The sequence below is a fragment of the Callithrix jacchus genome, chromosome 11 (genome assembly GCF_049354715.1).
Source record: "Callithrix jacchus isolate 240 chromosome 11, calJac240_pri, whole genome shotgun sequence".
Taxonomy (NCBI): Eukaryota; Metazoa; Chordata; class Mammalia; order Primates; family Cebidae; genus Callithrix; species Callithrix jacchus.
This window is the reverse complement of record NC_133512.1, coordinates 24,201,389-24,273,477: the sequence shown is the minus strand read 5'-3', so window position 1 is coordinate 24,273,477 and position 72,089 is coordinate 24,201,389.

The window sequence follows — 72,089 nt, the reverse complement described above, 5'->3', positions numbered from 1 at the left end:
TGCGTTTTGGTTCTAGAAGCAGATATTTCTCAATACAGCGTTTATTCCCATTCACGCTGGAATAGCAAAACGCAGCTCCTAGAAGGAACGTGCTTCCCACTTTCTGAATCTAAACGCGGATTCAACTCCCTTAGTTAAGCGAACGCACAGGAGAGCGGTTTGAAGGATACGTTCGTTTTGTGTTTCAGACGGAGATTTACAGCTATTTCTGAAATGCTTGGATTTGGCTGGAAAATTGCGTTTTCCGCTGCTTCACAGAAAGGGTTTACAAACAACTGCAAACGCACATCAGTTTAACTCTGTAAGTTGAATGCACACATTGAAGACCGTTCTGTTAGGTAGCTGCGTTTTGGTTCTAGAAGCAGATATTTCTCAATACAGCGTTTACTCCCATTCACGCTGGAATAGCAAAACGCAGCTCCTAGAAGGAACGTGCTTCCCACTCTCTGAATCTAAACGCGGATTCAACTCCCTTAGTTAAGCGAACGCACAGCAGAGCAGTTTGAATGATACGTTCGTTTTGTGTTTTAGACAAAGATTTACAGCTATTTCTGAAATGCTTGGATTTAACTGGAAAAATGCGTTTTTCGCTGCTTCACAGAAAGGGTTTACAAACTCCTGCAAACGCACATCAGTTTAACTCTGTAAGTTGAATGCACACATTGAAGACCGTTCTGTTAGGTAGCTGCGTTTTGGTTCTAGAAGCAGATATTTCTCAATACAGCGTTTACTCCCATTCACGCTGGAATAGCAAAACGCAGCTCCTAGAAGGAACGTGCTTCCCACTTTCTGAATCTAAACGCGGATTCAACTCCCTTAGTTAAGCGAACGCACAGGAGAGCGGTTTGAAGAATACGTTCGTTTTGTGTTTTAGACGGAGATTTACAGCTATTTCTGAAATGCTTGGATTTGGCTGGAAAAATGCGTTTTCCGCTGCTGCACAGAAAGGGTTTAAAAACTCCTGCAAACGCACATCAGTTTAACTCTGTAAGTTGAATGTACACATTGAAGACAGTTCTGTTAGGTAGCTGCGTTTTGGTTCTAGAATCAGATATTTCTCTATACAGCGTTTACTCCCATTCACGCTGGAATAGCAAAACGCAGCTCCTAGAAGGAACGTCCTTCCCACTTTCTGAATCTAAAAGCGGATTCAACTCCCTTAGTTAAGCGAACGCACAGGAGAGCAGTTTGAAGGATACGTTCGTTTTGTGTTTTATACGGAGATTTACAGCTATTTCTGAAATGCTTGGATTTGGCTGGACAAATGCGTTTTCCGCTTCTTCACAGAAAGGGTTTACAAACTCCTGCAAACGCACATCAGTTTAACTCTGTAAGTTGAATGCACACATTGAAGACCGTTCTGTTAGGTAGCTGCGTTTTGGTTCTAGAAGCAGATATTTCTCAATACAGCGTTTACTCTCATTCACGCTGGAATAGCAAAACGCAGCTCCTAGAAGGCACGTGCTTCCCACTCTCTGAATCTAAACGCGGATTCAACTCCCTTAGTTAAGCGAACGCACAGCAGAGCAGTTTTAATGATACGTTCGTTTTGTGTTTTAGACGGAGATTTACAGCTATTTCTGAAATGCTTGGATTTGGCTGGAAAAATGCGTTTTCCGCTGCTTCACAGAAAGGGTTTACAAACTCCTGCAAACGCACATCAGTTTAACTCTGTAAGTTGAATGTACACATTGAAGACAGTTCTGTTAGGTAGCTGCGTTTTGGTTCTAGAATCAGATATTTCTCTATACAGCGTTTACTCCCATTCACGCTGGAATAGCAAAACGCAGCTCCTAGAAGGAACGTCCTTCCCACTTTCTGAATCTAAACGCGGATTCAACTCCCTTAGTTAAGCGAACGCACAGGAGAGCAGTTTGAAGGATACGTTCGTTTTGTGTTTTATACGGAGATTTACAGCTATTTCTGAAATGCTTGGATTTGGCTGGACAAATGCGTTTTCCGCTTCTTCACAGAAAGGGTTTACAAACTCCTGCAAACGCACATCAGTTTAACTCTGTAAGTTGAATGCACACATTGAAGACCGTTCTGTTAGGTAGCTGCGTTTTGGTTCTAGAAGCAGATATTTCTCAATACAGCGTTTACTCGCATTCACGCTGGAATAGCAAAACGCAGCTCCTAGAAGGAACGTGCTTCCCACTCTCTGAATCTAAACGCGGATTCAACTCCCTTAGTTAAGCGAACGCACAGGAGAGCGGTTTGAAGGATACGTTCGTTTTGTGTTTTAGACGGAGATTTACAGCTATTACTGAAATGCTTGGATTTGGCCTGAAAAATGCGTTTTTTGCTGCTTCACAGAAAGGGTTTACAAACTCCTGCAAACGCACATCAGTTTAACTCTGTAAGTTGAATGCACACATTGAAGACCGTTCTGTTAGGTAGCTGCGTTTTGGTTCTAGAAGCAGATATTTCTCAATACAGCGTTTACTCCCATTCACGCTGGAATAGCAAAACGCAGCTCCTAGAAGGAACGTGCTTCCCACTCTCTGAATCTAAACGCGGATTCAACTCTTTTAGTTAAGCGATCGCACAGGAGAGCGGTTAGAAGGATACGTGCGTTTTGTGTTTTAGACGGAGATTTACAGCTATATCTGAAATGCTTGGATTTGGCTGGAAAAATGCGTTTTCCGCTGCTTCACAGAAAGGGTTTACAAACTCCTGCAAACGCACATCAGATTAACTCTGTACGTTGAATGCACACATTGAAGACCGTTCTGTTAGGTAGCTGCGTTTTGGTTCTAGAAGCAGATATTTCTCAATACAGCGTTTACTCCCATTCACGCTGGAATAGCAAAACGCAGCTCCTAAAAGGAAGGTGCTTCCCACTCTCTGAATCTAAACGCGGATTCAACTCCCTTAGTTAAGCGAACGCACAGGAGAGCTGTTTGAAGGATACGTTCGTTTTGTGTTTTAGACGGAGATTTACAGCTATTTCTGAAATGCTTGGATTTGGCTGGAAAAATGCGTTTTCCGCTGCTTCACAGAAAGGGTTTACAAACTCCTGCAAACGCACATCAGTTTAACTCTGTAAGTTGAATGCACACATTGAAGACCGTTCTGTTAGGTAGCTGCGTTTTGGTTCTAGAAGCAGATATTTCTCAATACAGCGTTTACTCCCATTCACGCTGGAATAGCAAAACGCAGCTCCTAGAAGGAACGTGCTTCCCACTCTCTGAATCTAAACGCCGATTCAACTCCCTTAGTTAAGCGAACGCACAGGAGAGCAGTTTGAAGGATACGTTCGTTTTGTGTTCTAGACGGAGATTTACAGCTATTTCTGAAATGCTTGGATTTGGCTGGAAAAATGCGTTTTCCGCTGCTTCACAGAAAGGGTTTACAAACTCCTGAAAACGCACATCAGTTTAACTCTGTAAGTTGAATGCACACATTGAAGACCGTTCTGTTAGGTAGCTGCGTTTTGGTTCTAGAAGCAGATATTTCTCAATACAGCGTTTATTCCCATTCACGCTGGAATAGCAAAACGCAGCTCCTAGAAGGAAGGTGCTTCCCACTTTCTGAATCTAAACGCGGATTCAACTCCCTTAGTTAAGCGAACGCACAGGAGAGCGGTTTGAAGGATACGTTCGTTTTGTGTTTCAGACGGAGATTTACAGCTATTTCTGAAATGCTTGGATATGGCTGGAAAAATGCGTTTTCCGCTGCTTCACAGAAAGGGTTTACAAACTCCTGCAAACGCACATCAGTTTAACTCTGTAAGTTGAATGCACACATTGAAGACCGTTCTGTTAGGTAGCTGCGTTTTGGTTCTAGAAGCAGATATTTCTCAATAAAGCGTTTACTCCCATTCACCCTGGAATAGCAAAACGCAGCTCCTAGAAGGAACGTGCTTCCCACTCTCTGAATCTAAACGCGGATTCAACTCCCTTAGTTAAGCAAACGCACAGGAGAGCAGTTTGAAGGATACGTTCGTTTTGTGTTTTAGACGGAGATTTACAGCTATTTCTGAAATGCTTGGATTTGGCTGGAAAATTGCGTTTTCCGCTGCTTCACTGAAAGGGTTTACAAACAACTGTAAACGCACATCAGTTTAACTCTGTAAGTTGAATGCACACATTGAAGACCGTTCTGTTAGGTAGCTGCGTTTTGGTTCTAGAAGCAGATATTTCTCAATACAGCGTTTACTCCCATTCACGCTGGAATAGCAAAACGCAGCTCCTAGAAGGAACGTGCTTCCCACTCTCTGAATCTAAACGCGGATTCAACTCCCTTAGTTAAGCGAACGCACAGCAGAGCAGTTTGAATGATACGTTCGTTTTGTGTTTTAGACAAAGATTTACAGCTATTTCTGAAATGCTTGGATTTGGCTTGAAAAATGCGTTTTTCGCTGCTTCACAGAAAGGGTTTACAAACTCCTGCAAACGCACATCAGTTTAACTCTGTAAGTTGAATGCACACATTGAAGACCGTTCTGTTAGGTAGCTGCGTTTTGGTTCTAGAAGCAGATATTTCTCAATACAGCGTTTACTCCCATTCACGCTGGAATAGCAAAACGCAGCTCCTAGAAGGCACGTGCTTCCCACTTTCTGAATCTAAACGCGGATTCAACTCCCTTAGTTAAGCGAACGCACAGGAGAGCGGTTTGAAGGATACGTTCGTTTTGTGTTTTAGACGGAGATTTACAGCTATTTCTGAAATGCTTGGATTTGGCTGGAAAAATGCGTTTTCCGCTGCTGCACAGAAAGGGTTTACAAACTCCTGCAAACGCACATCAGTTTAACTCTGTAAGTTGAATGCACACATTGAAGACCGTTCTGTTTGGTAGCTGCGTTTTGGTTCTAGAAGCAGATATTTCTCAATAAAGCGTTTACTCCCATTCACCCTGGAATAGCAAAACGCAGCTCCTAGAAGGAACGTGCTTCCCACTCTCTGAATCTAAACGCGGATTCAACTCCCTTAGTTAAGCAAACGCACAGGAGAGCAGTTTGAAGGATACGTTCGTTTTGTGTTTTAGACGGAGATTTACAGCTATTTCTAAAATGCTTGGATTTGGCTGGAAAATTGCGTTTTCCGCTGCTTCACAGAAAGGGTTTACAAACAACTGCAAACGCACATCCGTTTAACTCTGTAAGTTGAATGCACACATTGAAGACCGTTCTGTTAGGTAGCTGCGTTTTGGTTCTAGAAGCAGATATTTCTCAATACAGCGTTTACTCCCATTCACGCTGGAATAGCAAAACGCAGCTCCTAGAAGGAACGTGCTTCCCACTCTCTGAATCTAAACGCGGATTCAACTCCCTTAGTTAAGCGAACGCACAGCAGAGCAGTTTGAATGATACGTTCGTTTTGTGTTTTAGACGGAGATTTACAGCTATTTATGAAATGCTTGGATTTGGCTGGACAAATGCGTTTTCCGCTGCTTCACAGAAAGGGTTTACAAACTCCTGCAAACGCACATCAGTTTAACTCTGTAAGTTGAATGCACACATTGAAGACCGTTCTGTTATGTAGCTGCGTTTTGGTTCTAGAAGCAGATATTTCTCAATACAGCGTTTACTCTCATTCACGCTGGAATAGCAAAACGCAGCTCCTAGAAGGCACGTGCTTCCCACTCTCTGAATCTAAACGCGGAGTCAACTTTCTTAGTTAAGCGAACGCACAGGAGAGCTGTTTGAAGGATACGTTCGTTTTGTGTTTTAGACGGAGATTTACAGCTATTTCTGAAATGCTTGGATTTGGCTGGAAAAATGCGTTTTCCGCTGCTGCACAGAAAAAGTTTACAAACTCCTGCAAACGCACATCAGTTTAACTCTGTAAGTTGAATGCACACATTGAAGACCGTTCTGTTTGGTAGCTTCGTTTTGGTTCTAGAGGCAGATATTTCTCAATACAGCGTTTACTCCAATTCACGCGAAAATAGCAAAACGCAGCTCCTAGAAGGAACGTGCTTCCCACTCTCTGAATCTAAACGCGGATTCAACTCCCTTAGTTAAGCGAACGCACAGGAGAGCGGTTAGAAGGATACGTTCGTTTTGTGTTTTAGACGGAGATTTACAGCTATTTCTGAAATGCTTGGATTTGGCTGGAAAATTGCGTTTTCCGCTGCTTCACAGAAAGGGTTTACAAACAACTGCAAACGCACATCCGTTTAACTCTGTAAGTTGAATGCACACATTGAAGACCGTTCTGTTAGGTAGCTGCGTTTTGGTTCTAGAAGCAGATATTTCTCAATACAGCGTTTACTCCCATTCACGCTGGAATAGCAAAACGCAGCTCCTAGAAGGAACGTGCTTCCCACTCTCTGAATCTAAACGCGGATTCAACTCCCTTAGTTAAGCGAACGCACAGCAGAGCAGTTTGAATGATACGTTCGTTTTGTGTTGTAGACGGAGATTTACAGCTATTTATGAAATGCTTGGATTTGGCTGGACAAATGCGTTTTCCGCTGCTTCACAGAAAGGGTTTACAAACTCCTGCAAACGCACATCAGTTTAACTCTGTAAGTTGAATGCACACATTGAAGACCGTTCTGTTAGGTAGCTGCGTTTTGGTTCTAGAAGCAGATATTTCTCAATAAAGCGTTTACTCCCATTCACCCTGGAATAGCAAAACGCAGCTCCTAGAAGGAACGTGCTTCCCACTCTCTGAATCTAAACGCGGATTCAACTCCCTTAGTTAAGCAAACGCACAGGAGAGCAGTTTGAAGGATACGTTCGTTTTGTGTTTTAGATGGAGATTTACAGCTATTTCTGAAATGCTTGGATTTGGCTGGAAAATTGCGTTTTCCGCTGCTTCACAGAAAGGGTTTACAAACAACTGCAAACGCACATCAGTTTAACTCTGTAAGTTGAATGCACACATTGAAGACCGTTCTGTTATGTAGCTGCGTTTTGGTTCTAGAAGCAGATATTTCTCAATACAGCGTTTACTCTCATTCACGCTGGAATAGCAAAACGCAGCTCCTAGAAGGCACGTGCTTCCCACTCTCTGAATCTAAACACGGATTCAACTTTCTTAGTTAAGCGAACGCACAGCAGAGCAGTTTTAATGATACGTTCGTTTTGTGTTTTAGACGGAGATTTACAGCTATTTCTGAAATGCTTGGATTTGGCTGGAAAAATGCGTTTTCCGCTGCTGCACAGAAAAAGTTTACAAACTCCTGCAAACGCACATCAGTTTAACTCTGTAAGTTGAATGCACACATTGAAGACCGTTCTGTTTGGTAGCTTCGTTTTGGTTCTAGAAGCAGATATTTCTCAATACAGCGTTTACTCCAATTCACGCTAAAATAGCAAAACGCAGCTCCTAGAAGGAACGTGCTTCCCACTCTCTGAATCTAAACGTGGATTCAACTCCCTTAGTTAAGCGAACGCACAGGAGAGCGGTTAGAAGGATACGTTCGTTTTGTGTTTTAGACGGAGATTTACAGCTATTTCTGAAATGCTTGGATTTGGCTGGAAAATTGCGTTTTCCGCTGCTTCACAGAAAGGGTTTACAAACAACTGCAAACGCACATCAGTTTAACTCTGTAAGTTGAATGCACACATTGAAGACCGTTCTGTTAGGTAGCTGCGTTTTGGTTCTAGAAGCAGATATTTCTCAATACAGCGTTTTCTCTCATTCACGCTGGAATAGCAAAACGCAGCGCCTAGAAGGCACGTGCTTCCCACTCTCTGAATCTAAGCGCGGATTCAACTCCCTTAGTTAAGCGAACGCACAGCAGAGCAGTTTGAATGATACGTTCGTTTTGTGTTTTAGACGGAGATTTACAGCTATTTCTGAAATGCTTGGATTTCGCTGGAAAAATGCGTTTTCCGCTGCTTCACAGAAAGGGTTTACAAACTCCTGCAAACGCACATCAGTTTAACTCTGTAAGTTGAATGCACACATTGAAGACCGTTCTGTTAGGTAGCTGCGTTTTGGTTCTAGAAGCAGATATTTCTCAATAAAGCGTTTACTCCCATTCACCCTGGAATAGCAAAACGCAGCTCCTAGAAGGAACGTGCTTCCCACTCTCTGAATCTAAACGCGGATTCAACTCCCTTAGTTAAGCAAACGCACAGGAGAGCAGTTTGAAGGATACGTTCGTTTTGTGTTTTAGACGGAGATTTACAGCTATTTCTGAAATGCTTGGATTTGGCTGGAAAATTGCGTTTTCCGCTGCTTCACAGAAACGGTTTACAAACAACTGCAAACGCACATCAGTTTAACTCTGTAAGTTGAATGCACACATTGAAGACCGTTCTGTTATGTAGCTGCGTTTTGGTTCTAGAAGCAGATATTTCTCAATACAGCGTTTACTCTCATTCACGCTGGAATAGCAAAACGCAGCTCCTAGAAGGCACGTGCTTCCCACTCTCTGAATCTAAACGCGGATTCAACTCCCTCAGTTAAGCGAACGCACAGCAGAGCAGTTTTAATGATACGTTCGTTTTGTGTTTTAGACGGAGATTTACAGCTATTTCTGAAATGCTTGGATTTGGCTGGAAAAATGCGTTTTCCGCTGCTTCACAGAAAGGGTTTACAAACTTCTGCAAACGCACATCAGTTTAACTCTGTAAGTTGAATGCACACATTGAAGACCGTTCTGTTAGGTAGCTGCGTTTTGGTTCTAGAAGCAGATATTTCTCAATACAGCGTTTACTCCCATTCACGCTGGAATAGCAAAACGCAGCTCCTAGAAGGAACGTGCTTTCCACTCTCTGAATCTAAACGCGGATTCAACTCTTTTAGTTAAGCGAACGCACAGGAGAGCGGTTAGAAGGATACGTTCGTTTTGTGTTTTAGACGGAGATTTACAGCTATATCTGAAATGCTTGGATTTGGCTGGAAAAATGCGTTTTCCGCTGCTTCACAGAAAGGGTTTACAAACTCCTGCAAACGCACATCAGATTAACTCTGTACGTTGAATGCACACATTGAAGACCGTTCTGTTAGGTAGCTGCGTTTTGGTTCTAGAAGCAGATATTTCTCAATACAGCGTTTACTCCCATTCACGCTGGAATAGCAAAACGCAGCTCCTAAAAGGAACGTGCTTCCCACTCTCTGAATCTAAACGCGGATTCAACTCCCTTAGTTAAGCGAACGCACAGGAGAGCAGTTTGAAGGATACGTTCGTTTTGTGTTTTAGACGGAGATTTACAGCTATTTCTGAAATGCTTGGATTTGGCTGGAAAAATGCGTTTTCCGCTGCTTCACAGAAAGGGTTTACAAACTCCTGCAAACGCACATCAGTTTAACTCTGTAAGTTGAATGCACATATTGAAGACCGTTCTGTTAGGTAGCTGCGTTTTGGTTCTAGAAGCAGATATTTCTCAATACAGCGTTTACTCCCATTCACGCTGGAATAGCAAAACGCAGCTCCTAGAAGGAACGTGCTTCCCACTCTCTGAATCTAAATGCGGATTCAACTCCCTTAGTTAAGCGAACGCACAGGAGAGCAGTTTGAAGGATACGTTCGTTTTGTGTTTTAGACGGAGATTTACAGCTATTTCTGAAATGCTTGGATTTGGCTGGAAAAATGCGTTTTCCGCTGCTTCACCGAAAGGGTTTACAAACTCTTCAAACGCACATCAGTTTAACTCTGTAAGTTGAATGCACACATTGAAGACCGTTCTTTTAGGTAGCTGCGTTTTGGTTCTAGAAGCAGATATTTCTCAATACAGCGTTTACTCCCATTCACGCTGGAATAGCAAAACGCAGCTCCTAGAAGGAACGTGCTTCCCACTCTCTGAATCTAAACGCGGATTCAACTCCCTTAGTTAAGCGAACGCACAGGAGAGCAGTTTGAAGGATACGTTCGTTTTGTGTTTTAGGCGGAGATTTACAGCTATTTCTGAAATGCTTGGATTTGGCTGGAAAAATGCGTTTTCCGCTGCTTCACAGAAAACGTTTACAAACTCCTGCAAACGCACATCAGTTTAACTCTGTAAGTTGAATGCACACATTGAAGACCGTTCTGTTAGGTAGCTGCGTTTTGGTTCTAGAAGCAGATATTTCTCAATACAGCGTTTACTCCCATTCACGCTGGAATAGCAAAACGCAGCTCCTAGAAGGAACGTGCTTCCCACTCTCTGAATCTAAACGCGGATTCAACTCCCTTAGTTAAGCGAACGCACAGGAGAGCGGTTTGAAGGATACGTTCGTTTTGTGTTTTAGACGGAGATTTACAGCTATTTCTAAAATGCTTGGATTTGGCTGGAAAAATGCGTTTTCCGCTGCTGCACAGATAAAGTTTACAAACTCCTGCAAACGCACATCAGTTTAACTCTGTAAGTTGAATGCACACATTGAAGACCGTTCGGTTAGGTAGCTGCGTTTTGGTTCTAGAAGCAGATATTTCTCAATACAGCGTTTACTCCCATTCACGCTGGAATAGCAAAACGCAGCTCCTAGAAGGAACGTGCTTCCCACTCTCTGAATCTAAACGCGGATTCAACTCCCTTAGTTAAGCGAACGCACAGGAGAGCAGTTTTAAGGATACGTTCGTTTTGTGTTTTAGACGGAGATTTACAGCTATTTCTGAAATGCTTGGATTTGGCTGGAAAAATGCGTTTTCCGCTGCTTCACAGAAAGGGTTTACAAACTCCTGCAAACGCACATCAGTTTAACTCTGTAAGTTGAATGCAGAGATTGAAGACCGTTCTGTTAGGTAGCTGCGTTTTGGTTCTAGAGGCAGATATTTCTCAATGCAGCGTTTACTCCCATTCACGCTGGAATAGCAAAACGCAGCTCCTAGAAGGAACGTGCTTCCCACTCTCTGAATCTAAACGCGGATTCAACTCCCTTAGTTAAGCGAACGCACAGCAGAGCAGTTTGAAGGATACGTTCGTTTTGTGTTTTAGACGGAGATTTACAGCTATTCCTGAAATGCTTCGATTTGGCTGGAAAAATGCGTTTTCCGCTGCTTCACAGAAAGGGTTTACAAACTCCTGCAAACGCACATCAGTTTAACTCTGTAAGTTGAATGCACAGATTGAAGACCGTTCTGTTAGGTAGCTGCGTTTTGGTTCTAGAGGCAGATATTTCTCAATGCAGCGTTTACTCCCATTCACGCTGGAATAGCAAAACGCAGCTCCTAGAAGGAACGTGCTTCCCACTCTCTGAATCTAAACGCGGATTCAACTCCCTTAGTTAAGCGAACGCACAGCAGAGCAGTTTGAAGGATACGTTCGTTTTGTGTTTTAGACGGAGATTTACAGCTATTCCTGAAATGCTTGGATTTGGCTGGAAAAATGCGTTTTCCGCTGCTTCACAGAAAGGGTTTACAAACTCCTGCAAACGCACATCAGTTTAACTCTGTAAGTTGAATGCACACATTGAAGACCGTTCTGTTAGGTAGCTGCGTTTTGGTTCTAGAAGCAGATATTTCTCAATACAGCGTTTACTCCCATTCACGCTGGAATAGCAAAACGCAGCTCCTAGAAGGAACGTGCTTCCCACTCTCTGAATCTAAACGCGGATTCAACTCCCTTAGTTAAGCGAACGCACAGGAGAGCGGTTAGAAGGATACGTTCGTTTTGTGTTTTAGAGGGAGATTTACAGCTATTTCTGAAATGCTTGGATTTGGCTGGAAAAATGCGTTTTCCGCTGCTGCACAGAAAGGGTTTACAAACTCCTGCAAACGCACATCAGTTTAACTCTGTAAGTTGAATGCACACATTGAAGACCGTTCTGTTAGGTAGCTGCGTTTTGGTTCTAGAAGCAGATATTTCTCAATACAGCGTTTACTCCCATTCACGCTGGAATAGCAAAACGCAGCTCCTAGAAGGAACGTGCTTCCCACTCTCTGAATCTAAACGCGGATTCAACTCCCTTAGTTAAGCGAACGCACAGGAGAGCAGTTTGAAGGATACGTTCGTTTTGTGTTTTAGACGGAGATTTACAGCTATTTTCGAAATGCTTGGATTTGGCTGGAAAAATGCGTTTTCCGCTGCTTCACAGAAAGGGTTTACAAACTCCTGCAAACGCACATCAGTTTAACTCTGTAAGTTGAATGCACACATTGAAGACCGTTCTGTTAGGTAGCTGCGTTTTGGTTCTAGAAGCAGATATTTCTCAATACAGCGTTTACTCTCATTCACGCTGGAATAGCAAAACGCAGCTCCTAGAAGGAACGTGCTTCCCACTCTCTGAATCTAAACGAGGATTCAACTCCCTTAGTTAAGCGAACGCACAGCAGAGCAGTTTGAAGGATACGTTCGTTTTGTTTTTTAGACGGAGATTTACAGCTATTTCTGAAATGCTTGGATTTGGCTGGAAAAATGCGTTTTCCGCTGCTTCACAGAAAGGGTTTACAAACTCCTGCAAACGCACATCAGTTTAATTCTGTAAGTTGAATGCACACATTGAAGACCGTTCTGTTAGGTAGCTGCGTTTTGGTTCTAGAAGCAGATATTTTTCTATACAGCGTTTACTCCCATTCACGCTGGAATAGCAAAACGCAGCTCCTAGAAGGAACGTGCTTCCCACTCTCTGAATCTAAACGCGGATTCAACTCCCTTAGTTAAGCGAACGCACAGGAGAGCAGTTTGAAGGATACGTTCGTTTTGTGTTTTAGACGGAGATTTACAGCTATTTCTGAAATGCTTGGATTTGGCTGGAAAAATGCGTTTTCCGCTGCTTCACAGAAAGGGTTTACAAACTCCTGCAAACGCACATCAGTTTAACTCTGTAAGTTGAATGCACACATTGAAGACCGTTCTGTTAGGTAGCTGCGTTTTGGTTCTAGAAGCAGATATTTCTCAATACAGCGTTCACTCCCCTTCACGCTGGAATAGCAAAACGCAGCTCCTAGAAGGAACGTGCTTCCCACTCTCTGAATCTAAACGCGGATTCAACTCCCTTAGTTAAGCGAACGCACAGGAGAGCAGTTTGAAGGATACGTTCGTTTTGTGTTTTAGACGGAGATTTACAGCTATTCCTGAAATGCTTGCATTTGGCTGGAAAAATGCGTTTTCCGCTGCTTCACAGAAAGGGTTCACAAACTCCTGCAAACGCACATCAGTTTAACTCTGTAAGTTGAATGCACACTTTGAAGACCGTTCTGTTAGGTAGCTGCGTTTGGGTTCTAGAAGCAGATATTTCTCAATACAGCGTTTACTCCCATTCACGCTGGAATAGCAAAACGCAGCTCCTAGAAGGAACGTGCTTCCCACTCGCTGAATCTAAACGCGGATTCAACTCCCTTAGTTAAGCGAACGCACAGGAGAGCAGTTTTAAGGATACGTTCGTTTTGTGTTTTAGACGGAGATTTACAGCTATTTCTGAAATGCTTGGATTTGGCTGGAAAAATGCGTTTTCCGCTGCTTCACAGAAAGAATTTACAAACTCCTGCAAACGCACATCAGTTTAACTCTGTAAGTTGAATGCACAGATTGAAGACCGTTCTGTTAGGTAGCTGCGTTTTGGTTCTAGAGGCAGATATTTCTCAATGCAGCGTTTACTCCCATTCACGCTGGAATAGCAAAACGCAGCTCCTAGAAGGAACGTGCTTCCCACTCTCTGAATCTAAACGCGGATTCAACTCCCTTAGTTAAGCGAACGCACAGGAGAGCAGTTTGAAGGATACGTTCGTTTTGTGTTTTAGACGGAGATTTACAGCTATTTCTGAAATGCTTGGATTTGGCTGGAAAAATGCGTTTTCCGCTGCTTCACAGAAAACGGTTACAAACTCCTGCAAACGCACATCAGTTTAACTCTGTAAGTTGAATGCACACATTGAAGACCGTTCTGTTAGGTAGCTGCGTTTTGGTTCTAGAAGCAGATATTTCTCAATACAGCGTTTACTCCCATTCACGCTGGAATAGCAAAACGCAGCTCCTAGAAGGAACGTGCTTCCCACTCTCTGAATCTAAACGCGGATTCAACTCCCTTAGTTAAGCGAACGCACAGGAGAGCGGTTTGAAGGATACGTTCGTTTTGTGTTTTAGACGGAGATTTACAGCTATTTCTGAAATGCTTGGATTTGGCTGGAAAAATGCGTTTTCCGCTGCTGCACAGATAAAGTTTACAAACTCCTGCAAACGCACATCAGTTTAACTCTGTAAGTTGAATGCACACATTGAAGTCCGTTCGGTTAGGTAGCTGCGTTTTGGTTCTAGAAGCAGATATTTCTCAATACAGCGTTTACTCCCATTCACGCTGGAATAGCAAAACGCAGCTCCTAGAAGGAACGTGCTTCCCACTCTCTGAATCTAAACGCGGATTCAACTTCCTTAGTTAAGCGAACGCACAGGAGAGCAGTTTGAAGGATACGTTCGTTTTGTGTTTTAGACGGAGATTTACAGCTATTTCTGAAATGCTTGGATTTGGCTGGAAAAATGCGTTTTCCGCTGCTTCACAGAAAACTTTTACAAACTCCTGCAAACGCACATCAGTTTAACTCTGTAAGTTGAATGCACACATTGAAGACCGTTCTGTTAGGTAGCTGCGTTTTGGTTCTAGAAGCAGATATTTCTCAATACAGCGTTTACTCCCATTCACGCTGGAATAGCAAAACGCAGCTCCTAGAAGGAACGTGCTTCCCACTCTCTGAATCTAAACGCGGATTCAACTCCCTTAGTTAAGCGAACGCACAGGAGAGCGGTTTGAAGGATACGTTCGTTTTGTGTTTTAGACGGAGATTTACAGCTATTTCTGAAATGCTTGGATTTGGCTGGAAAAATGCGTTTTCCGCTGCTGCACAGATAAAGTTTACAAACTCCTGCAAACGCACATCAGTTTAACTCTGTAAGTTGAATGCACACATTGAAGACCGTTCGGTTAGGTAGCTGCGTTTTGGTTCTAGAAGCAGATATTTCTCAATACAGCGTTTACTCCCATTCACGCTGGAATAGCAAAACGCAGCTCCTAGAAGGAACGTGCTTCCCACTCTCTGAATCTAAACGCGGATTCAACACCCTTAGTTAAGCGAACGCACAGGAGAGCAGTTTTAAGGATACGTTCGTTTTGTGTTTTAGACGGAGATTTACAGCTATTTCTGAAATGCTTGGATTTGGCTGGATAAATGCGTTTTCCGCTTCTTCACAGAAAGGGTTTACAAACTCCTGCAAACGCACATCAGTTTAACTCTGTAAGTTGAATGCACAGATTGAAGACCGTTCTGTTAGGTAGCTGCGTTTTGGTTCTAGAGGCAGATATTTCTCAATGCAGCGTTTACTCCCATTCACGCTGGAATAGCAAAACGCAGCTCCTAGAAGGAACGTGCTTCCCACTCTCTGAATCTAAACGCGGATTCAACTCCCTTAGTTAAGCGAACGCACAGCAGAGCAGTTTGAAGGATACGTTCGTTTTGTGTTTTAGACGGAGATTTACAGCTATTCCTGAAATGCTTGGATTTGGCTGGAAAAATGCGTTTTCCGCTGCTTCACAGAAAACGGTTACAAACTCCTGCAAACGCACATCAGTTTAACTCTGTAAGTTGAATGCACACATTGAAGACCGTTCTGTTAGGTAGCTGCGTTTTGGTTCTAGAAGCAGATATTTCTCAATACAGCGTTTACTCCCATTCACGCTGGAATAGCAAAACGCAGCTCCTAGAAGGAACGTGCTTCCCACTCTCTGAATCTAAACGCGGATTCAACTCCCTTAGTTAAGCGAACGCACAGGAGAGCAGTTTGAAGGATACGTTCGTTTTGTGTTCTAGACGGAGATTTACAGCTATTTCTGAAATGCTTGGATTTGGCTGGAAAAATGCGTTTTCCGCTGCTGCACAGAAAGGGTTTACAAACTCCTGGAAACGCACATCAGTTTATCTCTGTAAGTTGAATGCACACATTGAAGACCGTTCTGTTAGGTAGCTGCGTTTTGGTTCTAGAAGCAGATATTTCTCAATACAGCGTTTACTCCCATTCACGCTGGAATAGCAAAACGCAGCTCCTAAAAGGAACGTGCTTTTCACTCTCTGAATCTCAACGCGGATTCAACTCCCTTAGTTAAGCGAACGCACAGGAGAGCAGTTTTAAGGATACGTTCGATTTGTGTTTTAGACGGAGATTTACAGCTATTTCTGAAATGCTTGGATTTGGCTGGAGAAATGCGTTTTCCGCTGCTTCACAGAAAGGGTTTACAAACTCCTGCAAACGCACATCAGTTTAACTATGTAAGTTGAATGCACACATTGAAGACCGTTCTGTTAGGTAGCTGCGTTTTGGTTCTAGAAGCAGATATTTCTCAATACAGCGTTTACTCCCATTCACGCTGGAATAGCAAAACGCAGCTCCTAGAAGGAACGTGCTTCCCACTCTCTGGATCTAAACGCGGATTCAACTCCCTTAGTTAAGCGAACGCACAAGAGAGCAGTTTGAAGGATACGTTCGTTTTGTGTTATAGACGGAGATTTACAGATATTTCTGAAATGCTTGGATTTGGCTGGAAAAATGCGTTTTCCGCTGCTTCACAGAAAGGGTTTACAAACTCCTGCAAACGCACATCAGTTTAACTCTGTAAGTTGAATGCACACATTGAAGACCGTTCTGTTAGGTAGCTGCGTTTTGGTTCTAGAAGCAGATATTTCTCAATACAGCGTTTACTCGCATTCACGCTGGAATAGCAAAACGCAGCTCCTAGAAGGAACGTGCTTCCCACTCTCTGAATCTAAACGCGGATTCAACTCCCTTAGTTAAGCGAACGCACAAGAGAGCAGTTTGAAGGATACGTTCGTTTTGTGTTATAGACGGAGATTTACAGCTATTTCTGAAATGCTTGGATTTGGCTGGAAAAATGCGTTTTCCACTGCTTCACAGAAAGGGTTTACAAACTCCTGCAAACGCACATCAGTTTAACTCTGTAAGTTGAATGCACACATTGAAGACCGTTCTGTTAGGTAGCTGCGTTTTGGTTCTAGAAGCAGATATTTCTCAATACAGCGTTTACTCCCATTCACGCTGGAATAGCAAAACGCAGCTCCTAGAAGGAACGTGCTTCCCACTCTCTGAATCTAAACGCGGATTCAACTCCCTTAGTTAAGCGAACGCACAGGAGAGCAGTTTGAAGGATACGTTCGTTTTGTGTTTTAGACGGAGATTTACAGCTATTTCTGAAATGCTTGGATTTGGATGGAAAAATGCGTTTTCCGCTGCTTCACAGAAAGGGTTTACAAACTCCTGCAAACGCACATCAGTTAAACTCTGTAAGTTGAATGCACACATTGAAGACCGTTCTGTTAGGTAGCTGCGTTTTGGTTCTAGAAGCAGATATTTCTCAATACAGCGTTTACTCCCATTCACGCTGGAATAGCAAAACGCAGCTCCTAGAAGGAACGTGCTTCCCACTCTCTGAATCTAAACGCGGATTCAACTCCCTTAGTTAAGCGAACGCACAGCAGAGCAGTTTGAAGGATACGTTCGTTTTGTGTTTTAGACGGAGATTTACAGCTATTTCTGAAATGCTTGGATTTGGCTGGAAAAATGCGTTTCCCGCTGCTTCACAGAAAGGGTTTACAAACTCCTGCAAACGCACATCAGTTTAACTCTGTAAGTTGAATGCACACATTGAAGACCGTTCTGTTAGGTAGCTGCGTTTTGGTTCTAGAAGCAGATATTTCTCAATACAGCGTTCACTCCCATTCACGCTGGAATAGCAAAACGCAGCTCCTAGAAGGAACGTGCTTCCCACTCTCTGAATCTAAACGGGGATTCAACTCCCTTAGTTAAGCGAACGCACAGGAGAGCAGTTTGAAGGATACGTTCGTTTTGTGTTTTAGACGGAGATTTACAGCTATTCCTGAAATGCTTGGATTTGGCTGGAAAAATGCGTTTTCCGCTGCTTCACAGAAAGGGTTCACAAACTCCTGCAAACGCACATCAGTTTAACTCTGTAAGTTGAATGCACACATTGAAGACCGTTCTGTTAGGTAGCTGCGTTTTGGTTCTAGAAGCAGATATTTCTCAATACAGCGTTTACTCCCATTCACGCTGGAATAGCAAAACACAGCTCCTAGAAGGAACGTGCTTCCCACTCTCTGAATCTAAACGCGGATTCAACTTCCTTAGTTAAGCGAACGCACAGGAGAGCAGTTTGAAGGATACGTTCGTTTTGTGTTTTAGACGGAGATTTACAGCTATTTCTGAAATGCTTGGATTTGGCTGGAAAAATGCGTTTTCCGCTGCTTCACAGAAAACGTTTACAAACTCCTGCAAACGCACATCAGTTTAACTCTGTAAGTTGAATGCACACATTGAAGACCGTTCTGTTAGGTAGCTGCGTTTTGGTTCTAGAAGCAGATATTTCTCAATACAGCGTTTACTCCCATTCACGCTGGAATAGCAAAACGCAGCTCCTAGAAGGAACGTGCTTCCCACTCTCTGAATCTAAACGCGGATTCAACTCCCTTAGTTAAGCGAACGCACAGGAGAGCGGTTTGAAGGATACGTTCGTTTTGTGTTTTAGACGGAGATTTACAGCTATTTCTGAAATGCTTGGATTTGGCTGGAAAAATGCGTTTTCCGCTGCTGCACAGATAAAGTTTACAAACTCCTGCAAACGCACATCAGTTTAACTCTGTAAGTTGAATGCACACATTGAAGACCGTTCGGTTAGGTAGCTGCGTTTTGGTTCTAGAAGCAGATATTTCTCAATACAGCGTTTACTCCCATTCACGCTGGAATAGCAAAACGCAGCTCCTAGAAGGAACGTGCTTCCCACTCTCTGAATCTAAACGCGGATTCAACACCCTTAGTTAAGCGAACGCACAGGAGAGCGGTTTTAAGGATACGTTCGTTTTGTGTTTTAGACGGAGATTTACAGCTATTTCTGAAATGCTTGGATTTGGCTGGATAAATGCGTTTTCCGCTGCTTCACAGAAAGGGTTTACAAACTCCTGCAAACGCACATCAGTTTAACTCTGTAAGTTGAATGCACAGATTGAAGACCGTTCTGTTAGGTAGCTGCGTTTTGGTTCTAGAGGCAGATATTTCTCAATGCAGCGTTTACTCCCATTCACGCTGGAATAGCAAAACGCAGCTCCTAGAAGGAACGTGCTTCCCACTCTCTGAATCTAAACGCGGATTCAACTCCCTTAGTTAAGCGAACGCACAGCAGAGCAGTTTGAAGGATACGTTCGTTTTGTGTTTTAGACGGAGATTTACAGCTATTCCTGAAATGCTTGGATTTGGCTGGAAAAATGCGTTTTCCGCTGCTTCACAGAAAGGGTTTACAAACTCCTGCAAACGCACATCAGTTTAACTCTGTAAGTTGAATGCACACATTGAAGACCGTTCTGTTAGGTAGCTGCGTTTTGGTTCTAGAAGCAGATATTTCTCAATACAGCGTTTACTCCCATTCACGCTGGAATAGCAAAACGCAGCTCCTAGAAGGAACGTGCTTCCCACTCTCTGAATCTAAACGCGGATTCAACTCCCTTAGTTAAGCGAACGCACAGGAGAGCAGTTTCAAGGATACGTTCGTTTTGTGTTTTAGACGGAGATTTACAGCTATTTCTGAAATGCTTGGATTTGGCTGGAAAAATGCGTTTTCCGCTGCTTCACAGAAAGGGTTTACAAACTCTTCAAACGCACATCAGTTTAACTCTGTAAGTTGAATGCACACATTGAAGACCGTTCTGTTAGGTAGCTGCGTTTTGGTTCTAGAAGCAGATATTTCTCAATACAGCGTTTACTCCCATTCACGCTGGAATAGCAAAACGCAGCTCCTAGAAGGAACGTGCTTCCCACTCTCTGAATCTAAACGCGGATTCAACTCCCTTAGTTAAGCGAACGCACAGGAGAGCAGTTTGAAGGACACGTTCGTTTTGTGTTTTAGACGGAGATTTACAGCTATTTCTGAAATGCTTGGATTTGGCTGGAAAAATGCGTTTTCCGCTGCTTCACAGAAAGGGTTTACAAACTCCTGCAAACGCACATCAGTTTAACTCTGTAAGTTGAATGCACACATTGAAGACCGTTCTGTTAGGTAGCTGCGTTTTGGTTCTAGAAGCAGATATTTCTCAATACAGCGTTTACTCCCATTCACGCTGGAATAGCAAAACGCAGCTCCTAGAAGGAACGTGCTTCCCACTCTCTGAATCTAAACGCGGATTCAATTCCCTTAGTTAAGCGAACGCACAGGAGAGCAGTTTGAAGGATACGTTCGTTTTGTGTTTTAGACGGAGATTTACAGCTATTTCTGAAATGCTTGGATTTGGCTGGAAAAATGCGTTTTCCGCTGCTTCACAGAAAGGGTTTACAAACTCCTGCAAACGCACATCAGTTTAACTCTGTAAGTTGAATGCACACATTGAAGACCGTTCTGTTAGGTAGCTGCGTTTTGGTTCTAGAAGCAGATATTTCTCAATACAGCGTTTACTCCCATTCACGCTGGAATAGCAAAACGCAGCTCCTAGAAGGAACGTGCTTCCCACTCTCTGAATCTAAACGCGGATTCAACTCCCTTAGTTAAGCGAACGCACAGCAGAGCAGTTTGAAGTATACGTTCGTTTTGTGTTTTAGACGGAGATTTACAGCTATTTCTGAAATGCTTGGATTTGTCTGGAAAAATGCGTTTTCCGCTGTTTCACAGAAAGGGTTTACAAACTCCTGCAAACGCACATCAGTTTAACTCTGTAAGTTGAATGCACACATTGAAGACCGTTCTGTTAGGTAGCTGCGTTTTGGTTCTAGAAGCAGATATTTCTCAATACAGCGTTTACTCCCATTCACGCTGGAATAGCAAAACGCAGCTCCTAGAAGGAACGTGCTTCCCACTCTCTGAATCTAAACGCGGATTCAACTTTCTTAGTTAAGCGAACGCACAGGAGAGCAGTTTGAAGGATACGTTCGTTTTGTGTTTTAGACGGAGATTTACAGCTATTTCTGAAATGCTTGGATTTGGATGGAAAAATGCGTTTTCCGCTGCTTCACAGAAAGGGTTTACAAACTCCTGCAAACGCACATCAGTTTAACTCTGTAAGTTGAATGCACACATTGAAGACTGTTCTGTTAGGTAGCTGCGTTTGGTTCTAGAAGCAGATATTTCTCAATACAGCGTTTACTCCCATTCACGCTGGAATAGCAAAACGCAGCTCCCAGAAGGAACGTGCTTCCCACCCTCTGAATCTAAACGCGGATTCAACTCCCTTAGTTAAGCGAACGCACAGCAGAGCAGTTTGAAGGATACGTTCGTTTTGTGTTTTAGACGGAGATTTACAGCTATTTCTGAAATGCTTGGATTTGGCTGGAAAAATGCGTTTTCCGCTGCTTCACAGAAAGGGTTTACAAACTCCTGCAAACGCACATCAGTTTAACTCTGTAAGTTGAATGCACACATTGAAGACCGTTCTGTTAGGTAGCTGCGTTTTGGTTCTAGAAGCAGATATTTCTCAATACAGCGTTTACTCCCATTCACGCTGGAATAGCAAAACGCAGCTCCTAGAAGGAACGTGCTTCCCACTCTCTGAATCTAAATGCGGATTCTACTCCCTTAGTTAAGCGAACGCACAGGAGAGCAGTTTGAAGGATACGTTCGTTTTGTGTTTTAGACGGAGATTTACAGCTATTTCTGAAATGCTTGGATTTGGCTGGAAAAATGCGTTTTCCGGTGCTTCACAGAAAGGGTTTACAAACTCCTGCAAACGCACATCAGTTTAACTCTGTAAGTTGAATGCACACATTGAAGACCGTTCTGTTAGGTAGCTGCGTTTTGGTTCTAGAAGCAGATATTTCTCAATACAGCGTTTACTCCCATTCACGCTGGAATAGCAAAACGCAGCTCCTAGAAGGAACGTGCTTCCCACTCTCTGAATCTAAACGCGGATTCAACTCCCTTAGTTAAGCGAACGCACAGCAGAGCAGTTTGAAGTATACGTTCGTTTTGTGTTTTAGACGGAGATTTACAGCTATTTCTGAAATGCTTGGATTTGGCTGGAAAAATGCGTTTTCCGCTGTTTCACAGAAAGGGTTTACAAACTCCTGCAAACGCACATCAGTTTAACTCTGTAAGTTGAATGCACACATTGAAGACCGTTCTGTTAGGTAGCTGCGTTTTGGTTCTAGAAGCAGATATTTCTCAATACAGCGTTTACTCCCATTCACGCTGGAATAGCAAAACGCAGCTCCTAGAAAGAACGTGCTTCCCACTCTCTGAATCTAAACGCGGATTCAACTTTCTTAGTTAAGCGAACGCACAGGAGAGCAGTTTGAAGGATACGTTCGTTTTGTGTTTTAGACGGAGATTTACAGCTATTTCTGAAATGCTTGGATTTGGATGGAAAAATGCGTTTTCCGCTGCTTCACAGAAAGGGTTTACAAACTCCTGCAAACGCACATCAGTTTAACTCTGTAAGTTGAATGCACACATTGAAGACTGTTCTGTTAGGTAGCTGCGTTTTGGTTCTAGAAGCAGATATTTCTCAATACAGCGTTTACTCCCATTCACGCTGGAATAGCAAAACGCAGCTCCCAGAAGGGACGTGCTTCCCACCCTCTGAATCTAAACGCGGATTCAACTCCCTTAGTTAAGCGAACGCACAGCAGAGCAGTTTGAAGGATACGTTCGTTTTGTGTTTTAGACGGAGATTTACAGCTATTTCTGAAATGCTTGGATTTGGCTGGAACAATGCGTTTTCCGCTGCTTCACAGAAAGGGTTTACAAACTTCTGCAAACTCACATCAGTTAAACTCTGTAAGTTGAATGCACACATTGAAGACCGTTCTGTTAGGTAGCTGCGTTTTGGCTCTAGAAGCAGATATTTCTCAATACAGCGTTTACTCCCATTCACGCTGGAATAGCAAAACGCAGCTCCTAGAAGGAACGTGCTTCCCACTCTCTGAATCTAAACGCGGATTCAACTCCCTTAGTTAAGCGAACGCACAGCAGAGCAGTTTTAAGGATACGTTCGTTTTGTGTTTTAGACGGAGATTTACAGCTATTTCTGAAATGCTTGGATTTGGCTGGAAAAATGCCTTTTCCGCTGCTTCACAGGAAGAATTTACAAACTCCTGCAAACGCACATCAGTTTTACTCTGTAAGTTGAATGCACACATTGAAGACCGTTCTGTTAGGTAGCTGCGTTTTGGTTCTAGAAGCAGATATTTCTCAATACAGCGTTTACTCCCATTCACGCTGGAATAGCAAAACGCAGCTCCTAGAAGGAACGTGCTTCCCACTCTCTGAATCTAAACGCGGATTCAACTCCCTTAGTTAAGCGAACGCACAAGAGAGTAGTTTGAAGGATACGTTCGTTTTGTGTTATAGACGGAGATTTACAGATATTTCTGAAATGCTTGGATTTGGCTGGAAAAATGCGTTTTCCGCTGCTTCACAGAAAGGGTTTACAAACTCCTGCAAACGCACATCAGTTTAACTCTGTAAGTTGAATGCACACATTGAAGACCGTTCTGTTAGGTAGCTGCGTTTTGGTTCTAGAAGCAGATATTTCTCAATACAGCGTTTACTCGCATTCACGCTGGAATAGCAAAACGCAGCTCCTAGAAGGAACGTGCTTCCCACTCTCTGAATCTAAAAGCGGATTCAACTCCCTTAGTTAAGCGAACGCACAAGAGAGCAGGTTGAAGGATACGTTCGTTTTGTGTTATAGACGGAGATTTACAGCTATTTCTGAAATGCTTGGATTTGGCTGGAAAAATGCGTTTTCCGCTGCTTCACAGAAAGGGTTTACAAACTCCTGCAAACGCACATCAGTTTAACTCTGTAAGTTGAATGCACACATTGAAGACCGTTCTGTTAGGTAGCTGCGTTTTGGTTCTAGAAGCAGATATTTCTCAATACAGCGTTTACTCCCATTCACGCTGGAATAGCAAAACGCAGCTCCTAGAAGGAACGTGCTTCCCGCTCGCTGAATCTAAACGCGGATTCAACTCCCTTAGTTAAGCGAACGCACAGGAGAGCAGTTTGAAGGATACGTTCGTTTTGTGTTTTAGACGGAGATTTACAGCTATTTCTGAAATGCTTGGATTTGGATGGAAAAATGCGTTTTCCGCTGCTTCACAGAAAGGGTTTACAAACTCCTGCAAACGCACATCAGTTTAACTCTGTAAGTTGAATGCACACATTGAAGACCGTTCTGTTAGGTAGCTGCGTTTTGGTTCTAGAAGCAGATATTTCTCAATACAGCGTTTACTCCCATTCACGCTGGAATAGCAAAACGCAGCTCCTAGAAGGAACGTGCTTCCCACTCTCTGAATCTAAACGCGGATTCAACTCCCTTAGTTAAGCGAACGCACAGCAGAGCAGTTTGAAGGATACGTTCGTTTTGTGTTTTAGACGGAGATTTACAGCTATTTCTGAAATGCTTGGATTTGGCTGGAAAAATGCGTTTCCCGCTGCTTCACAGAAAGGGTTTACAAACTCCTGCAAACGCACATCAGTTTAACTCTGTAAGTTGAATGCACACATTGAAGACCGTTCTGTTAGGTAGCTGCGTTTTGGTTCTAGAAGCAGATATTTCTCAATACAGCGTTCACTCCCATTCACGCTGGAATAGCAAAACGCAGCTCCTAGAAGGAACGTGCTTCCCACTCTCTGAATCTAAACGGGGATTCAACTCCCTTAGTTAAGCGAACGCACAGGAGAGCAGTTTGAAGGATACGTTCGTTTTGTGTTTTAGACGGAGATTTACAGCTATTCCTGAAATGCTTGGATTTGGCTGGAAAAATGCGTTTTCCGCTGCTTCACAGAAAGGGTTCACAAACTCCTGCAAACGCACATCAGTTTAACTCTGTAAGTTGAATGCACACATTGAAGACCGTTCTGTTAGGTAGCTGCGTTTTGGTTCTAGAAGCAGATATTTCTCAATACAGCGTTTACTCCCATTCACGCTGGAATAGCAAAACGCAGCTCCTAGAAGGAACGTGCTTCCCACTCTCTGAATCTAAACGCGGATTCAACTTCCTTAGTTAAGCGAACGCACAGGAGAGCAGTTTGAAGGATACGTTCGTTTTGTGTTTTAGACGGAGATTTACAGCTATTTCTGAAATGCTTGGATTTGGCTGGAAAAATGCGTTTTCCGCTGCTTCACAGAAAACGTTTACAAACTCCTGCAAACGCACATCAGTTTAATTCTGTAAGTTGAATGCACACATTGAAGACCGTTCTGTTAGGTAGCTGCGTTTTGGTTCTAGAAGCAGATATTTCTCAATACAGCGTTTACTCCCATTCACGGTGGAATAGCAAAACGCAGCTCCTAGAAGGAACGTGCTTCCCACTCTCTGAATCTAAACGCGGATTCAACTCCCTTAGTTAAGCGAACGCACAGGAGAGCGGTTTGAAGGATACGTTCGTTTTGTGTTTTAGACGGAGATTTACAGCTATTTCTGAAATGCTTGGATTTGGCTGGAAAAATGCGTTTTCCGCTGCTGCACAGATAAAGTTTACAAACTCCTGCAAACGCACATCAGTTTAACTCTGTAAGTTGAATGCACACATTGAAGACCGTTCTGTTAGGTAGCTGCGTTTTGGTTCTAGAAGCAGATATTTCTCAATACAGCGTTTACTCCCATTCACGCTGGAATAGCAAAACGCAGCTCCTAGAAGGAACGTGCTTCCCACTCTCTGAATCTAAACGCGGATTCAACTCCCTTAGTTAAGCGAACGCACAGGAGAGCAGTTTTAAGGATACGTTCGTTTTGTGTTTTAGACGGAGATTTACAGCTATTTCTGAAATGCTTGGATTTGGCTGGATAAATGCGTTTTCCGCTGCTTCACAGAAAGGGTTTACAAACTCCTGCAAACGCACATCAGTTTAACTCTGTAAGTTGAATGCACAGATTGAAGACCGTTCTGTTAGGTAGCTGCGTTTTGGTTCTAGAGGCAGATATTTCTCAATGCAGCGTTTACTCCCATTCACGCTGGAATAGCAAAACGCAGCTCCTAGAAGGAACGTGCTCCCACTCTCTGAATCTAAACGCGGATTCAACTCCCTTAGTTAAGCGAACGCACAGCAGAGCAGTTTGAAGGATACGTTCGTTTTTTGTTTTAGACGGAGATTTACAGCTATTCCTGAAATGCTTGGATTTGGCTGGAAAAATGCGTTTTCCGCTGCTTCACAGAAAGGGTTTACAAACTCCTGCAAACGCACATCAGTTTAACTCTGTAAGTTGAATGCACACATTGAAGACCGTTCTGTTAGGTAGCTGCGTTTTGGTTCTAGAAGCAGATATTTCTCAATACAGCGTTTACTCCCATTCACGCTGGAATAGCAAAACGCAGCTCCTAGAAGGAACGTGCTTCCCACTCTCTGAATCTAAACGCGGATTCAACTCCCTTAGTTAAGCGAACGCACAGGAGAGCAGTTTGAAGGATACGTTCGTTTTGTGTTTTAGACGGAGATTTACAGCTATTTCTGAAATGCTTGGATTTGGCTGGAAAAATGCGTTTTCCGCTGCTTCACAGAAAGGGTTTACAAACTCTTCAAACGCACATCAGTTTAACTCTGTAAGTTGAATGCACACATTGAAGACCGTTCTGTTAGGTAGCTGCGTTTTGGTTCTAGAAGCAGATATTTCTCAATACAGCGTTTACTCCCATTCACGCTGGAATAGCAAAACGCAGCTCCTAGAAGGAACGTGCTTCCCACTCTCTGAATCTAAACGCGGATTCAACTCCCTTAGTTAAGCGAACGCACAGGAGAGCAGTTTTAAGGATACGTTCGTTTTGTGTTTTAGACGGAGATTTACAGCTATTTCTGAAATGCTTGGATTTGGCTGGATAAATGCGTTTTCCGCTGCTTCACAGAAAGGGTTTACAAACTCCTGCAAACGCACATCAGTTTAACTCTGTAAGTTGAATGCACAGATTGAAGACCGTTCTGTTAGGTAGCTGCGTTTTGGTTCTAGAGGCAGATATTTCTCAATGCAGCGTTTACTCCCATTCACGCTGGAATAGCAAAACGCAGCTCCTAGAAGGAACGTGCTCCCACTCTCTGAATCTAAACGCGGATTCAACTCCCTTAGTTAAGCGAACGCACAGCAGAGCAGTTTGAAGGATACGTTCGTTTTTTGTTTTAGACGGAGATTTACAGCTATTCCTGAAATGCTTGGATTTGGCTGGAAAAATGCGTTTTCCGCTGCTTCACAGAAAGGGTTTACAAACTCCTGCAAACGCACATCAGTTTAACTCTGTAAGTTGAATGCACACATTGAAGACCGTTCTGTTAGGTAGCTGCGTTTTGGTTCTAGAAGCAGATATTTCTCAATACAGCGTTTACTCCCATTCACGCTGGAATAGCAAAACGCAGCTCCTAGAAGGAACGTGCTTCCCACTCTCTGAATCTAAACGCGGATTCAACTCCCTTAGTTAAGCGAACGCACAGGAGAGCAGTTTGAAGGATACGTTCGTTTTGTGTTTTAGACGGAGATTTACAGCTATTTCTGAAATGCTTGGATTTGGCTGGAAAAATGCGTTTTCCGCTGCTTCACAGAAAGGGTTTACAAACTCTTCAAACGCACATCAGTTTAACTCTGTAAGTTGAATGCACACATTGAAGACCGTTCTGTTAGGTAGCTGCGTTTTGGTTCTAGAAGCAGATATTTCTCAATACAGCGTTTACTCCCATTCACGCTGGAATAGCAAAACGCAGCTCCTAGAAGGAACGTGCTTCCCACTCTCTGAATCTAAACGCGGATTCAACTCCCTTAGTTAAGCGAACGCACAGGAGAGCAGTTTGAAGGATACGTTCGTTTTGTGTTTTAGACGGAGATTTACAGCTATTTCTGAAATGCTTGGATTTGGCTGGAAAAATGCGTTTTCCGCTGCTTCACAAAAAACGGTTACAAACTCCTGCAAACGCACATCAGTTTAACTCTGTAAGTTGAATGCACACATTGAAGACCGTTCTGTTAGGTAGCTGCGTTTTGGTTCTAGAAGCAGATATTTCTCAATACAGCGTTTACTCCCATTCACGCTGGAATAGCAAAACGCAGCTCCTAGAAGGAACGTGCTTCCCACTCTCTGAATCTAAACGCGGATTCAACTCCCTTAGTTAAGCGAACGCACAGGAGAGCAGTTTGAAGGACACGTTCGTTTTGTGTTTTAGACGGAGATTTACAGCTATTTCTGAAATGCTTGGATTTGGCTGGAAAAATGCGTTTTCCGCTGCTTCACAGAAAGGGTTTACAAACTCCTGCAAACGCACATCAGTTTAACTCTGTAAGTTGAATGCACACATTGAAGACCGTTCTGTTAGGTAGCTGCGTTTTGGTTCTAGAAGCAGATATTTCTCAATACAGCGTTTACTCCCATTCACGCTGGAATAGCAAAACGCAGCTCCTAGAAGGAACGTGCTTCCCACTCTCTGAATCTAAACGCGGATTCAACTCCCTTAGTTAAGCGAACGCACAGCAGAGCAGTTTTAAGGATACGTTCGTTTTGTGTTTTAGACGGAGATTTACAGCTATTTCTGAAATGCTTGGATTTGGCTGGAAAAATGCCTTTTCCGCTGCTTCACAGGAAGAATTTACAAACTCCTGCAAACGCACATCAGTTTTACTCTGTAAGTTGAAAGCACACATTGAAGACCGTTCTGTTAGGTAGCTGCGTTTTGGTTCTAGAAGCAGATATTTCTCAATACAGCGTTTACTCCCATTCACGCTGGAATAGCAAAACGCAGCTCCTAGAAGGAACGTGCTTCCCACTCTCTGAATCTAAACGCGGATTCAACTCCCTTAGTTAAGCGAACGCACAGGAGAGCAGTTTGAAGGATACGTTCGTTTTGTGTTTTAGACGGAGATTTACAGCTATTTCTGAAATGCTTGGATTTGGCTGGAAAAATGCGTTTTCCGCTGCTTCACAGAAAGGGTTTACAAACTCCTGCAAACGCACATCAGTTTAACTCTGTAAGTTGAATGCACACATTGAAGACCGTTCTGTTAGGTAGCTGCGTTTTAGTTCTAGAGGCAGATATTTCTCAATACAGCGTTTACTCCCATTCACGCTGGAATAGCAAAACGCAGCTCCTAGAAGGAACGTGCTTCCCACTCTCTGAATCTAAACGCGGATTCAACTCCCTTAGTTAAGCGAACGCACAGCAGAGCAGTTTGAAGGATACGTTCGTTTTGTGTTATAGACGGAGATTTACAGCTATTCCTGAAATGCTTGGATTTGGCTGGAAAATGCGTTTTCCGCTGCTTCACAGAAAGGGTTTACAAACAACTGCAAACGCACATCAGTTTAACTCTGTAAGTTGAATGCACACATTGAAGACCGTTCTGTTATGTAGTTGCGTTTTGGTTCTAGAAGCAGATATTTCTCAATACAGCGTTTACTCTCATTCACGCTGGAATAGCAAAACGCAGCTCCTAGAAGGAACGTGCTTCCCACTCTCTGAATCTAAACGCGGATTCAACTTTCTTAGTTAAGCGAACGCACAGCAGAGCAGTTTTAATGATACGTTCGTTTTGTGTTTTAGACGGAGATTTACAGCTATTTCTGAAATGCTTGGATTTGGCTGGAAAAATGCGTTTTCCGCTGCTGCACAGAAAGGGTTTACAAACTCCTGCAAACGCACATCAGTTTAACTCTGTAAGTTGAATGCACACATTGAAGACCGTTCTGTTTGGTAGCTTCGTTTTGGTTCTAGAAGCAGATATTTCTCAATACAGCGTTTACTCCAATTCACGCTAAAATAGCAAAACGCAGCTCCTAAAAGGAACGTGCTTCCCACTCTCTGAATCTAAACGCGGATTCAACACCCTTAGTTAAGCGAACGCACAGCAGAGCAGTTTTAATGATACGTTCGTTTTGTGTTTTAGACGGAGATTTACAGCTATTTCTGAAATGCTTGGATTTGGCTGGAAAAATGCGTTTTCCGCTGCTGCACAGAAAGGGTTTACAAACTCCTGCAAACGCACATCAGTTTAACTCTGTAAGTTGAATGCACACATTGAAGACCGTTCTGTTATGTAGCTGCGTTTTGGTTCTAGAAGCAGATATTTCTCAATACAGCGTTTACTCTCATTCACGCTGGAATAGCAAAACGCAGCTCCTAGAAGGCACGTGCTTCCCACTCTCTGAATCTAAACGCGGATTCAACTCCCGTAGTTAAGCGAACGCACAGCAGAGCAGTTTTAATAATACGTTCGTTTTTTGTTTTAGACGGAGATTTACAGCTATTTCTGAAATGCTTGGATTTGGCTGGAAAAATGCGTTTTCCGCTGCTTCACAGAAAGGGTTTACAAACTCCTGCAAACGCACATCAGTTTAACTCTGTAAGTTGAATGCACACATTGAAGACCGTTCTGTTAGGTAGCTGCGTTTTGGTTCTAGAAGCAGATATTTCTCAATAAAGCGTTTACTCCCATTCACCCTGGAATAGCAAAACGCAGCTCCTAGAAGGAACGTGCTTCCCACTCTCTGAATCTAAACGCGGATTCAACTCCCTTAGTTAAGCAAACGCACAGGAGAGCAGTTTGAAGGATACGTTCGTTTTGTGTTTTAGACGGAGATTTACAGCTATTTCTGAAATGCTTGGATTTGGCTGGAAAAATGCGTTTTCCGCTGCTTCACAGAAAGGGTTTACAAACTCCTGCAAACGCACATCAGTTTAACTCTGTAAGTTGAATGTACACATTGAAGACAGTTCTGTTAAATAGCTGCGTTTTGGTTCTAGAATCAGATATTTCTCTATACAGCGTTTACTCCCATTCACGCTGGAATAGCAAAACGCAGCTCCTAGAAGGAACGTCCTTCCCACTTTCTGAATCTAAACGCGGATTCAACTCCCTTAGTTAAGCGAACGCACAGGAGAGCAGTTTGAAGGATACGTTCGTTTTGTGTTTTATACGGAGATTTACAGCTATTTCTGAAATGCTTGGATTTGGCTGGACAAATGCGTTTTCCGCTTCTTCACAGAAAGGGTTTACAAACTCCTGCAAACGCACATCAGTTTAACTCTGTAAGTTGAATGCACACATTGAAGACCGTTCTGTTAGGTAGCTGCGTTTTGGTTCTAGAAGCAGATATTTCTCAATACAGCGTTTACTCCCATTCACGCTGGAATAGCAAAACGCAGCTCCTAGAAGGAACGTGCTTCCCACTCTCTGAATCTAAACGCGGATTCAACTCCCTTAGTTAAGCGAACGCACAGGAGAGCGGTTTGAAGGATACGTTCGTTTTGTGTTTTAGACGAAGATTTACAGCTATTACTGAAATGCTTGGATTTGGCCTGAAAAATGCGTTTTCCGCTGCTTCACAGAAAGGGTTTACAAACTCCTGCAAACGCACATCAGTTTAACTCTGTAAGTTGAATGCACACATTGAAGACCGTTCTGTTAGGTAGCTGCGTTTTGGTTCTAGACGCAGATATTTCTCAATACAGCGTTTACTCCCATTCACGCTGGAATAGCAAAACGCAGCTCCTAGAAGGAACGTGCTTCCCACTCTCTGAATCTAAACGCGGATTCAACTCTTTTAGTTAAGCGAACGCACAGGAGAGCGGTTAGAAGGATACGTTCGTTTTGTGTTTTAGACGGAGATTTACAGCTATATCTGAAATGCTTGGATTTGGCTGGAAAAATGCGTTTTCCGCTGCTTCACAGAAAGGGTTTACAAACTCCTGCAAACGCACATCAGATTAACTCTGTACGTTGAATGCACACATTGAAGACCGTTCTGTTAGGTAGCTGCGTTTTGGTTCTAGAAGCAGATATTTCTCAATACAGCGTTTACTCCCATTCACGCTGGAATAGCAAAACGCAGCTCCTAAAAGGAACGTGCTTCCCACTCTCTGAATCTAAACGCGGATTCAACTCCCTTAGTTAAGCGAACGCACAGGAGAGCAGTTTGAAGGATACGTTCGTTTTGTGTTTTAGACGGAGATTTACAGCTATTTCTGAAATGCTTGGATTTGGCTGGAAAAATGCGTTTTCCGCTGCTTCACAGAAAGGGTTTACAAACTCCTGCAAACGCACATCAGTTTAACTCTGTAAGTTGAATGCACACATTGAAGACCGTTCTGTTAGGTAGCTGCGTTTTGGTTCTAGAAGCAGATATTTCTCAATACAGCGTTTACTCCCATTCACGCTGGAATAGCAAAACGCAGCTCCTAGAAGGAACGTGCTTCCCACTCTCTGAATCTAAACGCGGATTCAACTCCCTTAGTTAAGCGAACGCACAGGAGAGCAGTTTGAAGGATACGTTCGTTTTGTGTTTTAGACGGAGATTTACAGCTATTTCTGAAATGCTTGGATTTGGCTGGAAAAATGCGTTTTCCGCTGCTTCACAGAAAGGGTTTACAAACTCTTCAAACGCACATCAGTTTAACTCTGTAAGTTGAATGCACACATTGAAGACCGTTCTGTTAGGTAGCTGCGTTTTGGTTCTAGAAGCAGATATTTCTCAATACAGCGTTTACTCCCATTCACGCTGGAATAGCAAAACGCAGCTCCTAGAAGGAACGTGCTTCCCACTCTCTGAATCTAAACGCGGATTCAACTCCCTTAGTTAAGCGAACGCACAGGAGAGCAGTTTGAAGGATACGTTCGTTTTGTGTTTTAGACGGAGATTTACAGCTATTTCTGAAATGCTTGGATTTGGCTGGAAAAATGCGTTTTCCGCTGCTTCACAGAAAACGTTTACAAACTCCTGCAAACGCACATCAGTTTAACTCTGTAAGTTGAGTGCACACATTGAAGACCGTTCTGTTAGGTAGCTGCGTTTTGGTTCTAGAAGCAGATATTTCTCAATACAGCGTTTACTCCCATTCACGCTGGAATAGCAAAACGCAGCTCCTAGAAGGAACGTGCTTCCCACTCTCTGAATCTAAACGCGGATTCAACTCCCTTAGTTAAGCGAACGCACAGGAGAGCGGTTTGACGGATACGTTCGTTTTGTGTTTTAGACGGAGATTTACAGCTATTTCTAAAATGCTTGGATTTGGCTGGAAAAATGCGTTTTCCGCTGCTGCACAGATAAAGTTTACAAACTCCTTCAAACGCACATCAGTTTAACTCTGTAAGTTGAATGCACACATTGAAGACCGTTCGGTTAGGTAGCTGCGTTTTGGTTCTAGAAGCAGATATTTCTCAATACAGCGTTTACTCCCATTCACGCTGGAATAGCAAAACGCAGCTCCTAGAAGGAACGTGCTTCCCACTCTCTGAATCTAAACGCGGATTCAACTCCCTTAGTTAAGCGAACGCACAGGAGAGCAGTTTTAAGGATACGTTCGTTTTGTGTTTTAGACGGAGATTTACAGCTATTTCTGAAATGCTTGGATTTGGCTGGAAAAATGCGTTTTCCGCTGCTTCACAGAAAGGGTTTACAAACTCCTGCAAACGCACATCAGTTTAACTCTGTAAGTTGAATGCACACATTGAAGACCGTTCTGTTAGGTAGCTGCGTTTTGGTTCTAGAAGCAGATATTTCTCAATACAGCGTTCACTCCCATTCAGGCTGGAATAGCAAAACGCAGCTCCTAGAAGGAACGTGCTTCCCACTCTCTGAATCTAAACGCGGATTCAACTCCCTTAGTTAAGCGAACGCACAGGAGAGCAGTTTGAAGGATACGTTCGTTTTGTGTTTTAGACGGAGATTTACAGCTATTCCTGAAATGCTTGGATTTGGCTGGAAAAATGCGTTTTCCGCTGCTTCACAGAAAGGGTTCACAAACTCCTGCAAACGCACATCAGTTTAACTCTGTAAGTTGAATGCACACATTGAAGACCGTTCTGTTAGGTAGCTGCGTTTTGGTTCTAGACGCAGATATTTCTCAATACAGCGTTTACTCCCATTCACGCTGGAATAGCAAAACGCAGCTCCTAGAAGGAACGTGCTTCCCACTCTCTGAATCTAAACACGGATTCAACTCCCTTAGTTAAGCGAACGCACAGGAGAGCAGTTGGAAGGATACGTTCGTTTTGTGTTTTAGACGGAGATTTACAGCTTTTTTCGAAATGCTTGGATTTGGCTGGAAAAATGCGTTTTCCGCTGCTTCACAGAAAGGGTTTATAAACTCCTGCAAACGCACATCAGTTTAACTCTGTAAGTTGAATGCACACATTGAAGACCGTTCTGTTAGGTAGCTGCGTTTTGGTTCTAGAAGCAGATATTTCTCAATACAGCGTTTACTCCCATTCACGCTGGAATAGCAAAACGCAGCTCCTAGAAGGAACGTGCTTCCCACTCTCTGAATCTAAACGAGGATTCAACTCCCTTAGTTAAGCGAACGCACAGCAGAGCAGTTTGAAGGATACGTTCGTTTTGTTTTTTAGACGGAGATTTACAGCTATTTCTGAAATGCTTGGATTTGGCTGGAAAAATGCGTTTTCCGCTGCTTCACAGAAAGGGTTTACAAACTCCTGCAAACGCACATCAGTTTAACTCTGTAAGTTGAATGCACACATTGAAGACCGTTCTGTTAGGTAGCTGCGTTTTGGTTCTAGAAGCAGATATTTCTCAATACAGCGTTTACTCCCATTCACGCTGGAATAGCAAAACGCAGCTCCTAGAAGGAACGTGCTTCCCACTCTCTGAATCTAAACGCGGATTCAACTCCCTTAGTTAAGCGAACGCACAGGAGAGCAGTTTGAAGGATACGTTCGTTTTGTGTTTTAGACGGAGATTTACAGCTATTTCTGAAATGCTTGGATTTGGCTGGAAAAATGCGTTTTCCGCTGCTTCACAGAAAGGGTTTACAAACTCCTGCAAACGCACATCAGTTTAACTCTGTAAGTTGAATGCACACATTGAAGACCGTTCTGTTAGGTAGCTGCGTTTTAGTTCTAGAAGCAGATATTTCTCAATACAGCGTTTATTCCCATTCACGCTGGAATAGCAAAACGCAGCTCCTAGAAGGAACGTGCTTCCCACTCTCTGAATCTAAACGCGGATTCAACTCCCTTAGTTAAGCGAACGCACAGGAGAGCGGTTTGAAGGATACGTTCGTTTTGTGTTTTAGACGGAGATTTACAGCTATTTCTGAAATGCTTGGATTTGGCTGGAAAAATGCGTTTTCCGCTGCTGCACAGAAAGGGTTTACAAACTCCTGCAAACGCACATCAGTTTAACTCTGTAAGTTGAATGCACACATTGAAGACCGTTCTGTTTGGTAGCTTTCATTTGGTTCTAGAAGCAGATATTTCTCAATACAGCGTTTACTCCCATTCACGCTAAAATAGCAAAACGCAGCTCCTAGAAGGAACGTGCTTCCCACTCTCTGAATCTAAACGCGGATTCAACTCCCTTAGTTAAGCGAACGCACAGCAGAGCAGTTTGAAGGATACGTTCGTTTTGTGTTTTAGACGGAGATTTACAGCTATTTCTGAAATGCTTGGATTGGGCTGGAAAAATGCGTTTTCCGATGCTTCACAGAAAGGGTTTACAAACTCCTGCAAACGCACATCAGTTTAACTCTGTAAGTTGAATGCACACTTTGAAGATCGTTCTGTTAGGTAGCTGCGTTTTGGTTCTAGAAGCAGATATTTCTCAATACAGCGTTTACTCCCATTCACGCTGGAATAGCAAAACGCAGCTCCTAGAAGGAACGTGCTTCCCACTCTCTGAATCTAAACGCGGATTCAACTCCCTTAGTTAAGCGAACGCACAGGAGAGCAGTTTTAAGGATACGTTCGTTTTGTGTTTTAGACGGAGATTTACAGCTATTTCTGAAATGCTTGGATTTGGCTGGAAAAATGCGATTTCCGCTGCTTCACAGAAAGGGTTTACAAACTCCTGCAAACGCACATCAGTTTAACTCTGTAAGTTGAATGCACAGATTGAAGACCGTTCTGTTAGGTAGCTGCGTTTTGGTTCTAGAGGCAAATATTTCTCAATGCAGCGTTTACTCCCATTCACGCTGGAATAGCAAAACGCAGCTCCTAGAAGGAACGTGCTTCCCACTCTCTGAATCTAAACGCGGATTCAACTCCCTTAGTTAAGCGAACGCACAAGAGAGCAGTTTGAAGGATACGTTCGTTTTGTGTTATAGACGGAGATTTACAGCTATTTCTGAAATGCTTGGATTTGGCTGGAAAAATGCGTTTTCCGCTGCTTCACAGAAAGGGTTTACAAACTCCTGCAAACGCACATCAGTTTAACTCTGTAAGTTGAATGCACACATTGAAGACCGTTCTGTTAGGTAGCTGCGTTTTGGTTCTAGAAGCAGATATTTCTCAATACAGCGTTTACTCCCATTCACGCTGGAATAGCAAAACGCAGCTCCTAGAAGGAACGTGCTTCCCACTCTCTGAATCTAAACGCGCATTCAACTCCCTTAGTTAAGCGAACGCACAGGAGAGCAGTTTGAAGGATACGTTCGTTTTGTGTTTTAGACGGAGATTTACAGCTATTTCTGAAATGCTTGGATTTGGATGGAAAAATGCGTTTTCCGCTGCTTCACAGAAAGGGTTTACAAACTCCTGCAAACGCACATCAGTTTAACTCTGTAAGTTGAATGCACACATTGAAGACCGTTCTGTTAGGTAGCTGCGTTTTGGTTCTAGAAGCAGATATTTCTCAATACAGCGTTTACTCCCATTCACGCTGGAATAGCAAAACGCAGCTCCTAGAAGGAACGTGCTTCCCACTCTCTGAATCTAAACGCGGATTCAACTCCCTTAGTTAAGCGAACGCACAGCAGAGAAGTTTGAAGGATACGTTCGTTTTGTGTTTTAGACGGAGATTTACAGCTATTTCTGAAATGCTTGGATTTGGCTGGAAAAATGCGTTTCCCGCTGCTTCACAGAAAGGGTTTACAAACTCCTGCAAACGCACATCAGTTTAACTCTGTAAGTTGAATGCACACATTGAAGACCGTTCTGTTAGGTAGCTGCGTTTTGGTTCTAGAAGCAGATATTTCTCAATACAGCGTTCACTCCCATTCACGCTTGAATAGCAAAACGCAGCTCCTAGAAGGAACGTGCTTCCCACTCTCTGAATCTAAACGGGGATTCAACTCCCTTAGTTAAGCGAACGCACAGGAGAGCAGTTTGAAGGATACGTTCGTTTTCTGTTTTAGACGGAGATTTACAGCTATTCCTGAAATGCTTGGATTTGGCTGAAAAATGCGTTTTCCGCTGCTTCACAGAAAGGGTTCACAAACTCCTGCAAACGCACATCAGTTTAACTCTGTAAGTTGAATGCACACATTGAAGACCGTTCTGTTAGGTAGCTGCGTTTTGGTTCTAGAAGCAGATATTTCTCAATACAGCGTTTACTCCCATTCACGCTGGAATAGCAAAACGCAGCTCCTAGAAGGAACGTGCTTCCCACTCTCTGAATCTAAACGCGGATTCAACTCCCTTAGTTAAGCGAACGCACAGGAGAGCAGTTTGAAGGATACGTTCGTTTTGTGTTTTAGACGGAGATTTACAGCTATTTCTGAAATGCTTGGATTTGGCTGGAAAAATGCGTTTTCCGCTGCTTCACAGAAAACGTTTACAAACTCCTGCAAACGCACATCAGTTTAACTCTATAAGTTGAATGCACACATTGAAGACCGTTCTGTTAGGTAGCTGCGTTTTGGTTCTAGAAGCAGATATTTCTCAATACAGCGTTTACTCCCATTCACGCTGGAATAGCAAAACGCAGCTCCTAGAAGGAACGTGCTTCCCACTCTCTGAATCTAAACGCGGATTCAACTCCCTTAGTTAAGCGAACGCACAGGAGAGCGGTTTGAAGGATACGTTCGTTTTGTGTTTTAGACGGAGATTTACAGCTATTTCTGAAATGCTTGGATTTGGCTGGAAAAATGCGTTTTCCGCTGCTTCACAGAAAGGGTTTACAAACTCTTCAAACGCACATCAGTTTAACTCTGTAAGTTGAATGCACACATTGAAGACCGTTCTGTTAGGTAGCTGCGTTTTGGTTCTAGAAGCAGATATTTCTCAATACAGCGTTTACTCCCATTCACGCTGGAATAGCAAAACGCAGCTCCTAGAAGGAACGTGCTTCCCACTCTCTGAATCTAAACGCGGATTCAACTCCCTTAGTTAAGCGAACGCACAGGAGAGCAGTTTGAAGGATACGTTCGTTTTGTGTTTTAGACGGAGATTTACAGCTATTTCTGAAATGCTTGGATTTGGCTGGAAAAATGCGTTTTCCGCTGCTTCACAGAAAGGGTTTACAAACTCCTGCAAACGCACATCAGTTTAACTCTGTAAGTTGAATGCACACATTGAAGACCGTTCTGTTAGGTAGCTGCGTTTTGGTTCTAGAAGCAGATATTTCTCAATACAGCGTTTTCTCCCATTCACGCTGGAATAGCAAAACGCAGCTCCTAGAAGGAACGTGCTTCCCACTCTCTGAATCTAAACGCGGATTCAACTCCCTTAGTTAAGCGAACGCACAGGAGAGCGGTTTGAAGGATACGTTCGTTTTGTGTTTTAGACGGAGATTTAGAGCTATTTCTGAAATGCTTGGATTTGGCTGGAAAAATGCGTTTTCCGCTGCTGCACAGATAAAGTTTACAAACTCCTGCAAACGCACATCAGTTTAACTCTGTAAGTTGAATGCACACATTGAAGACCGTTCGGTTAGGTAGCTGCGTTTTGGTTCTAGAAGCAGATATTTCTCAATACAGCGTTTACTCCCATTCACGCTGGAATAGCAAAACGCAGCTCCTAGAAGGAACGTGCTTCCCACTCTCTGAATCTAAACGCGGATTCAACTCCCTTAGTTAAGCGAACGCACAGGAGAGCAGTTTTAAGGATACGTTCGTTTTGTGTTTTAGACGGAGATTTACAGCTATTTCTGAAATGCTTGGATTTGGCTGGAAAAATGCGTTTTCCGCTGCTTCACAGAAAGGGTTTACAAACTCCTGCAAACGCACATCAGTTTATCTCTGTAAGTTGAATGCACAGATTGAAGACCGTTCTGTTAGGTAGCTGCGTTTTGGTTCTAGAGGCAGATATTTCTTAATGCAGCGTTTACTCCCATTCACGCTGGAATAGCAAAACGCAGCTCCTAGAAGGAACGTGCTTCCCACTCTCTGAATCTAAACGCGGATTCAACTCCCTTAGTTAAGCGAACGCACAGGAGAGCAGTTTGAAGGATACGTTCGTTTTGTGTTTTAGACGGAGATTTACAGCTATTTCTGAAATGCTTGGATTTGGCTGGAAAAATGCGTTTTCCGCTGCTTCACAGAAAACGGTTACAAACTCCTGCAAACGCACATCAGTTTAACTCTGTAAGTTGAATGCACACATTGAAGACCGTTCTGTTAGGTAGCTGCGTTTTGGTTCTAGAAGCAGATATTTCTCAATACAGCGTTTACTCCCATTCACGCTGGAATAGCAAAACGCAGCTCTTAGAAGGAACGTGCTTCCCACTCTCTGAATCTAAACGCGGATTCAACTCCCTTAGTTAGGCGAACGCACAGGAGAGCAGTTTGAAGGATACGTTCGTTTTGTGTTTTAGACGGAGATTTACAGCTATTTCTGAAATGCTTGGATTTGGCTGGAAAATTGCGTTTTCCGCTGCTTCACAGAAAGGGTTTACAAACTCCTGCAAACGCACATCAGATTAACTCTGTACGTTGAATGCACACATTGAAGACCGTTCTGTTAGGTAGCTGCGTTTTGGTTCTAGAAGCAGATATTTCTCAATACAGCGTTTACTCCCATTCACGCTGGAATAGCAAAACGCAGCTCCTAGAAGGAACGTGCTTCCCACTCTCTGAATCTAAACGCGGATTCAACTCCCTTAGTTAAGCGAACGCACAGGAGAGCAGTTTGAAGGATACGTTCGTTTTGTGTTTTAGACGGAGATTTACAGCTATTTCTGAAATGCTTGTATTTGGCTGGAAAAATGCGTTTTCCGCTGCTTCACAGAAAGGGTTTACAAACTCCTGCAAACGCACATCAGTTTAACTCTGTATGTTGAATGCACACATTGAAGACCGTTCTGTTAGGTAGCTGCGTTTTGGTTCTAGAAGCAGATATTTCTCAATACAGCGTTTACTCCCATTCACGCTGGAATAGCAAAACGCAGCTCCTAGAAGGAACGTGCTTCCCACTCTCTGAATCTAAACGCGGATTCAACTCCCTTAGTTAAGCGAACGCACAGCAGAGCAGTTTGAAGGATACGTTCGTTTTGTGTTTTAGACGGAGATTTACAGCTATTTCTGAAATGCTTGGATTTGGCTGGAAAAATGCGTTTTCCGCTGCTTCACAGAAAGGGTTTACAAACTCCTGCAAACGCACATCAGTTTAACTCTGTAAGTTGAATGCACACTTTGAAGACCGTTCTGTTAGGTAGCTGCGTTTTGGTTCTAGAGGCAGATATTTCTCAATACAGCGTTTACTCCCATTCACGCTGGAATAGCAAAACGCAGCTCCTAGAAGGAACGTGCTTCCCACTCTCTGAATCTAAACGCGGATTCAACTCTTTTAGTTAAGCGAACGCACAGGACAGCAGTTTGAAGGATACGTTCGTTTTGTGTTTTAGACGGAGATTTACAGCTATTTCTGAAATGCTTGGATTTGGCTGTAAAAATGAGTTTTCCGCTGCTTCACAGAAAGGGTTTACAAACTCCTGCAAACGCACATCAGTTTAACTCTGTAAGTTGAATGCACACATTGAAGACCGTTCTGTTAGGTAGCTGCGTTTTGGTTCTAGAAGCAGATATTTCTCAATACAGCGTTTACTCCCATTCACGCTGGAATAGCAAAACGCAGCTCCTAGAAGGAACGTGCTTCCCACTCTCTGAATCTAAACGCGGATTCAACTCCCTTAGTTAAGCGAACGCACAGGAGAGCAGTTTGAAGGATACGTTCGTTTTGTGTTTTAGACGGAGATTTACAGCTATTTCTGAAATGCTTGGATTTGGCTGGATAAATGCGTTTTCCGCTGCTTCACAGAAAGGGTTTACAAACTCTTCAAACGCACATCAGTTTAACTCTGTAAGTTGAATGCACACATTGAAGACCGTTCTGTTAGGTAGCTGCGTTTTGGTTCTAGAAGCAGATATTTCTCAATACAGCGTTTACTCCCATTCACGCTGGAATAGCAAAACGCAGCTCCTAGAAGGAACGTGCTTCCCACTCTCTGAATCTAAACGCGGATTCAACTCACTTAGTTAAGCGAACGCACAGGAGAGCAGTTTGAAGGATACGTTCGTTTTGTGTTTTAGACGGAGATTTACAGCTATTTCTGAAATGCTTGGATTTGGCTGGAAAAATGCGTTTTCCGCTGCTTCACAGAAAGGGTTTACAAACTCCTGCAAACGCACATCAGTTTAACTCTGTAAGTTGAATGCACACATTGAAGACCGTTCTGTTAGGTAGCTGCGTTTTGGTTCTAGAAGCAGATATTTCTCAATACAGCGTTTTCTCCCATTCACGCTGGAATAGCAAAACGCAGCTCCTAGAAGGAACGTGCTTCCCACTCTCTGAATCTAAACGCGGATTCAACTCCCTTAGTTAAGCGAACGCACAGGAGAGCGGTTTGAAGGATACGTTCGTTTTGTGTTTTAGACGGAGATTTACAGCTATTTCTGAAATGCTTGGATTTGGCTGGAAAAATGCGTTTTCCGCTGCTGCACAGATAAAGTTTACAAACTCCTGCAAACGCACATCAGTTTAACTCTGTAAGTTGAATGCACACATTGAAGACCGTTCGGTTAGGTAGCTGCGTTTTGGTTCTAGAAGCAGATATTTCTCAATACAGCGTTTACTCCCATTCACGCTGGAATAGCAAAACGCAGCTCCTAGAAGGAACGTGCTTCCCACTCTCTGAATCTAAACGCGGATTCAACTCCCTTAGTTAAGCGAACGCACAGGAGAGCAGTTTTAAGGATACGTTCGTTTTGTGTTTTAGACGGAGATTTACAGCTATTTCTGAAATGCTTGGATTTGGCTGGAAAAATGCGTTTTCCGCTGCTTCACAGAAAGGGTTTACAAACTCCTGCAAACGCACATCAGTTTATCTCTGTAAGTTGAATGCACAGATTGAAGACCGTTCTGTTAGGTAGCTGCGTTTTGGTTCTAGAGGCAGATATTTCTTAATGCAGCGTTTACTCCCATTCACGCTGGAATAGCAAAACGCAGCTCCTAGAAGGAACGTGCTTCCCACTCTCTGAATCTAAACGCGGATTCAACTCCCTTAGTTAAGCGAACGCACAGCAGAGCAGTTTGAAGGATACGTTCGTTTTGTGTTTTAGACGGAGATTTACAGCTATTCCTGAAATGCTTGGATTTGGCTGGAAAAATGCGTTTTCCGCTGCTTCACAGAAAGGGTTTACAAACTCCTGCAAACGCACATCAGTTTAACTCTGTAAGTTGAATGCACACATTGAAGACCGTTTTGTTAGGTAGCTGCGTTTTGGTTCTAGAAGCAGATATTTCTCAATACAGCGTTTACTCCCATTCACGCTGGAATAGCAAAACGCAGCTCCTAGAAGGAACGTGCTTCCCACTCTCTGAATCTAAACGCGGATTCAACTACCTTAGTTAAGCGAACGCACAGGAGAGCAGTTTGAAGGATACGTTCGTTTTGTGTTTTAGACGGAGATTTACAGCTATTTCTGAAATGCTTGGATTTGGCTGGAAAAATGCGTTTTCCGCTGCTTCACAGAAAACGGTTACAAACTCCTGCAAACGCACATCAGTTTAACTCTGTAAGTTGAATGCACACATTGAAGACCGTTCTGTTAGGTAGCTGCGTTTTGGTTCTAGAAGCAGATATTTCTCAATACAGCGTTTACTCCCATTCACGCTGGAATAGCAAAACGCAGCTCCTAGAAGGAACGTGCTTCCCACTCTCTGAATCTAAACGCGGATTCAACTCCCTTAGTTAAGCGAACGCACAGGAGAGCAGTTTGAAGGATACGTTCGTTTTGTGTTTTAGACGGAGATTTACAGCTATTTCTGAAATGCTTGGATTTGGCTGGAAAAATGCGTTTTCCGCTCCTTCACAGAAAGGGTTTACAAATTCCTGCAAACGCACATCAGTTTAAATTTGTAAGTTGAATGCACACATTGAAGACCGTTCTGTTAGGTAGCTGCGTTTTGGTTCTAGAAGCAGATATTTCTCAATACAGCGTTTACTCCCATTCACGCTGGAATAGCAAAACGCAGCTCCTAGAAGGAACGTGCTTCCCACTCTCTGAATCTAAACGCGGATTCAACTCCCTTAGTTAAGCGAACGCACAGGAGAGCAGTTTGAAGGATACGTTCGTTTTGTGTTTTAGACGGAGATTTACAGCTATTTCTGCAATGCTTGGATTTGGCTGGAAAAATGCGTTTTCCGCTGCTTCACAGAAAGGGTTTACAAACTCTTCAAACGCACATCAGTTTAACTCTGTAAGTTGAATGCACACATTGAAGACCGTTCTGTTAGGTAGCTGCGTTTTGGTTCTAGAAGCAGATATTTCTCAATACAGCGTTTACTCCCATTCACGCTAAAATAGCAAAACGCAGCTCCTAGAAGGAAAGTGCTTCCCACTCTCTGAATCTAAACGCGGATTCAACTCCCTTAGTTAAGCGAACGCACAGGAGAGCAGTTTGAAGGATACGTTTGTTTTGTGTTTTAGACGGAGATTTACAGCTATTTCTGAAATGTTTGGATTTGGATGGAAAAATGCGTTTTCCGCTGCTTCACAGAAAGGGTTTACAAACTCCTGCAAACGCACATCAGTTTAACTCTGTAAGTTGAATGCACACATTGAAGACCGTTCTGTTAGGTAGCTGCGTTTTGGTTCTAGAGGCAGATATTTCTCAATACAGCGTTTACTCCCATTCACGCTGGAATAGCAAAACGCAGCTCCTAGAAGGAACGTGCTTCCCACTCTCTGAATCTAAACGCGGATTCAACTCCCTTAGTTAAGCGAACGCACAGGAGAGCAGTTTGAAGGATACGTTCGTTTTGTGTTTTAGACGGAGATTTACAGCTATTTCTGAAATGCTTGGATTTGGCTGGAAAAATGCGTTTTCCGCTGCTTCACAGAAAGGGTTTACAAACTCCTGCAAACGCACATCCGTTTAACTCTGTAAGTTGAATGCACACATTGAAGACCGTTCTGTTAGGAGCTGCGTTTTTGTTCTAGAAGCAGATATTTCTCAATACAGCGTTTACTCCCATTCACGCTGGAATAGCAAAACGCAGCTCCTAGAAGGAACGTGCTTCCCACGCTCTGAATCTAAACGCGGATTCAACTCCCTTAGGTAAGAGAACGCACAGCAGAGCAGTTTGAAGGATACGTTCCTTTTGTGTTTTAGACGGAGATTTACAGCTATTTCTGAAATGCTTGGATTTGGCTGGAAAAATGCGTTTTCCGCTGCTTCACAGAAAGAGTTTACAAACTCCTGCAAACGCACATCAGTTTAACTCTGTAAGTTGAATGCACACATTGAAGACCGTTCTGTTAGGTAGCTGCGTTTTGGTTCTAGAAGCAGATATTTCTCAATACAGCGTTTTCTCCCATTCACGCTGGAATAGCAAAACGCAGCTCCTAGAAGGAACGTGCTTCCCACTCTCTGAATCTAAACGCGGATTCAACTCCCTTAGTTAAGCGAACGCACAGGAGAGCGGTTTGAAGGATACGTTCGTTTTGTGTTTTAGACGGAGATTTACAGCTATTTCTGAAATGCTTGGATTTGGCTGGAAAAATGCGTTTTCCGCTGCTGCACAGATAAAGTTTACAAACTCCTGCAAACGCACATCAGTTTAACTCTGTAAGTTGAATGCACACATTGAAGACCGTTCGGTTAGGTAGCTGCGTTTTGGTTCTAGAAGCAGATATTTCTCAATACAGCGTTTACTCCCATTCACGCTGGAATAGCATAACGCAGCTCCTAGAAGGAACGTGCTTCCCACTCTCTGAATCTAAACGCGGATTCAACTCCCTTAGTTAAGCGAACGCACAGGAGAGCAGTTTTAAGGATACGTTCGTTTTGTGTTTTAGACGGAGATTTACAGCTATTTCTGAAATGCTTGGATTTGGCTGGAAAAATGCGTTTTCCGCTGCTTCACAGAAAGGGTTTACAAACTCCTGCAAACGCACATCAGTTTATCTCTGTAAGTTGAATGCACAGATTGAAGACCGTTCTGTTAGGTAGCTGCGTTTTGGTTCTAGAGGCAGATATTTCTTAATGCAGCGTTTACTCCCATTCACGCTGGAATAGCAAAACGCAGCTCCTAGAAGGAACGTGCTTCCCACTCTCTGAATCTAAACGCGGATTCAACTCCCTTAGTTAAGCGAACGCACAGCAGAGCAGTTTGAAGGATACGTTCGTTTTGTGTTTTAGACGGAGATTTACAGCTATTCCTGAAATGCTAGGATTTGGCTGGAAAAATGCGTTTTCCGCTGCTTCACAGAAAGGGTTTACAAACTCCTGCAAACGCACATCAGTTTAACTCTGTAAGTTGAATGCACACATTGAAGACCGTTTTGTTAGGTAGCTGCGTTTTGGTTCTAGAAGCAGATATTTCTCAATACAGCGTTTACTCCCATTCACGCTGGAATAGCAAAACGCAGCTCCTAGAAGGAACGTGCTTCCCACTCTCTGAATCTAAACGCGGATTCAACTACCTTAGTTAAGCGAACGCACAGGAGAGCAGTTTGAAGGATACGTTCGTTTTGTGTTTTAGACGGAGATTTACAGCTATTTCTGAAATGCTTGGATTTGGCTGGAAAAATGCGTTTTCCGCTGCTTCACAGAAAACGGTTACAAACTCCTGCAAACGCACATCAGTTTAACTCTGTAAGTTGAATGCACACATTGAAGACCGTTCTGTTAGGTAGCTGCGTTTTGGTTCTAGAAGCAGATATTTCTCAATACAGCGTTTACTCCCATTCACGCTGGAATAGCAAAACGCAGCTCCTAGAAGGAACGTGCTTCCCACTCTCTGAATCTAAACGCGGATTCAACTCCCTTAGTTAAGCGAACGCACAGGAGAGCAGTTTGAAGGATACGTTCGTTTTGTGTTTTAGACGGAGATTTACAGCTATTTCTGAAATGCTTGGATTTGGCTGGAAAAATGCGTTTTCCGCTCCTTCACAGAAAGGGTTTACAAATTCCTGCAAACGCACATCAGTTTAACTTTGTAAGTTGAATGCACACATTGAAGACCGTTCTGTTAGGTAGCTGCGTTTTGGTTCTAGAAGCAGATATTTCTCAATACAGCGTTTACTCCCATTCACGCTGGAATAGCAAAACGCAGCTCCTAGAAGGAACGTGCTTCCCACTCTCTGAATCTAAACGCGGATTCAACTCCCTTAGTTAAGCGAACGCACAGGAGAGCAGTTTGAAGGATACGTTCGTTTTGTGTTTTAGACGGAGATTTACAGCTATTTCTGCAATGCTTGGATTTGGCTGGAAAAATGCGTTTTCCGCTGCTTCACAGAAAGGGTTTACAAACTCTTCAAACGCACATCAGTTTAACTCTGTAAGTTGAATGCACACATTGAAGACCGTTCTGTTAGGTAGCTGCGTTTTGGTTCTAGAAGCAGATATTTCTCAATACAGCGTTTACTCCCATTCACGCTAAAATAGCAAAACGCAGCTCCTAGAAGGAACGTGCTTCCCACTCTCTGAATCTAAACGCGGATTCAACTCCCTTAGTTAAGCGAACGCACAGGAGAGCAGTTTGAAGGATACGTTCGTTTTGTGTTTTAGACGGAGATTTACAGCTATTTCTGAAATGTTTGGATTTGGCTGGAAAAATGCGTTTTCCGCTGCTTCACAGAAAGGGTTTACAAACTCCTGCAAACGCACATCAGTTTAACTCTGTAAGTTGAATGCACACATTGAAGACCGTTCTGTTAGGTAGCTGCGTTTTGGTTCTAGAGGCAGATATTTCTCAATACAGCGTTTACTCCCATTCACGCTGGAATAGCAAAACGCAGCTCCTAGAAGGAACGTGCTTCCCACTCTCTGAATCTAAACGCGGATTCAACTCCCTTAGTTAAGCGAACGCACAGGAGAGCAGTTTGAAGGATACGTTCGTTTTGTGTTTTAGACGGAGATTTACAGCTATTTCTGAAATGCTTGGATTTGGCTGGAAAAATGCGTTTTCCGCTGCTTCACAGAAAGGGTTTACAAACTCCTGCAAACGCACATCCGTTTAACTCTGTAAGTTGAATGCACACATTGAAGACCGTTCTGTTAGGAGCTGCGTTTTTGTTCTAGAAGCAGATATTTCTCAATACAGCGTTTACTCCCATTCACGCTGGAATAGCAAAACGCAGCTCCTAGAAGGAACGTGCTTCCCACGCTCTGAATCTAAACGCGGATTCAACTCCCTTAGGTAAGAGAACGCACAGCAGAGCAGTTTGAAGGATACGTTCCTTTTGTGTTTTAGACGGAGATTTACAGCTATTTCTGAAATGCTTGGATTTGGCTGGAAAAATGCGTTTTCCGCTGCTTCACAGAAAGGGTTTACAAACTCCTGCAAACGCACATCAGTTTAACTCTGTAAGTTGAATGCACACATTGAAGACCGTTCTGTTAGGTTGCTGCGTTTTGGTTCTAGAAGCAGATATTTCTCAATACAGCGTTTACTCCCATTCACGCTGGAATAGCAAAACGCAGCTCCTAGAAGGAACGTGCTTCCCACTCTCTGAATCTAAACGGGGATTCAACTCCCTTAGTTAAGCGAACGCACAGGAGAGCAGTTTGAAGGATACGTTCGTTTTGTTTTTTAGACGGAGATTTACAGCTATTTCTGAAATGCTTGGATTTGGCTGGAAAAATGCGTTTTCCGCTGCTTCACAGAAAGGGTTTACAAACTCCTGCAAACGCACATCAGTTTTACTCTGTAAGTTGAATGCACACATTGAAGACCGTTCTGTTAGGTAGCTGCGTTTTGGTTCTAGAAGCAGATATTTCTCAATACAGCGTTTACTCCCATTCACGCTGGAATAGCAAAAGGCAGCTCCTAGAAGGAACGTGCTTCCCACTCTCTGAATCTAAACGCGGATTCAACTCCCTTAGTTAAGCGAACGCACAGGAGAGCAGTTTGAAGGATACGTTCGTTTTGTGTTTTAGACGGAGATTTACAGCTATTTCTGAAATGCTTGGATTTGGCTGGAAAAATGCGTTTTCCGCTCCTTCACAGAAAGGGTTTACAAATTCCTGCAAACGCACATCAGTTTAACTTTGTAAGTTGAATGCACACATTGAAGACCGTTCTGTTAGGTAGCTGCGTTTTGGTTCTAGAAGCAGATATTTCTCAATACAGCGTTTACTCCCATTCACGCTGGAATAGCAAAACGCAGCTCCTAGAAGGAACGTGCTTCCCACTCTCTGAATCTAAACGCGGATTCAACTCCCTTAGTTAAGCGAACGCACAGGAGAGCAGTTTGAAGGATACGTTCGTTTTGTGTTTTAGACGGAGATTTACAGCTATTTCTGCAATGCTTGGATTTGGCTGGAAAAATGCGTTTTCCGCTGCTTCACAGAAAGGGTTTACAAACTCTTCAAACGCACATCAGTTTAACTCTGTAAGTTGAATGCACACATTGAAGACCGTTCTGTTAGGTAGCTCCGTTTTGGTTCTAGAAGCAGATATTTCTCAATACAGCGTTTACTCCCATTCACGCTAAAATAGCAAAACGCAGCTCCTAGAAGGAACGTGCTTCCCACTCTCTGAATCTAAACGCGGATTCAACTCCCTTAGTTAAGCGAACGCACAGGAGAGCAGTTTGAAGGATACGTTCGTTTTGTGTTTTAGACGGAGATTTACAGCTATTTCTGAAATGCTTGGATTTGGCTGGAAAAATGCGTTTTCCGCTGCTTCACAGAAAGGGTTTACAAACTCCTGCAAACGCACATCAGTTTAACTCTGTAAGTTGAATGCACACATTGAAGACCGTTCTGTTAGGTAGCTGCGTTTTGGTTCTAGAAGCAGATATTTCTCAATACAGCGTTTACTCCCATTCACGCTGGAATAGCAAAACGCAGCTCCTAGAAGGAACGTGCTTCCCACTCTCTGAATCTAAACGCGGATTCAACTCCCTTAGTTAAGCGAACGCACAGGAGAGCAGTTTGAAGGATACGTTCGTTTTGTGTTTTAGACGGAGATTTACAGCTATTTCTGAAATGCTTGGATTTGGCTGGAAAAATGCGTTTTCCGCTGCTTCACAGAAAGGGTTTACAAACTCCTGCAAACGCACATCAGTTTAACTCTGTAAGTTGAATGCACACATTGAAGACCGTTCTGTTAGGAGCTGCGTTTTTGTTCTAGAAGCAGATATTTCTCAATACAGCGTTTACTCCCATTCACGCTGGAATAGCAAAACGCAGCTCCTAGAAGGAACGTGCTTCCCACGCTCTGAATCTAAACGCGGATTCAACTCCCTTAGGTAAGAGAACGCACAGCAGAGCAGTTTGAAGGATACGTTCCTTTTGTGTTTTAGACGGAGATTTACAGCTATTTCTGAAATGCTTGGATTTGGCTGGAAAAATGCGTTTTCCGCTGCTTCACAGAAAGGGTTTACAAACTCCTGCAAACGCACATCAGTTTAACTCTGTAAGTTGAATGCACACATTGAAGACCGTTCTGTTAGGTTGCTGCGTTTTGGTTCTAGAAGCAGATATTTCTCAATACAGCGTTTACTCCCATTCACGCTGGAATAGCAAAACGCAGCTCCTAGAAGGAACGTGCTTCCCACTCTCTGAATCTAAACGGGGATTCAACTCCCTTAGTTAAGCGAACGCACAGGAGAGCAGTTTGAAGGATACGTTCGTTTTGTTTTTTAGACGGAGATTTACAGCTATTTCTGAAATGCTTGGATTTGGCTGGAAAAATGCGTTTTCCGCTGCTTCACAGAAAGGGTTTACAAACTCCTGCAAACGCACATCAGTTTTACTCTGTAAGTTGAATGCACACATTGAAGACCGTTCTGTTAGGTAGCTGCGTTTTGGTTCTAGAAGCAGATATTTCTCAATACAGCGTTTACTCCCATTCACGCTGGAATAGCAAAAGGCAGCTCCTAGAAGGAACGTGCTTCCCACTCTCTGAATCTAAACGCGGATTCAACTCCCTTAGTTAAGCGAACGCACAGGAGAGCAGTTTGAAGGATACGTTCGTTTTGTGTTTTAGACGGAGATTTACAGCTATTTCTGAAATGCTTGGATTTGGCTGGAAAAATGCGTTTTCCGCTGTTTCACAGAAAGGGTTTACAAACTCCTGCAAACGCACATCAGTTTAACTCTGTAAGTTGAATGCACACATTGAAGACCGTTCTGTTAGGTAGCTGCGTTTTGGTTCTAGAAGCAGATATTTCTCAATACAGCGTTTACTCCCATTCACGCTGGAATAGCAAAACGCAGCTCCTAGAAGGAACGTGCTTCCCACTCTCTGAATCTAAACGCGGATTCAACTCCCTTAGTTAAGCGAACGCACAGGAGAGCGGTTTGAAGGATACGTTCGTTTTGTGTTTTAGACGGAGATTTACAGCTATTTCTGAAATGCTTGGATTTGGCTGGAAAAATGCGTTTTCCGCTGCTTCACAGAAAGGGTTCACAAACTCCTGCAAACGAACATCAGTCTAACTCTGTAAGTTGAATGCACACATTGAAGACCGTTCGGTTAGGTAGCTGCGTTTTGGTTCTAGAAGCAGATATTTCTCAATACAGCGTTTACTCCCATTCACGCTGGAATAGCAAAACGCAGCTCCTAGAAGGAACGTGCTTCCCACTCTCTGAATCTAAACGCGGATTCAACTCCCTTAGTTAAGCGAACGCACAGGAGAGCAGTTTGAAGTATAGGTTCGTTTTGTGTTTTAGACGGAGATTTACAGCTATTTCTGAAATGCTTGGATTTGGCTGGAAAAATGCGTTTTCCGCTGCTTCACAGAAAGGGTTTACAAACTCCTGCAAACGCACATCAGTTTAACTCTGTAAGTTGAATGCACACATTGAAGACCGTTCTGTTAGGTAGCTGCGTTTTGGTTCTAGAAGCAGATATTTCTCAATACAGCGTTTACTCCCATTCACGCTGGAATAGCAAAACGCAGCTCCTAGAAGGAACGTGCTTCCCACTCTCTGAATCTAAACGCGGATTCAACTCCCTTAGTTAAGCGAACGCACAGGAGAGCAGTTTGAAGGATACGTTCGTTTTGTGTTTTAGACGGAGATTTACAGCTATTTCTGAAATGCTTGGATTTGGCTGGAAAAATGCGTTTTCCGCTGCTTCACAGAAAGGGTTTACAAACTCCTGCAAACGCACATCAGCTTAACTCTGTAAGTTGAATGCACACATTGAAGACCGTTCGGTTAGGTAGCTGCGTTTTGGTTCTAGAAGCAGATATTTCTCAATACAGCGTTCACTCCCATTCACGCTGGAATAGCAAAACGCAGCTCCTAGAAGGAACGTGCTTCCCACTCTCTGAATCTAAACGCGGATTCAACTCCCTTAGTTAAGCGAACGCACAGGAGAGCAGTTTGAAGGATACGTTCGTTTTGTGTTTTAGACGGAGATTTACAGCTATTTCTGAAATGCTTGGATTTGGCTGGAAAAATGCGTTTTCCGCTGTTTCACAGAAAGGGTTTACAAACTCCTGCAAACGCACATCAGTTAAACTCTGTAAGTTGAATGCACACATTGAAGACCGTTCTGTTAGGTAGCTGCGTTTTGGTTCTAGAAGCAGATATTTCTCAATACAGCGTTTACTCCCATTCACGCTGGAATAGCAAAACGCAGCTCCTAGAAGGAACGTGCTTCCCACTCTCTGAATCTAAACGCGGATTCAACTCCCTTAGTTAAGCGAACGCACAGGAGAGCGGTTTGAAGGATACGTTCGTTTTGTGTTTTAGACGGAGATTTACAGCTATTTCTGAAATGCTTGGATTTGGCTGGAAAAATGCGTTTTCCGCTGCTGCACAGATAAAGTTTACAAACTCCTGCAAACGCACATCAGTTTAACTCTGTAAGTTGAATGCACACATTGAAGACCGTTCGGTTAGGTAGCTGCGTTTTGGTTCTAGAAGCAGATATTTCTCAATACAGCGTTTACTCCCATTCACGCTGGAATAGCAAAACGCAGCTCCTAGAAGGAACGTGCTTCCCACTCTCTGAATCTAAACGCGGATTCAACTCCCTTAGTTAAGCGAACGCACAGGAGAGCAGTTTTAAGGATACGTTCGTTTTGTGTTTTAGACGGAGATTTACAGCTATTTCTGAAATGCTTGGATTTGGCTGGAAAAATGCGTTTTCCGCTGCTTCACAGAAAGGGTTTACAAACTCCTGCAAACGCACATCAGTTTAACTCTGTAAGTTGAATGCACACATTGAAGACCGTTCTGTTAGGTAGCTGCGTTTTGGTTCTAGAAGCAGATATTTCTCAATACAGCGTTTACTCCCATTCACGCTGGAATAGCAAAACGCAGCTCCTAGAAGGAACGTGCTTCCCACTCTCTGAATCTAAACGCGGATTCAACTCCCTTAGTTAAGCGAACGCACAGGAGAGCAGTTTGAAGGATACGTTCGTTTTGTGTTTTAGACGGAGATTTACAGCTATTTCTGAAATGCTTGGATTTGGCTAGAAAAATGCGTTTTCCGCTGCTTCACAGAAAGGGTTTACAAACTCCTGCAAACGCACATCAGCTTAACTCTGTAAGTTGAATGCACACATGGAAGACCGTTCTGTTAGGTAGCTGCGTTTTGGTTCTAGAAGCAGATATTTCTCAATACAGCGTTCACTCCCATTCACGCTGGAATAGCAAAACGCAGCTCCTAGAAGGAACGTGCTTCCCACTCTCTGAATCTAAACGCGGATTCAACTCCCTTAGTTAAGCGAACGCACAGGAGAGCAGTTTGAAGGATACGTTCGTTTTGTGTTTTAGACGGAGATTTACAGCTGTTCCTGAAATGCTTGGATTTGGCTGGAAAAATGCGTTTTCCGCTGCTTCACAGAAAGGGTTCACAAACTCCTGCAAACGCACATCAGTTTAACTCTGTAAGTTGAATGCACACATTGAAGACCGTTCTGTTAGGTAGCTGCGTTTTGGTTCTAGAAGCAGATATTTCTCAATACAGCGTTTACTCCCATTCACGCTGGAATAGCAAAACGCAGCTCCTAGAAGGAACGTGCTTCCCACTCTCTGAATCTAAACGCGGATTCAACTCCCTTAGTTAAGCGAACGCACAGGAGAGCAGTTTGAAGGATACGTTCGTTTTGTGTTTTAGACGGAGATTTACAGCTATTTTCGAAATGCTTGGATTTGGCTGGAAAAATGCGTTTTCCGCTGCTTCACAGAAAGGGTTTACAAACTCCTGCAAACGCACATCAGTTTAACTCTGTAAGTTGAATGCACACATTGAAGACCGTTCTGTTAGGTAGCTGCGTTTTGGTTCTAGAAGCAGATATTTCTCAATACAGCGTTTACTCCCATTCACGCTGGAATAGCAAAACGCAGCTCCTAGAAGGAACATGCTTTCCACTCTCTGAATCTAAACGAGGATTCAACTCCCTTAGTTAAGCGAACGCACAGCAGAGCAGTTTGAAGGATACGTTCGTTTTGTTTTTTAGACGGAGATTTACAGCTATTTCTGAAATGCTTTGATTTGGCTGGAAAAATGCGTTTTCCGCTGCTTCACAGAAAGGGTTTACAAACTCCTGCAAACGCACATCAGTTTAACTCTGTAAGTTGAATGCACACATTGAAGACCGTTCTGTTAGGTAGCTGCGTTTTGGTTCTAGAAGCAGATATTTCTCAATACAGCGTTTACTCCCATTCACGCTGGAATAGCAAAACGCAGCTCCTAGAAGGAACGTGCTTCCCACTCTCTGAATCTAAACGCGGATTCAACTCCCTTAGTTAAGCGAACGCACAGGAGAGCAGTTTGAAGGATACGTTCGTTTTGTGTTTTAGACGGAGATTTACAGCTATTTCTGAAATGCTTGGATTTGGCTGGAAAAATGCGTTTTCCGCTGCTTCACAGAAAGGGTTTACAAACTCCTGCAAACGCACATCCGTTTAACTCTGTAAGTTGAATGCACACATTGAAGACCGTTCTGTTAGGAGCTGCGTTTTTGTTCTAGAAGCAGATATTTCTCAATACAGCGTTTACTCCCATTCACGCTGGAATAGCAAAACGCAGCTCCTAGAAGGAACGTGCTTCCCACGCTCTGAATCTAAACGCGGATTCAACTCCCTTAGGTAAGAGAACGCACAGCAGAGCAGTTTGAAGGATACGTTCCTTTTGTGTTTTAGACGGAGATTTACAGCTATTTCTGAAATGCTTGGATTTGGCTGGAAAAATGCGTTTTCCGCTGCTTCACAGAAAGGGTTTACAAACTCCTGCAAACGCACATCAGTTTAACTCTGTAAGTTGAATGCACACATTGAAGACCGTTCTGTTAGGTTGCTGCGTTTTGGTTCTAGAAGCAGATATTTCTCAATACAGCGTTTACTCCCATTCACGCTGGAATAGCAAAACGCAGCTCCTAGAAGGAACGTGCTTCCCACTCTCTGAATCTAAACGGGGATTCAACTCCCTTAGTTAAGCGAACGCACAGGAGAGCAGTTTGAAGGATACGTTCGTTTTGTTTTTTAGACGGAGATTTACAGCTATTTCTGAAATGCTTGGATTTGGCTGGAAAAATGCGTTTTCCGCTGCTTCACAGAAAGGGTTTACAAACTCCTGCAAACGCACATCAGTTTTACTCTGTAAGTTGAATGCACACATTGAAGACCGTTCTGTTAGGTAGCTGCGTTTTGGTTCTAGAAGCAGATATTTCTCAATACAGCGTTTACTCCCATTCACGCTGGAATAGCAAAAGGCAGCTCCTAGAAGGAACGTGCTTCCCACTCTCTGAATCTAAACGCGGATTCAACTCCCTTAGTTAAGCGAACGCACAGGAGAGCAGTTTGAAGGATACGTTCGTTTTGTGTTTTAGACGGAGATTTACAGCTATTTCTGAAATGCTTGGATTTGGCTGGAAAAATGCGTTTTCCGCTGTTTCACAGAAAGGGTTTACAAACTCCTGCAAACGCACATCAGTTTAACTCTGTAAGTTGAATGCACACATTGAAGACCGTTCTGTTAGGTAGCTGCGTTTTGGTTCTAGAAGCAGATATTTCTCAATACAGCGTTTACTCCCATTCACGCTGGAATAGCAAAACGCAGCTCCTAGAAGGAACGTGCTTCCCACTCTCTGAATCTAAACGCGGATTCAACTCCCTTAGTTAAGCGAACGCACAGGAGAGCGGTTTGAAGGATACGTTCGTTTTGTGTTTTAGACGGAGATTTACAGCTATTTCTGAAATGCTTGGATTTGGCTGGAAAAATGCGTTTTCCGCTGCTTCACAGAAAGGGTTCACAAACTCCTGCAAACGAACATCAGTCTAACTCTGTAAGTTGAATGCACACATTGAAGACCGTTCGGTTAGGTAGCTGCGTTTTGGTTCTAGAAGCAGATATTTCTCAATACAGCGTTTACTCCCATTCACGCTGGAATAGCAAAACGCAGCTCCTAGAAGGAACGTGCTTCCCACTCTCTGAATCTAAACGCGGATTCAACTCCCTTAGTTAAGCGAACGCACAGGAGAGCAGTTTGAAGTATAGGTTCGTTTTGTGTTTTAGACGGAGATTTACAGCTATTTCTGAAATGCTTGGATTTGGCTGGAAAAATGCGTTTTCCGCTGCTTCACAGAAAGGGTTTACAAACTCCTGCAAACGCACATCAGTTTAACTCTGTAAGATGAATGCACACATTGAAGACCGTTCTGTTAGGTAGCTGCGTTTTGGTTCTAGAAGCAGATATTTCTCAATACAGCGTTTACTCCCATTCACGCTGGAATAGCAAAACGCAGCTCCTAGAAGGAACGTGCTTCCCACTCTCTGAATCTAAACGCGGATTCAACTCCCTTAGTTAAGCGAACGCACAGGAGAGCAGTTTGAAGGATACGTTCGTTTTGTGTTTTAGACGGAGATTTACAGCTATTTCTGAAATGCTTGGATTTGGCTGGAAAAATGCGTTTTCCGCTGCTTCACAGAAAGGGTTTACAAACTCCTGCAAACGCACATCAGCTTAACTCTGTAAGTTGAATGCACACATTGAAGACCGTTCTGTTAGGTAGCTGCGTTTTGGTTCTAGAAGCAGATATTTCTCAATACAGCGTTCACTCCCATTCACGCTGGAATAGCAAAACGCAGCTCCTAGAAGGAACGTGCTTCCCACACTCTGAATCTAAACGCGGATTCAACTCTTTTAGTTAAGCGAACGCACAGGAGAGCAGTTTGAAGGATACGTTCGTTTTGTGTTTTAGACGGAGATTTACAGCTGTTCCTGAAATGCTTGGATTTGGCTGGAAAAATGCGTTTTCCGCTGCTTCACAGAAAGGGTTCACAAACTCCTGCAAACGCACATCAGTTTAACTCTGTAAGTTGAATGCACACATTGAAGACCGTTCTGTTAGGTAGCTGCGTTTTGGTTCTAGAAGCAGATATTTCTCAATACAGCGTTTACTCCCATTCACGCTGGAATAGCAAAACGCAGCTCCTAGAAGGAACGTGCTTCCCACTCTCTGAATCTAAACGCGGATTCAACTCCCTTAGTTAAGCGAACGCACAGGAGAGCAGTTTGAAGGATACGTTCGTTTTGTGTTTTAGACGGAGATTTACAGCTATTTTCGAAATGCTTGGATTTGGCTGGAAAAATGCGTTTTCCGCTGCTTCACAGAAAGGGTTTACAAACTCCTGCAAACGCACATCAGTTTAACTCTGTAAGTTGAATGCACACATTGAAGACCGTTCTGTTAGGTAGCTGCGTTTTGGTTCTAGAAGCAGATATTTCTCAATACAGCGTTTACTCCCATTCACGCTGGAATAGCAAAACGCAGCTCCTAGAAGGAACATGCTTTCCACTCTCTGAATCTAAACGAGGATTCAACTCCCTTAGTTAAGCGAACGCACAGCAGAGCAGTTTGAAGGATACGTTCGTTTTGTTTTTTAGACGGAGATTTACAGCTATTTCTGAAATGCTTGGATTTGGCTGGAAAAATGCGTTTTCCGCTGCTTCACAGAAAGGGTTTACAAACTCCTGCAAACGCACATCAGTTTAACTCTGTAAGTTGAATGCACACATTGAAGACCGTTCTGTTAGGTAGCTGCGTTTTGGTTCTAGAAGCAGATATTTCTCAATACAGCGTTTACTCCCATTCACGCTGGAATAGCAAAACGCAGCTCCTAGAAGGAACGTGCTTCCCACTCTCTGAATCTAAACGCGGATTCAACTCCCTTAGTTAAGCGAACGCACAGGAGAGCAGTTTGAAGGATACGTTCGTTTTGTGTTTTAGACGGAGATTTACAGCTATTTCTGAAATGCTTGGATTTGGCTGGAAAAATGCGTTTTCCGCTGCTTCACAGAAAGGGTTTACAAACTCCTGCAAACGCACATCAGTTTAACTCTGTAAGTTGAATGCACACATTGAAGACCGTTCTGTTAGGTAGCTGCGTTTTGGTTCTAGAAGCAGATATTTCTCAATACAGCGTTTACTCCCATTCACGCTGGAATAGCAAAACGCAGCTCCTAGAAGGAACGTGCTTCCCACTCTCTGAATCTAAACGAGGATTCAACTCCCTTAGTTAAGCGAACGCACAGCAGAGCAGTTTGAAGGATACGTTCGTTTTGTTTTTTAGACGGAGATTTACAGCTATTTCTGAAATGCTTGGATTTGGCTGGAAAAATGCGTTTTCCGCTGCTTCACAGAAAGGGTTTACAAACTCCTGCAAACGCACATCAGTTTAACTCTGTAAGTTAAATGCACACATTGAAGACCGTTCTGTTAGGTAGCTGCGTTTTGGTTCTAGAAGCAGATATTTCTAAATACAGCGTTTACTCCCATTCACGCTGGAATAGCAAAACGCAGCTCCTAGAAGGAACGTGCTTCCCACTCTCTGAATCTAAACGCGGATTCAACTCCCTTAGTTAAGCGAACGCACAGGAGAGCAGTTTGAAGCATACGTTCGTTTTGTGTTTTAGACGGAGATTTACAACTATTTCTGAAATGCTTGGATTTGGCTGGGAAAATGCGTTTTCCGCTGCTTCACAGAAAGGGTTTACAAACTCCTGCAAACGCACATCAGTTTAACTCTGTAAGTTGAATGCACACATTGAAGACCGTTCTGTTAGGTAGCTGCGTTTTGGTTCTAGAAGCAGATATTTCTCAATACAGCGTTTACTCCCATTCACGCTGGAATAGCAAAACGCAGCTCCTAGAAGGAACGTGCTTCCCACTCTCTGAATCTAAACGCGGATTCAACTCCCTTAGTTAAGCGAACGCACAGGAGAGCAGTTTGAAGGATACGTTCGTTTTGTGTTTTAGACGGAGATTTACAGCTATTTCTGAAATGCTTGGATTTGGCTGGAAAAATGCGTTTTCCGCTGCTTCACAGAAAGGGTTTACAAACTCTTCAAACGCACATCAGTTTAACTCTGTAAGTTGAATGCACACATTGAAGACCGTTCTGTTAGGTAGCTGCGTTTTGGTTCTAGAAGCAGATATTTCTCAATACAGCGTTTATTCCCATTCACGCTGGAATAGCAAAACCCAGCTCCTAGAAGGAACGTGCTTCCCACTCTCTGAATCTAAACGCGGATTCAACTCCCTTAGTTAAGCGAACGCACAGGAGAGCGGTTTGAAGGATACGTTCGTTTTCTGTTTTAGACGGAGATTTACAGCTATTTCTGAAATGCTTGGATTTGGCTGGAAAAATGCGTTTTCCGCTGCTTCACAGAAAGGGTTTACAAACTCCTGCAAACGCACATCAGTTTAACTCTGTAAGTTGAATGCACACATTGAATACCGTTCTGTTAGGTAGCTGCGTTTTGGTTCTAGAAGCAGATATTTCTCAATACAGCGTTTACTCCCATTCACGCTGGAATAGCAAAACGCAGCTCCTAGAAGGAACGTGCTTCCCACTCTCTGAATCTAAACGCGGATTCAACTCCCTTAGTTAAGCGAACGCACAGGAGAGCAGTTTGAAGGATACGTTCGTTTTGTGTTTTAGACGGAGATTTACAGCTATTTCTGAAATGCTTGGATTTGGCTGGAAAAATGCGTTTTCCGCTGCTTCACAGAAAGGGTTTACAAACTCCTGCAAACGCACATCAGTTTAACTCTGTAAGTTGAATGCACACATTGAAGACCGTTCTGTTAGGTAGCTGCGTTTTGATTCTAGAAGCAGATATTTCTCAATACAGCGTTTACTCCCATTCACGCTGGAATAGCAAAACGCAGCTCCTAGAAGGAACGTGCTTCACACTCTCTGAATCTAAACGCGGATTCAACTCCCTTAGTTAAGCGAACGCACAGGAGAGCAGTTTGAAGGATACGTTCGTTTTGTGTTTTAGACGGAGATTTACAGCTATTTCTGAAATGCTTGGATTTGGCTGGAAAAATGCGTTTTCCGCTGCTTCACAGAAAGGGTTTACAAACTCCTGCAAACGCACATCAGTTTAACTCTGTAAGGTGAATGCACACATTGAAGACCGTTCTGTTAGGTAGCTGCGTTTTGGTTCTAGAAGCAGATATTTCTCAATACAGCGTTTACTCCCATTCACGCTGGAATAGCAAAACGCAGCTCCTAGAAGGAACGTGCTTCCCACTCTCTGAATCTAAACGCGGATTCAACTCCCTTAGTTAAGCGAACGCACAGCAGAGCAGTTTGAAGGATACGTTCGTTTTGTGTTTCAGACGGAGATTTACAGCTATTTCTAAAATGCTTGGATTTGGCTGGAAAAATGCGTTTTCCGCTGCTTCACAGAAAGGGTTTACAAACTCCTGCAAACGCACATCAGTTTAACTCTGTAAGTTGAATGCCCACATTGAAGACGGTTCTGTTAGGTAGCTGCGTTTTGGTTCTAGAAGCAGATATTTCTCAATACAGCGTTTACTCCCATTCACGCTGGAATAGCAAAACGCAGCTCCTAGAAGGAACGTGCTTCCCACTCTCTGAATCTAAACGCGGATTCAACTCCCTTAGTTAAGCGAACGCACAGGAGAGCAGTTTGAAGGATACGTTCGTTGTGTGTTTTAGACGGAGATTTACAGCTATTTCTGAAATGCTTGGATTTGGCTGGAAAAATGCGTTTTCCGCTGCTTCACAGAAATGGTTTACAAACTCTTCAAACGCACATCAGTTTAACTCTGGAAGTTGAATGCACACATTGAAGACCGTTCTGTTAGGTAGCTGCGTTTTGGTTCTAGAAGCAGATATTTCTCAATACAGCGTTTACTCCCATTCACGCTGGAATAGCAAAACGCAGCTCCTAGAAGGAACGTGCTTCCCACTCTCTGAATCTAAACGCGGATTCAACTCCCTTAGTTAAGCGAACGCACAGGAGAGCAGTTTGTACGATAGGTTCGTTTTGTGTTTTAGACGGAGATTTACAGCTATTTCTGAAATGCTTGGATTTGGCTGGAAAAATGCGTTTTCCGCTGCTTCACAGAAAGGGTTTACAAACTCCTGCAAACGCACATCAGTTAAACTCTGTAAGTTGAATGCACACATTGAAGACCGTTCTGTTAGGTAGCTGCGTTTTGGTTCTAGAAGCAGATATTTCTCAATACAGCGTTTACTCCCATTCACGCTGGAATAGCAAAACGCAGCTCCTAGAAGGAACGTGCTTCCCACTCTCCGAATCTAAACGCGGATTCAACTCCCTTAGTTAAGCGAACGCACAGGAGAGCAGTTTGTAGGATACGTTCGTTTTGTGTTTTAGACGGAGATTTACAGCTATTTCTGAAATGCTTGGATTTGGATGGAAAAATGCGTTTTCCGCTGCTTCACAGAAAGGGTTTACAAACTCCGGCAAACGCACATCAGTTTAACTCTGTAAGTTGAATGCACACATTGAAGACCGTTCTGTTAGGTAGCTGCGTTTTGGTTCTAGAAGCAGATATTTCTCAATACAGCGTTTACTCCCATTCACGCTGGAATAGCAAAACGCAGCTCCTAGAAGGAACGTGCTTCCCACTCTCCGAATCTAAACGCCGATTCAACTCCCTTAGTTAAGCGAACGCACAGGAGAGCAGTTTGTAGGATACGTTCGTTTTGTGTTTTAGACGGAGATTTACAGCTATTTCTGAAATGCTTGGATTTGGCTGGAAAAATGCATTTTCCGATGCTTCACAGAAAGGGTTTACAAACTCCTGCAAACGCACATCAGTTAAACTCTGTAAGTTGAATGCACACATTGAAGACCGTTCTGTTAGGTAGCTGCGTTTTGGTTCTAGAAGCAGATATTTCTCAATACAGCGTTTACTCCCATTCACGCTGGAATAGCAAAACGCAGCTCCTAGAAGGAACGTGCTTCCCACTCTCTGAATCTAAACGCGGATTCAACTCCCTTAGTTAAGCGAACGCACAGGAGAGCAGTTTGAAGGATACGTTCGTTTTCTGTTTTAGACGGAGATTTACAGCTATTTCTGAAATGCTTGGATTTGGCTGGAAAAATGCGTTTTCCGCTGCTTCACAGAAAGGGTTTACAAACTCTTCAAACGCACATCAGTTTAACTCTGTAAGTTGAATGCACACATTGAAGACCGTTCTGTTAGGTAGCTGCGTTTTGGTTCTAGAAGCAGATATTTCTCAATACAGCGTTTACTCCCACTCACGCTGGAATAGCAAAACGCAGCTCCTAGAAGGAACGTGCTTTTCACTCTCTGAATCTAAACGCGGATTCAACTCCCTTAGTTAAGCGAACGCACAGGAGAGCAGTTTGAAGCATACGTTCGTTTTGTGTTTTAGACGGAGATTTACAGCTATTTCTGAAATGCTTGGATTTGGCTGGGAAAATGCGTTTTCCGCTGCTTCACAGAAAGGGTTTACAAACTCCTGCAAACGCACATCAGTTTAACTCTGTAAGTTGAATGCACACATTGAAGACCGTTCTGTTAGGTAGCTGCGTTTTGGTTCTAGAAGCAGATATTTCTCAATACAGCGTTTACTCCCATTCACGCTGGAATAGCAAAACGCAGCTCCTAGAAGGAACGTGCTTCCCACTCTCTGAATCTAAACGCGGATTCAACTCCCTTAGTTAAGCGAACGCACAGGAGAGCAGTTTGAAGGATACGTTCGTTTTGTGTTTTAGACGGAGATTTACAGCTATTTCTGAAATGCTTGGATTTGGCTGGAAAAATGCGTTTTCCGCTGCTTCACAGAAAGGGTTTACAAACTCCTGCAAACGCACATCAGTTTAACTCTGTAAGTTGAATGCACACATTGAAGACCGTTCTGTTAGGTAGCTGCGTTTTGGTTGTAGAAGCAGATGTTTCTCAATACAGCGTTTACTCCCATTCACGCTGGAATAGCAAAACGCAGGTCCTAGAAGGAACGTGCTTCCCACTCTCTGAATCTAAACGCGGATTCAACTCCCTTAGTTAAGCGAACGCACAGCAGAGCAGTTTGAAGGATACGTTCGTTTTGTGTTTTATACGGAGATTTACAGCTATTTCTGAAATGCTTGGATTTGGCTGGAAAAATGCGTTTTCCGCTGCTTCACAGAAAGGGTTTACAAACTCCTGCAAACGCACATCAGTTTAACTCTCTAAGTTGAATGCACACATTGAAGACCGTTCTGTTAGGTAGCTGCGTTTTGGTTCTAGAAGCAGATATTTCTCAATACAGCGTTTACTCCCATTCACGCTGGAATAGCAAAACGCAGCTCCTAGAAGGAACGTGCTTCCCACTCTCTGAATCTAAACGCGGATTCAATTCCCTTAGTTAAGCGAACGCACAGGAGAGCAGTTTGAAGGATACGTTCGTTTTGTGTTTTAGACGGAGTTTTACAGCTATTTCTGAAATGCTTGGATTTGGCTGGAAAAATGCGTTTTCCGCTGCTTCACAGAAAGGGTTTACAAACTCCTGCAAACGCACATCAGTTTAACTCTGTAAGTTGAATGCACACATTGAAGACCGTTCTGTTAGGTAGCTGCGTTTTGGTTCTAGAAGCAGATATTTCTCAATACAGCGTTTACTCCCATTCACGCTGGAATAGCAAAACGCAGCTCCTAGAAGGAACGTGCTTCCTACTCTCTGAATCTAAATGCGGATTCTACTCCCTTAGTTAAGCGAACGCACAGGAGAGCAGTTTGAAGGATACGTTCGTTTTGTGTTTTAGACGGTGATTTACAGCTATTTCTGAAATGCTTGGATTTGGCTGGAAAAATGCGTTTTCCGATGCTTCACAGAAAGGGTTTACAAACTCCTGCAAACGCACATCAGTTAAACTCTGTAAGTTGAATGCACACATTGAAGACCGTTCTGTTAGGTAGCTGCGTTTTGGTTCTAGAAGCAGATATTTCTCAATACAGCGTTTACTCCCATTCACGCTGGAATAGCAAAACGCAGCTCCTAGAAGGAACGTGCTTCCCACTCTCTGAATCTAAAAGCGGATTCAACTCCCTTAGTTAAGCGAACGCACAGGAGAGCAGTTTGAAGGATACGTTCGTTTTGTGTTTTAGACGGAGATTTACAGCTATTTCTGAAATGGTTGGATTTGGCTGGAAAAATGCGTTTTCCGCTGCTTCACAGAAAGGGTTTACAAACTCCTGCAAACGCACATCAGTTTAACTCTGTAAGTTGAATGCACACATTGAAGACCGTTCTGTTAGATAGCTGCGTTTTGGTTCTAGAAGCAGATGTTTCTCAATACAGCGTTTACTCCCATTCACGCTGGAATAGCAAAACGCAGGTCCTAGAAGGAACGTGCTTCCCACTCTCTGAATCTAAACGCGGATTCAACTCCCTTAGTTAAGCGAACGCACAGCAGAGCAGTTTGAAGGATACGTTCGTTTTGTGTTTTAGACGGAGATTTACAGCTATTTCTGAAATGCTTGGATTTGGCTGGAAAAATGCGTTTTCCGCTGCTTCACAGAAAGGGTTTACAAACTCCTGCAAACGCACATCAGTTTAACTCTGTAAGTTGAATGCACACATTGAAGACCGTTCTGTTAGGAGCTGCGTTTTTGTTCTAGAAGCAGATATTTCTCAATACAGCGTTTACTCCCATTCACGCTGGAATAGCAAAACGCAGCTCCTAGAAGGAACGTGCTTCCCACGCTCTGAATCTAAACGCGGATTCAACTCCCTTAGGTAAGAGAACGCACAGCAGAGCAGTTTGAAGGATTCGTTCCTTTTGTGTTTTAGACGGAGATTTACAGCTATTTCTGAAATGCTTGGATTTGGCTGGAAAAATGCGTTTTCCGCTGCTTCACAGAAAGGGTTTACAAACTCCTGCAAACGCACATCAGTTTAACTCTGTAAGTTGAATGCACACATTGAAGACCGTTCTGTTAGGTTGCTGCGTTTTGGTTCTAGAAGCAGATATTTCTCAATACAGCGTTTACTCCCATTCACGCTGGAATAGCAAAACGCAGCTCCTAGAAGGAACGTGCTTCCCACTCTCTGAATCTAAACGGGGATTCAACTCCCTTAGTTAAGCGAACGCACAGGAGAGCAGTTTGAAGGATACGTTCGTTTTGTTTTTTAGACGGAGATTTACAGCTATTTCTGAAATGCTTGGATTTGGCTGGAAAAATGCGTTTTCCGCTGCTTCACAGAAAGGGTTTACAAACTCCTGCAAACGCACATCAGTTTTACTCTGTAAGTTGAATGCACACATTGAAGACCGTTCTGTTAGGTAGCTGCGTTTTGGTTCTAGAAGCAGATATTTCTCAATACAGCGTTTACTCCCATTCACGCTGGAATAGCAAAAGGCAGCTCCTAGAAGGAACGTGCTTCCCACTCTCTGAATCTAAACGCGGATTCAACTCCCTTAGTTAAGCGAACGCACAGGAGAGCAGTTTGAAGGATACGTTCGTTTTGTGTTTTAGACGGAGATTTACAGCTATTTCTGAAATGCTTGGATTTGGCTGGAAAAATGCGTTTTCCGCTGTTTCACAGAAAGGGTTTACAAACTCCTGCAAACGCACATCAGTTTAACTCTGTAAGTTGAATGCACACATTGAAGACCGTTCTGTTAGGTAGCTGCGTTTTGGTTCTAGAAGCAGATATTTCTCAATACAGCGTTTACTCCCATTCACGCTGGAATAGCAAAACGCAGCTCCTAGAAGGAACGTGCTTCCCACTCTCTGAATCTAAACGCGGATTCAACTCCCTTAGTTAAGCGAACGCACAGGAGAGCGGTTTGAAGGATACGTTCGTTTTGTGTTTTAGACGGAGATTTACAGCTATTTCTGAAATGCTTGGATTTGGCTGGAAAAATGCGTTTTCCGCTGCTTCACAGAAAGGGTTCACAAACTACTGCAAACGAACATCAGTCTAACTCTGTAAGTTGAATGCACACATTGAAGACCGTTCGGTTAGGTAGCTGCGTTTTGGTTCTAGAAGCAGATATTTCTCAATACAGCGTTTACTCCCATTCACGCTGGAATAGCAAAACGCAGCTCCTAGAAGGAACGTGCTTCCCACTCTCTGAATCTAAACGCGGATTCAACTCCCTTAGTTAAGCGAACGCACAGGAGAGCACTTTGAAGTATAGGTTCGTTTTGTGTTTTAGACGGAGATTTACAGCTATTTCTGAAATGCTTGGATTTGGCTGGAAAAATGCGTTTTCCGCTGCTTCACAGAAAGGGTTTACAAACTCCTGCAAACGCACATCAGTTTAACTCTGTAAGTTGAATGCACACATTGAAGACCGTTCTGTTAGGTAGCTGCGTTTTGGTTCTAGAAGCAGATATTTCTCAATACAGCGTTTACTCCCATTCACGCTGGAATAGCAAAACGCAGCTCCTAGAAGGAACGTGCTTCCCACTCTCTGAATCTAAACGCGGATTCAACTCCCTTAGTTAAGCGAACGCACAGGAGAGCAGTTTGAAGGATACGTTCGTTTTGTGTTTTAGACGGAGATTTACAGCTATTTCTGAAATGCTTGGATTTGGCTGGAAAAATGCGTTTTCCGCTGCTTCACAGAAAGGGTTTACAAACTCCTGCAAACGCACATCAGCTTAACTGTGTAAGTTGAATGCACACATTGAAGACCGTTCTGTTAGGTAGCTGCGTTTTGGTTCTAGAAGCAGATATTTCTCAATACAGCGTTCACTCCCATTCACGCTGGAATAGCAAAACGCAGCTCCTAGAAGGAACGTGCTTCCCACTCTCTGAATCTAAACGCGGATTCAACTCCCTTAGTTAAGCGAACGCACAGGAGAGCAGTTTGAAGGATACGTTCGTTTTGTGTTTTAGACGGAGATTTACAGCTGTTCCTGAAATGCTTGGATTTGGCTGGAAAAATGCGTTTTCCGCTGCTTCACAGAAAGGGTTCACAAACTCCTGCAAACGCACATCAGTTTAACTCTGTAAGTTGAATGCACACATTGAAGACCGTTCTGTTAGGTAGCTGCGTTTTGGTTCTAGAAGCAGATATTTCTCAATACAGCGTTTACTCCCATTCACGCTGGAATAGCAAAACGCAGCTCCTAGAAGGAACGTGCTTCCCACTCTCTGAATCTAAACGCGGATTCAACTCCCTTAGTTAAGCGAACGCACAGGAGAGCAGTTTGAAGGATACGTTCGTTTTGTGTTTTAGACGGAGATTTACAGCTATTTTCGAAATGCTTGGATTTGGCTGGAAAAATGCGTTTTCCGCTGCTTCACAGAAAGGGTTTACAAACTCCTGCAAACGCACATCAGTTTAACTCTGTAAGTTGAATGCACACATTGAAGACCGTTCTGTTAGGTAGCTGCGTTTTGGTTCTAGAAGCAGATATTTCTCAATACAGCGTTTACTCCCATTCACGCTGGAATAGCAAAACGCAGCTCCTAGAAGGAACATGCTTTCCACTCTCTGAATCTAAACGAGGATTCAACTCCCTTAGTTAAGCGAACGCACAGCAGAGCAGTTTGAAGGATACGTTCGTTTTGTTTTTTAGACGGAGATTTACAGCTATTTCTGAAATGCTTTGATTTGGCTGGAAAAATGCGTTTTCCGCTGCTTCACAGAAAGGGTTTACAAACTCCTGCAAACGCACATCAGTTTAACTCTGTAAGTTGAATGCACACATTGAAGACCGTTCTGTTAGGTAGCTGCGTTTTGGTTCTAGAAGCAGATATTTCTCAATACAGCGTTTACTCCCATTCACGCTGGAATAGCAAAACGCAGCTCCTAGAAGGAACGTGCTTCCCACTCTCTGAATCTAAACGCGGATTCAACTCCCTTAGTTAAGCGAACGCACAGGAGAGCAGTTTGAAGGATACGTTCGTTTTGTGTTTTAGACGGAGATTTACAGCTATTTCTGAAATGCTTGGATTTGGCTGGAAAAATGCGTTTTCCGCTGCTTCACAGAAAGGGTTTACAAACTCCTGCAAACGCACATCAGTTTAACTCTGTAAGTTGAATGCACACATTGAAGACCGTTCTGTTAGGTAGCTGCGTTTTGGTTCTAGAAGCAGATATTTCTCAATACAGCGTTTACTCCCATTCACGCTGGAATAGCAAAACGCAGCTCCTAGAAGGAACGTGCTTCCCACTCTCTGAATCTAAACGAGGATTCAACTCCCTTAGTTAAGCGAACGCACAGCAGAGCAGTTTGAAGGATACGTTCGTTTTGTTTTTTAGACGGAGATTTACAGCTATTTCTGAAATGCTTGGATTTGGCTGGAAAAATGCGTTTTCCGCTGCTTCACAGAAAGGGTTTACAAACTCCTGCAAACGCACATCAGTTTAACTCTGTAAGTTAAATGCACACATTGAAGACCGTTCTGTTAGGTAGCTGCGTTTTGGTTCTAGAAGCAGATATTTCTAAATACAGCGTTTACTCCCATTCACGCTGGAATAGCAAAACGCAGCTCCTAGAAGGAACGTGCTTCCCACTCTCTGAATCTAAACGCGGATTCAACTCCCTTAGTTAAGCGAACGCACAGGAGAGCAGTTTGAAGCATACGTTCGTTTTGTGTTTTAGACGGAGATTTACAACTATTTCTGAAATGCTGGGATTTGGCTGGGAAAATGCGTTTTCCGCTGCTTCACAGAAAGGGTTTACAAACTCCTGCAAACGCACATCAGTTTAACTCTGTAAGTTGAATGCACACATTGAAGACCGTTCTGTTAGGTAGCTGCGTTTTGGTTCTAGAAGCAGATATTTCTCAATACAGCGTTTACTCCCATTCACGCTGGAATAGCAAAACGCAGCTCCTAGAAGGAACGTGCTTCCCACTCTCTGAATCTAAACGCGGATTCAACTCCCTTAGTTAAGCGAACGCACAGCAGAGCAGTTTGAAGGATACGTTCGTTTTGTGTTTTAGACGGAGATTTACAGCTATTTCTGAAATGCTTGGATTTGGCTGGAAAAATGCGTTTTCCGCTGCTTCACAGAAAGGGTTTACAAACTCTTCAAACGCACATCAGTTTAACTCTGTAAGTTGAATGCACACATTGAAGACCGTTCTGTTAGGTAGCTGCGTTTTGGTTCTAGAAGCAGATATTTCTCAATACAGCGTTTATTCCCATTCACGCTGGAATAGCAAAACCCAGCTCCTAGAAGGAACGTGCTTCCCACTCTCTGAATCTAAACGCGGATTCAACTCCCTTAGTTAAGCGAACGCACAGGAGAGCGGTTTGAAGGATACGTTCGTTTTGTGTTTTAGACGGAGATTTACAGCTATTTCTGAAATGCTTGGATTTGGCTGGAAAAATGCGTTTTCCGCTGCTTCACAGAAAGGGTTTACAAACTCCTGCAAACGCACATCAGTTTAACTCTGTAAGTTGAATGCACACATTGAAGACCGTTCTGTTAGGTAGCTGCGTTTTGGTTCTAGAAGCAGATATTTCTCAATACAGCGTTTACTCCCATTCACGCTGGAATAGCAAAACGCAGCTCCTAGAAGGAACGTGCTTCCCACTCTCTGAATCTAAACGAGGATTCAACTCCCTTAGTTAAGCGAACGCACAGCAGAGCAGTTTGAAAAATACGTTCGTTTTGTTTTTTAGACGGAGATTTACAGCTATTTCTGAAATGCTTGGATTTGGCTGGAAAAATGCGTTTTCCGCTGCTTCACAGAAAGGGTTTACAAACTCCTGCAAACGCACATCAGTTTAACTCTGTAAGTTAAATGCACACATTGAAGACCGTTCTGTTAGGTAGCTGCGTTTTGGTTCTAGAAGCAGATATTTCTAAATACAGTGTTTACTCCCATTCACGCTGGAATAGCAAAACGCAGCTCCTAGAAGGAACGTGCTTCCCACTCTCTGAATCTAAACGCGGATTCAACTCCCTTAGTTAAGCGAACGCACAGGAGAGCAGTTTGAAGCATACGTTCGTTTTGTGTTTTAGACGGAGATTTACAACTATTTCTGAAATGCTTGGATTTGGCTGGGAAAATGCGTTTTCCGCTGCTTCACAGAAAGGGTTTACAAACTCCTGCAAACGCACATCAGTTTAACTCTGTAAGTTGAATGCACACATTGAAGACCGTTCTGTTAGGTAGCTGCGTTTTGGTTCTAGAAGCAGATATTTCTCAATACAGCGTTTACTCCCATTCACGCTGGAATAGCAAAACGCAGCTCCTAGAAGGAACGTGCTTCCCACTCTCTGAATCTAAACGCGGATTCAACTCCCTTAGTTAAGCGAACGCACAGCAGAGCAGTTTGAAGGATACGTTCGTTTTGTGTTTTAGACGGAGATTTACAGCTATTTCTGAAATGCTTGGATTTGGCTGGAAAAATGCGTTTTCCGCTGCTTCACAGAAAGGGTTTACAAACTCTTCAAACGCACATCAGTTTAACTCTGTAAGTTGAATGCACACATTGAAGACCGTTCTGTTAGGTAGCTGCGTTTTGGTTCTAGAAGCAGATATTTCTCAATACAGCGTTTATTCCCATTCACGCTGGAATAGCAAAACCCAGCTCCTAGAAGGAACGTGCTTCCCACTCTCTGAATCTAAACGCGGATTCAACTCCCTTAGTTAAGCGAACGCACAGGAGAGCGGTTTGAAGGATACGTTCGTTTTGTGTTTTAGACGGAGATTTACAGCTATTTCTGAAATGCTTGGATTTGGCTGGAAAAATGCGTTTTCCGCTGCTTCACAGAAAGGGTTTACAAACTCCTGCAAACGCACATCAGTTTAACTCTGTAAGTTGAATGCACACATTGAATACCGTTCTGTTAGGTAGCTGCGTTTTGGTTCTAGAAGCAGATATTTCTCAATACAGCGTTTACTCCCATTCACGCTGGAATAGCAAAACGCAGCTCCTAGAAGGAACGTGCTTCCCACTCTCTGAATCTAAACGCGGATTCAACTCCCTTAGTTAAGCGAACGCACAGGAGAGCAGTTTGAAGGATACGTTCGTTTTGTGTTTTAGACGGAGATTTACAGCTATTTCTGAAATGCTTGGATTTGGCTGGAAAAATGCGTTTTCCGCTGCTTCACAGAAAGGGTTTACAAACTCCTGCAAACGCACATCAGTTTAACTCTGTAAGTTGAATGCACACATTGAAGACCGTTCTGTTAGGTAGCTGCGTTTTGATTCTAGAAGCAGATATTTCTCAATACAGCGTTTACTCCCATTCACGCTGGAATAGCAAAACGCAGCTCCTAGAAGGAACGTGCTTCACACTCTCTGAATCTAAACGCGGATTCAACTCCCTTAGTTAAGCGAACGCACAGGAGAGCAGTTTGAAGGATACGTTCGTTTTGTGTTTTAGACGGAGATTTACAGCTATTTCTGAAATGCTTGGATTTGGCTGGAAAAATGCGTTTTCCGCTGCTTCACAGAAAGGGTTTACAAACTCCTGCAAACGCACATCAGTTTAACTCTGTAAGGTGAATGCACACATTGAAGACCGTTCTGTTAGGTAGCTGCGTTTTGGTTCTAGAAGCAGATATTTCTCAATACAGCGTTTACTCCCATTCACGCTGGAATAGCAAAACGCAGCTCCTAGAAGGAACGTGCTTCCCACTCTCTGAATCTAAACGCGGATTCAACTCCCTTAGTTAAGCGAACGCACAGCAGAGCAGTTTGAAGGATACGTTCGTTTTGTGTTTCAGACGGAGATTTACAGCTATTTCTAAAATGCTTGGATTTGGCTGGAAAAATGCGTTTTCCGCTGCTTCACAGAAAGGGTTTACAAACTCCTGCAAACGCACATCAGTTTAACTCTGTAAGTTGAATGCCCACATTGAAGACGGTTCTGTTAGGTAGCTGCGTTTTGGTTCTAGAAGCAGATATTTCTCAATACAGCGTTTACTCCCATTCACGCTGGAATAGCAAAACGCAGCTCCTAGAAGGAACGTGCTTCCCACTCTCTGAATCTAAACGCGGATTCAACTCCCTTAGTTAAGCGAACGCACAGGAGAGCAGTTTGAAGGATACGTTCGTTGTGTGTTTTAGACGGAGATTTACAGCTATTTCTGAAATGCTTGGATTTGGCTGGAAAAATGCGTTTTCCGCTGCTTCACAGAAATGGTTTACAAACTCTTCAAACGCACATCAGTTTAACTCTGGAAGTTGAATGCACACATTGAAGACCGTTCTGTTAGGTAGCTGCGTTTTGGTTCTAGAAGCAGATATTTCTCAATACAGCGTTTACTCCCATTCACGCTGGAATAGCAAAACGCAGCTCCTAGAAGGAACGTGCTTCCCACTCTCTGAATCTAAACGCGGATTCAACTCCCTTAGTTAAGCGAACGCACAGGAGAGCAGTTTGTACGATAGGTTCGTTTTGCGTTTTAGACGGAGATTTACAGCTATTTCTGAAATGCTTGGATTTGGCTGGAAAAATGCGTTTTCCGCTGCTTCACAGAAAGGGTTTACAAACTCCTGCAAACGCACATCAGTTAAACTCTGTAAGTTGAATGCACACATTGAAGACCGTTCTGTTAGGTAGCTGCGTTTTGGTTCTAGAAGCAGATATTTCTCAATACAGCGTTTACTCCCATTCACGCTGGAATAGCAAAACGCAGCTCCTAGAAGGAACGTGCTTCCCACTCTCTGAATCTAAACGCGGATTCAACTCCCTTAGTTAAGCGAACGCACAGGAGAGCAGTTTGAAGGATACGTTCGTTTTGTGTTTTAGACGGAGATTTACAGCTATTTCTGAAATGCTTGGATTTGGCTGGAAAAATGCGTTTTCCGCTGCTTCACAGAAAGGGTTTACAAACTCCTGCAAACGCACATCAGTTTAACTCTGTAAGTTGAATGCACACATTGAAGACCGTTCTGTTAGGTAGCTGCGTTTTGGTTGTAGAAGCAGATGTTTCTCAATACAGCGTTTACTCCCATTCACGCTGGAATAGCAAAACGCAGGTCCTAGAAG